At 28.9% G+C, this 58,211-nt stretch overlaps 5 protein-coding genes across 6 annotated transcripts in view; 1 reads left to right on the forward strand and 4 right to left on the reverse strand.

Annotated features, from left to right (window-relative positions):
• The window catches only part of LOC112706123 (uncharacterized), a 1,202-nt gene extending 902 nt beyond the window's left edge, over positions 1 to 300 (reverse strand). Inside the window, exon 1 of the mRNA XM_025757258.3 lies at positions 1 to 300. This exon is cut by the window's left edge and continues 902 nt beyond it. Coding sequence (XP_025613043.1) covers positions 1 to 164 — 164 coding nt within the window. The 5' untranslated portion in view covers positions 165 to 300.
• A 6,177-nt stretch (positions 301 to 6,477) lies between these two features.
• LOC112706124 (vacuolar protein sorting-associated protein 9A) lies at positions 6,478 to 10,913 on the reverse strand. The gene is made up of 5 exons (XM_025757259.3): positions 10,594 to 10,913; positions 10,245 to 10,392; positions 9,094 to 9,264; positions 8,505 to 8,684; positions 6,478 to 7,591 (listed from the first exon to the last, which is right to left on the reverse strand). The coding sequence occupies exons 1-5, from the start codon at positions 10,683 to 10,685 to the stop codon at positions 6,746 to 6,748; spliced, it is 1,437 nt and encodes a 478-aa protein (XP_025613044.1). The 5' UTR covers positions 10,686 to 10,913; the 3' UTR covers positions 6,478 to 6,745.
• Positions 10,914 to 11,423: 510 nt separating this feature from the next.
• LOC112706125 (beta-1,3-galactosyltransferase 7) lies at positions 11,424 to 15,119 on the reverse strand. 2 transcript variants are annotated; one of them, XM_025757263.3, is made up of 11 exons: positions 14,854 to 15,119; positions 14,571 to 14,667; positions 14,413 to 14,468; positions 14,036 to 14,253; positions 13,785 to 13,848; positions 13,066 to 13,138; positions 12,860 to 12,980; positions 12,659 to 12,746; positions 12,410 to 12,535; positions 12,118 to 12,227; positions 11,424 to 12,011 (listed from the first exon to the last, which is right to left on the reverse strand). In XM_025757263.3, the coding sequence occupies exons 1-11, from the start codon at positions 14,943 to 14,945 to the stop codon at positions 11,863 to 11,865; spliced, it is 1,194 nt and encodes a 397-aa protein (XP_025613048.1). In that variant the 5' UTR covers positions 14,946 to 15,119; the 3' UTR covers positions 11,424 to 11,862. The 2 variants fall into 2 exon arrangements, with proteins under 2 accessions (XP_025613048.1, XP_025613047.1); XM_025757262.3 differs by having other exon boundaries at positions 14,036 to 14,262.
• A 5,510-nt stretch (positions 15,120 to 20,629) lies between these two features.
• LOC112705007 (auxin response factor 17-like) lies at positions 20,630 to 22,655 on the forward strand. The gene is made up of 2 exons (XM_025755868.1): positions 20,630 to 21,730; positions 22,086 to 22,655. Exons 1-2 carry the CDS (start codon positions 20,630 to 20,632, stop codon positions 22,653 to 22,655), a joined length of 1,671 nt encoding a protein of 556 aa, XP_025611653.1.
• Positions 22,656 to 26,847: 4,192 nt separating this feature from the next.
• Positions 26,848 to 29,755, reverse strand: LOC112705008 (wall-associated receptor kinase 3-like). The gene is made up of 3 exons (XM_072200148.1): positions 28,855 to 29,755; positions 28,483 to 28,608; positions 26,848 to 28,016 (listed from the first exon to the last, which is right to left on the reverse strand). Exons 1-3 carry the CDS (start codon positions 29,753 to 29,755, stop codon positions 26,848 to 26,850), a joined length of 2,196 nt encoding a protein of 731 aa, XP_072056249.1.
• Positions 29,756 to 58,211: the final 28,456 nt, after the last annotated feature.

A 58,211-nucleotide genomic window follows, 5' to 3' on the forward strand; every position in this document is an offset into this window, starting at 1 on the left:
GATGATGATGATGATGGAGGGTTGTTCTTCCATCTTGGGAGAGACACGTCTTTGATGGAAGGTCTTGAACATAGCATTGGAAGGAATGTGTTCCTTTCTTGATCATGGGAGTTCATGTTCATCTTCTTGTGGTGGTGGTAACGGTGGTTTTCACCACCACCCATGGTGGGTAGATAAGAAAAGAGAAGAAAGAGTGAAGATATCAAAGTGAGAGAGTAGAGAAGCTTTGTCAAACTTTGTAATCTTCCTTTCTCTTTTTATCAATATTAATACACACAACCTTTGCTCAAATTCCTTTTATATAATAGAAAAAAAAGTGAAAACTCATGTAAATTGATATATCACGAGAGCTTTTAGATGAAAATTTAGTTAAATTAGTTAAATTATCTAACGGCTCTCAAGTATCAACTTCATGTGAAGTCAACTGCACCTAAGTTTTTACAAAAAATATATTAGGTGAACAAATTATTTTAGTAACTAAATTAATTTTTTTTTCTTTTTCTTTTTTCAACTAAAACTTTTGTTATCAATTCTTAAATATAGAAAAATTTAATTATCAAAACGACTTAATCATGTAGATCTCAAAAATTATAGAAAATTAACATTTTTAGCTATCAATTTTTTCTTTGTAATTTTCATGGAAAAGAAACATAAAAAGGCAGATATAAAGAAGAAAATATAAATGTAAGAAATAAAAATAAAATTTATAAAAATGTTTACTAAAAGTAAATTTTTATAATTGAACTCATATAATATATACCAGTATTGTTGTTATTTTGTTATACTTAAACTTACAACTTATTTCTTAGCTAATCATATTTTATTTTCCTGAGATTTTATGAAAGAAGTAAGGGTGTTTCACATTTTTTTGTTCATTTTTTAAAATTTAAATTTAAAACATTTAATTAAAATAGTGACATATATTACCATCTTTAGTTATATACATTGGTGTGTAGTGTGGACTTTTACTTGGTCTCCCTTTTAAGAGTAAAGAAAGGAGAAATTATTATAAAGAAGACAAAATAAATAGAATAGAAGAGATGATTGCAAGGAAGGAGTCTCATTGAAGATTGGGAACAGGCATCAAATGTTCAGGACCAGGACACCCCAAGGACCACATTACACTAAATATACTAAGCTTTTATTATTTTTAGTATTTTTATTGAATTTAATGTACTGTTAATATAAAATATTTTTATACGTGTATTTAATTATATAACATTATATCGATAAAAATAAGGATAAAATACATAACTAAACTAAAAGCATTTCAAAATTATATGAATTCTCCAAAATAAAAATAGTTAAGTTAAAGTCTCGTGCACATATTTATATAAATCAAATAATTGACCTAATTCGCTTTATAAAAGAATTGAGTAAATATTAGTAAATCAAATCGACCTAATTCGATTTATTACTGAACAACTTATATATAGTAAATCGAATAAGCTTAATTCGATTTAGTATTGGTACAAATTATTGACATTTACTACTTTAAATTATTAACTTTAAAAACATAAATATTAATAAAAAAATAGTCCTATTTGGATTGAAATAAAATATCAAAAAAATAAAAACGAATAAGAATAAATATCTAATTTTTATATTTTAATTCAAATTGCAGAAAATTTACATTTTTATAAATTTATGAATTGAAAACAGACAATAAACACTTGTTAAAAAATCATTAAAAATCATCATTTGACTTATTAACATATCTAAAGAAATATTATCAAAAATTTTTGATGTTAAAAAGGTTAATATAAAGTATAACCCTTTTAAAGTGACATAAGACTTAAAACTTAAATTTTCTCAGAATAAAAAATAACAAATAGTTATATATTATAATACAACTAACTACATATATTTATACAATATATATTTTAAATAATAACTTATTTAAAATTTTAATTATTGAAATATATATTAAAATGACCAATTATATTTATAAGAAAATGAATTCACTGATTTTATTTAAACTGTATTAATTAATTCTATAAACTCTAATAACTTTTTTATAATAAGTGAAATAAAAAATGAGGAGTTGTATTTATCTAAACATTATTCATTGATAATGGTAGTAAAGTACACACACTACTATAGTGGTAAAATCATAGGCTGACCAACCCTTTGTCCCCCTCCTTATCAATGTCTCCACTTCAAGGTAGTAATTACTTATTATTACTTAATGGTGTTTTGTTATTGACGTAAAAAAATTCAAACTAATATGATAATGCATATATTATTATTTTGCTGACTAAGTAATCTCAAATACGTTTTTCTATCATTATCAAGAATTTATCATAGAAATTTCCTTGCAATAGACCGAGGATAATAACAGCTTGTGTTTATCCTAAAACTCAATATTACAATAATTATCAAGTTGGAAAATTTCAACAAAAATTGGAGATAATTCGTACTGCAACAAAATTTTTGAATTTTTTCCCCCAAGCAATTATTGAATTTTGTTTGCATGATGAGTCAAAGACAATAATATTATTAGTGCTAAAACTTATTATGAGGAGAACCACGTTCACCAATAAGCTAATAATCCAGGGAAGACATTATTATAATTATTATTATAATGTACATTACATCGAGTGAATTGCCCTAAACTATAACGAAAGATATGGATTGACCAATGTGTTTGTCTTTATATATATGTCCCTTTATTTGTTTATCATTATTACTAACCTATATTTTATTTACTCTATTTGAAAAAGAAGAAAAAAATAAAACAGGTTAATTAATTTATTTATTTTTACTAATTTTATATTTATTAAATAAAAAATAGATCTATATGTATCGACAATAAGAGAATATAAAAAACTTTACCATCTTTGATGTGTGAAAAAAAAAAAAAAACAAGAGTTAACAATTAACATGGTTTGATGCAAGCAACCAAAATCTTGTCACAATTGATTTTGACTTGAAATAGCGGAGTCAAAGTGTAGTAATCCAGTGAGCGTGTTTTGTGGAGTGGGTCCACAATGTCCCCACTCTCTTCTTTCTTCGCCACGCAATATAACTCATACTCACTTTAAAATTGAATTGTTCACTTATTTTTTTTATGTTGATATTTTTTAGTTCCGTAGACTCGCGAACTTAAATTTTATTTAAAGTCTCTCATTCATCAATAAATTATTATATACATAAAATAAGATTTAAATCTTCAATACTTATTTAAATGCATAAATGAATTGACTATTTAACTAACCATTTAATTGATTATCTCGTTTGTTGCTTAAATAAAAATAAAAATTTAACATTTTGTATTATATATATAGTAATTTATTAGATAATAATAAATCTTTTAAATAGAATTTCAACTGCAACGAATTAATTTTTTATTGGTTAAATTAAAAAATACAATAAAAAAAGTAATATGATTTTTTTTTAAATACTAGCTCTTCTTAAATTTCAAGTATGATAGTACTCTAGTGAATTTTATATGTAAAATATTATCATTTGCTTAAGTATGTTCATTATCGACATAAATTTGGACAGCTATACATAGTTTTACACTAATTAATAATCAAGTCATGTGGGCTTAATTTTCAAATCTATTATTTTTTCAAGTCCTAAGTTAGATGAGTCTTATTTATACACACAAATACCATATGATAATGTTCAGACGTAATCACTATTTTTTTAAGGCTGCCTTTAATGACTCTTGATTTTAAACTAAAAGAATATAAAATATACACGTTACAAGGAGGAAAAAGAGAAAAAAAAGGGAAAAAGGAGAATACAAAACGTAAAACTAATCACATGGAAAGAAAATTATATTGATTGAAAACCTATTGGTTGATGCATTTTATTTGCGGCCGACACGCCATCAATATCTGCATGTGTAAGGCACGTGATCACAACCTTTTGGTATCTCATGGGATCTTTATTCTTTAGTTTGTATTAAAAATGAAAAAAAAAAAGAAAACAACTTAATCCAAACAAAATTATTTAGGAACTTATTACATTCTTTCCCTCCAACTTTAGCTTTAATATCTTAGATGAGTTAATCTTCAAGTGTATGTTAGTATGTACTTAACATAACACACCAAACTAATATTTCACTAAAGTTTTGTGTGTGTGAATTCTATAATAACCATAATTATGATAAATATAGTGGTTATGAAATTATTTTGACAATACTTAAAAGATATAGCTAAAATTAAGATGATATTTTTTACTATTTACTTTTTATCAATAGTATTTTACAATTTGCTTATATATAAAGAATCACAAATTTGCTGAGCAAAAGAATCTGCGTTGTGTTATAATGGTTGTATAACTTAGAAGAGAAGCAAGAAAATTTGTTGTTGAAGGAGTAGAGACAGAGAGATTCAAAATTTAGGATCCCGTTTGAAAAATTTTAAAAGTATTTTTTTGAGTTTTTAATTTACAAAAAGTAATAGTATTAATATTTAATATAATTTTTAAAATTAAATTACAGTTTTTTAAAAAAATTATTTAGGAGTTTATAAAAAAGTTAAAAAAATTATTTTTTTTGAAATAAATTTTTTTTATCATATTTTTTTAAAATAAGTATTTTTAAAATAAAAAAATTTAAATACAAAATAATTTATTTATAAATTATTTTTAATATAAATATTTATTGTTTAAGTTATTTTTTCAAAAAAAAATTTAATTAAACTATTTATCTAAACTAGACCACAGTAGATTGCATTCAAAATAAAAAAAGGTCAATTTAAAAAAAAATAAAAAAATAAAAAATACTATAAGGAACACTGCCCAAGAGAAACAACATGAAAATTAGAAAATATAATTAATTACTATTAATGATAAAATGCTACAGCAAAGTAAAACAGGCATGTATTAGGCTAGTGAAAAGTGAACCTACTTGTGAACATACTAAACATAGCTATTGACAAAGACTGTCTTCAAAGAATAGGACATGCATTGTTGTCTTAAATTATTTCAGGTGCAACTTTATAGTATAAATTAATTATTTAAGGCTTTAGCTAATGAAAATCTTAAGGTTACTTATTTAGTGTGATTTTAGTAAATCTATAATACGGTGATTACATTAGTTATGATATTTTAAAAAGTGCTTTTAAAATTAAAATAAAGTATTTTTATTATTTAATAATTTTTTTTAAAAAGTGTTATTAAAAAAATATTAAAATATAAAAAAATAATTAATTTTAACATTTTCATAGTCATTAAAGTCACTATAAATATAGATATATTAAAATTCTTTTAAAAGTAGTAAATTTTTATAAAAGTAGTTAAACAAAATCATTATTTGAAAGAGTTCAGTTAATTGCTCATTTTCCAAAAATGTCTCTATGACAGAGTTTAAGCATGGAGAAGAACCTTGCTTTAGATAGGTCAGACAAGTCTGAAGTTTAGTTGACCAGAACATGATCTTGAGATTATGAAAACTCAACCAAAGAAAAATATATTTATTGGAAAATCTTAAACGATTATGAATAAACTATTAGTTAATCTTTCAGGTGTGATTTGCAAAGAGGATAATGAGTGATGAGGTTCCATAACTTGTATATGATAAAATACTTTGCATTATTAAGGGAATAATTTTTTTATATAAGGATATAAGAGAAAGAGACAAGGCATTGGTGCTATCCAGCTTTGTAAAAAAGAAGCATAACCTGTTGTGTTGATATTGTAGGCAAGATTTAATGCCTCTGAATCAAATTCTCGATCAAGTCTCTTAAAACATGGAAAAGAAACAATTCATGTAAAGTTAGAAATGTATATGCATTATTTTCCTTCACTCTTGAATTATTTCATTTTCTCCCTTTTTTGATGCATGATATTTGATGAGTAAATAATTATTTATAATCATGAAATATTCGAGTGTCGATAAAATTGACTACTGAAAAATTAAACTAATGTTATACTCGTAAAAAATAATAATAAAGGTAATTTAAAAATTTATGTGATTTTTTAAGAGTCAACAAAAATTTAATAATTAAATATTTTTATTTTGTAGTTAATTTTATTAACACTCAAATATTTTATATTTAGAAATAATTATTTACTTATATTTGATATTGGTTGGAGAGTGAATAATATCTAGTCGGTGCTATAAAAGCTGGCACTGTTTTGGGGAGGGTTGTCTAATCTGGGTTACCAGCTCCCAGGGCCCAATTTCCATGTTTCATAGATCTTCACACTGTTCATTATGTGCAAATACAATGTTTCCAACATGGCTGAGACCCAACTTGGCCCCCTCTGTTACATAACTTTTCTTGATCCAGCATATTAATATAATATTGCAATCTTGTAGACCATTATGGATAAGTAATGATTAATGAATATTGTTATTTAAATATAACTTCATCATAATCTCTTATTATCAAACACATATCTGGCCACTGTGAGAACAACAGCCACTATCAATAACAATTCAGGTGAGACATAAAGAGCTATTATATTATGATGAAGAGGAGAATATTATTCACTGCATACAGGGATAGCAGAACACACAACTGGATTTTTAATTTTCATCTTTACTTTCTTTTTTATCAATGGCAAATTTCTAGTCATAGTTGAGAATAGAAATTTCATGAAAGTTCTAAAACTCTATAAAGAACATGTTACAGAGGGCATAGTGATCATGGTATTCCCCATACATAAGCAAAGCAGGGGCCAAGCACCACAAAACCAAAGGTATAAAGTAAATTTACATGAAAAGATAGTCGAAAAAAATGTAGGGTATATGATAAGGGGGGCAAAAAATGATCTTTTCTAGTTCCAACTAATCAGAGGATTCTACACTGGTCCCACCTTCTGGTGCAACTGTTTCATCCTGTGGCACAACAGATTCAACTGTTTTCTCCTCATCTGGTGAAACTTTTTCTGAACTATCCTCATTTTTACTTGAATCATTAGAATCTTCTGATTTCTCGTGGGCATCTACATGTCCACCATCTGATGCTGACTCTACTGTGGTTTCATCATGGACTTGAACATTGTTTGGTGGATTAGATGATGAAGGATGAGATTTAGTGGAGACTCCTAACCCCTTGGAGAGAGAAACATACTTGAAAACAAGTTGTTTATAATTGTTCAGTAGGTCTTCAACATCACCTACTGTTAGGTCACCTACACTGGCAAACAAATATGGGTACTCCCTGAAAACTTCATTCAACTTATCCTCCTTTAAAAGCATATTTGCCCCTTTGTTCTCCAACTCTGAGAGGGATGGAACCTTTGTGATTAATGACTCATCTGCAAGGGTCATATTCTTATTTTCGTATTTTGGAAGAGATGGAGCAGTTTGTAATAAGGCATCGTTATTATCATTTGAAGCTCTTTTTTGGTGCTTGGTGGCTTCTGATATTGGCTGGTTTCCATGATTTTGATAAGTTGAACCGGAATCTTGCGTACTAGCTGAAAGCCCTGACAGAAGGGTGCGGGCGAATTCCATGTTTCTCTCAAACTCACTTTCATCCATTGAAAGAGCTTTTGCATCGATGTTTGAGATGAAGGACTCAACAGAGAGCATATTTGTAAAGTAATATGCTGCTTCCCCAGTCAATCGTGATTGGCGTCTAAATCTTTGTATATACAGTAGATTTGAGTGCAGTTGTGGAGGGTTCGCCTGCAAAGTATCATTAGTAGAAGAAACTTTGTTTTAACTGTAAAAGCAGATTCTAAGAGAAAATAAGGTCTTTATGCATAATTGGCATGTTCGGCCAATCTAAGTTTGAGCAACACATATAAAAGAAAATCCATCATTCAAGTTAACACGTCGGCAAAAAGAAACGATAACACTGTATAATTCTGTAGTTTATGTCTCTCACTGTCATATATTTCCAGTTCCACTAGTTTTCAGTTTTGAGGAACAGATAAATAATTTTGATAGCAAAGATTTCCAAAAATAAAGTCAATATATTTGCACCATAAGCACTACAAAGGACTAAATTGTTTACAGCAAATAACATAAATTAATGAAACAAACACCCCAACCAAAGAATGTGTATTTATGGCCAATTGGTCACGCCATGATTAATGGACAGGTTCAAGCAACAAGGCATTTCAACATGCAAAGGTATTACACAACTTCCCAATTACAAACTTTATTTCTATTAAGGAAAGTTCAAGAAGCAAAAGACTGTATGTTAAAGCTTTTTTAAATAGAGGAATATATGTTAGAAGACAACGAGGGTGAAGTGCAAGAGAGGATATCCTCCAAAAGCAACCACAAAGCAAAGAAAGCAAAAACAAAACCTCCGATAGGAAACCACAAAACAAACAGATTGACATGAGAAAACGAAAAAAGAACCCCCACGATTGACCCAAACACCTCCTATGACCGCCCCATTTCTCTCTTCAACAAGACAACTTGGACAAAAGGGGCAAACTAGTATATGTATGTACAAGTGAATATCCATAATTCATACCCATGATCTTTTAGAGGGTACAGGAACTAAGAAAATTGTACTTCAAGAACAAAATTATTTTATTCGTGAAAATTATGTGCATATCAATTTGTGATGAAATATTGGGATTACCTTTATGGTAACATAAATTAGCACGGGAAGAAAATCATCAGCTCCTGGAGGACTATCTTTGGATGCTAGAGAAGCATTAAGCAGCAAGTTACCGATAACCTTGCAGCAATTTAGTATACAGACAAGTTTGTCTCTGGGTGCCTTGTACATGTTGATTTTCTGCAATTCTTTTTGTGCAAGCTGCCGCCATAAAAACCAAACAGAAAATATAAGATTTTAAGGAAGCAGGATTACATACAGAAAACGATTGCCAAAGCTGTAGTAAAAACTCAAGATTGGAAGAATTCTTCCAGCACTTTTGCCTGGCATTTGACAAATTGAAAATTTACAAACTAATATGGCAACTAGAGAGCCTTATATAAAGTTGATTCTTAGGAAAAGATTGGCCAATCAAGAATTTTATCCATCATGAAAGACAAAGTGACAAACATTAAGGTGCATATGTCATCATACATCATAGAATATGTTGTTATGAAGGGTTCAATCTTCAAATTTAATAACTCTGAGCAGCTTTTACAGTTTTGCTAAACCTACATATGTTTTTCCTTTTGTGGGGAAAATAAAAATGAACGTGTAGTTATGTACTCACCAACCACGATGTTTCATTCTCAAAGGCTGGCTTGATATCCAAATTTTCTGGCTTGATAAACTGTTGAACTAAAGCCATCTTTTCAGAAAGTTGATCATCAAGCTTTACATCCTCTGGAAGAGAAGCAAATACACGGGCAAACAACTTTGTCATGACATACTTCTCAAGCCCCTATATATGAACAAAACCCAATGATCAATAGATCACCTAACAATGTAAGTGTTATATGTTAAATTAGTAACAAAAAAATTTACAGCAGAAAAAGGTGGGATCAGTAAGAAAGCACATAGAATCAGAAATTTTCAGAAAGACTCATTGAATTCAGGGGAAAAAAAGTACGACCGAGTTCTTATTTAATTCATGCATTAAACTATAAAGAAATGAGCTTTGATAATAATACTTGCATAAATTGCAGGGATGTGTGCACTTGGCAGGCAGAGTGACTAGATAAATTCTAGCTTCTAGTAAATAACATTCGTTAAATCGAATATACAAAATGTTACATTTTTAAATTGACAACCAGGGTGTTCAAGTTTTATTTACCTTTTTGTAGCTCAAGGATAACAACCTTCTATACATTTGCTAGCAAGTTTCATTCAAACAAATTCATATCTCAGCATACACCATAACATTGTGCAATGATATATAAATCAATGGGTGGTCCTACGAGCAAAATTGCTGCCTCGATTGCTACAAAACATTCTTTTGCAATGAGGCAACTAGATGTGCGAATACACACCACAATACTAAATCCGTCTTCTATTCTAAATTTATCTCTACAACTTTCTTGACACTAGCTTTATAAAATTAATCATTATTCAAAGATAAAATCCAAGAAAAAGCCTCCAGAAGAAAAATGAAAAGGGAAAAGTGGGTCATAACGATCGAATTAATAACCGAATTCAACCACCCCAAGTTACAGGCTAAGAGACTAAAGCTACACTATTTTTAGCTGCACCAAATGCAAGGACCATAGAAATCAAAGAAAAAAAATATATTAGAAGGATCAATGTCACAATTCAGTGATCCACAATCTAGTACCTAATTAATTGACTATAAATATCTGAAATTTTGGATCAAAAACATAAATACAGCACTGAATAAGCAAAACCAAAAGTGCAAAGATATCTAAAGAGAGAAAAGAAACTAACTTCACCAGCACTTTCGAGCTCTTCATCAGAGCAACCAGCCCAAAGCGGATGAGCCCTAAAAGCAGCTTCCATGTTGGCAAAGAACTCTTGCACTGCGCCACCGTCCCTCTCAGGATCAGGTGCATTGTTCGAAAACGACACTATGAAACTGCAATCAATGGAACTCTCTCTCTCTTAACTCTTAAAATCATAGTAAGTAATTAATTTAGACCTACTGCTAAGCTAAGCTAAGCTACTTTCTGATTAAAGCACCAATTAGGTTTAATAATAACAATAAATTAACTAGATAGAAAGGAATCATACAGAGAGAGAGAGAGAGAGAGAGAGAGAGAGAGAGAGAGAGAGAGACCTCTTGATGGCTTTGACGAAATCGGCGGCGGAGGGTTGGCGCATCCGCTCGAGGAAGTCGTGTAAGCCAAGGAAAACGTCGGCGTGTTCCATTCTCCGCCGCGCCGCAGTGACTTATTCTTCGAAGAGTTGACAACACCAAGACGGAGAAACTGCTCCTTCTTGATGCGATCAAAAACCACAATTTTTTACTTTCTCATCTTTCTCAAATCTTCACCTTCCTTCCTTCCATGTAAACCCTTTCTCTTTTTTATTTTATTTTTTTATTTTACTTTAAACAGATTTTGTCACGTTCTTTCTTCTTTCGTTTTTTATTGTTACATTGTGTGTAATACCTAGTAATGATAACTTGATGTATCTTTTTTTTACCATGAATGTTAACAAATTTGAAGGTTAGATTTGAAGAATAGTAAAATTATTAGAAAAATCTGACCTTCAGATCTTATGAAGCTGAAATTTTAAAATTTAATGGAACACAACAAAAGGTGCAATATAAATCTGAGAGTTAGATTTGCGTATATATAAAAAAAAGATTATAAATATTAGAGTTAGATTTGTGTGTGTTAAAATTTGACTATGCAATTTGTTGATATCCGATTCTACATTCAGTGAAACATACCAATTTAAATAAGATGAAATTTCGATGCAATTATTTTTACGTGAAATTAATAAATAAAAACCTTTATATGGTATATTTCCAAAGATCAACTTGACATAAACACAAATATAAATAGATTTCCATCTTTAAAACATGTAATAAAATTTGATGTGAGAAAAAATTAACTTTCCAATGCTTCTGATAAATGCATCAATTGTTAAGAAGAAATAGGATTAGTGGAACTTGTGATTTCAGCATATCGAAATTCTAACATACAGTATAAGTTACAATACAATGCTATCATTCACTACTACAAAGAACAAAAAATCAAGTAACCTCACTTCAACTACAAACACAGAAACGTTACGTACAAATAACATAACACCTTGTATTGATTCATATCCTTCCATACTAAAAAATAAGACCGGAAGGTATTGTGAACTCTGAAGAAATCTGTATCCTGAAATCCACATTCAAGCCATTGCTAACTCCAGTTAACAGCTTCCAAAATCGATGAACCTGCTTCGGTTGCCGGCTCTAATTACCCGATGCATTCTTGATTCTTCCATTCCATCTCAGAGCTCAAATCCAAAAATTGTTATTTGTTTCAGCTGCTATTAAACAATCAGAGTCCCTTACTCCCTTTTCTAAGTTCTCTCTTTCAGAATATATCTATAGTAGAGCACTCCATACAGCTCCATCGCCTTCGCCGCATTTTGAGTGGACAAATTTAATCTTCTCCACTGACTTGCAGATTCCGCTGCAGCTCCAGTCAAATGACGCCACGCATATGTTACCGGCCTGCGCCTTCCACTCACAATCTACAGGAACATTGATTGTAAATCAACTAGAAGTGAGAACCATAACCAAAAGAGATTGCAAAGGAGACTAACATAGAAATAGTTACATATTTATCAGATACAGTACCTGGGGGTGTCCCACAACACATACTGCGTTCGTCTATATGCTCGACTTCAAGACCGATAAACCACGAACCAAGTGAAACATCTTCGTTAGCATATTTATGCAAAATTGGCCTGAAGTCACAATAAGGATCCAGATGAAATTTGTCTATTTGTAAAAGTATATACAGCAGATTCTTGATGGTTACAACTACAATAAACTGATCCATGAGCTGTGTTCATATTTCGAAACATTTTTGTCATGAAAAAGGTTTCTTATGCAAATGATGCACAGCTGTTGCAAACAATAAACATACTGGTTGATGGAAATGTAAGTGGCCAGATCCTTAGAAATCGCATATATCTGCCCGGTTGCGTGTCGGAAGTATTTGTTTCCCTCCTCTCCAAACTTCCAAAACTCAGGTTCATGGTACTTGACATCCCTATATATACAGAAATGCACTTAACAGGTAAATACAATTGACATAAAGAAAGACAGAGAATAGAAGTAGCCGCATTCCCATTATATGTACGTATATATAGATGTAGAAGTTTGGTGGAATTACTTTCGAGAAAGAACAGGCCCTGATTTCATACAACCAATGTAGATTCTGGGTTTTGAACGATGACGAGCAAGTGTTGTTGCCAAAACACCTATAAATAGCGTACGTTAGGGAGGGGAATAAGTACTTGTGCAAACGAAATGGGACGAGAATTGGTAGAGGAAACTTAAGAAAGATGACAGAGAATCTGGAGATAGCATATACCTAAATTGACATGGACATCATCATCCACCTTAACATAGAAATCGGCATCCCACATTGCAACTGCAGTAGAAAAAAATATCTTTGTCTTTGCAGACAGTTCATGATACCCTTCAACGTGTTCCTACAAGGTAACATATGCCAAAGATTAAATTCCTGCCGGATTAACCAGAGTTTTCATAGATAAAATGTGCTATCGTCTGCCTTACCAGACGCAGAAAATCTTTGTGCTGGTTTTCTTCTGCATCAATAGCTCGATCTAGAATGCTGTTGGAAGTTGCACTGAGATAGCAATGATAACATCATCCACGTTAGATCCATTATTAATTATTAGCAACCTATATAATATTATCAGCTTTCAAATAGGCAAACAAACAATAACAAAGTCTTATCCCACTAGGTAAGATCGGCTACATCGATCAAACAACGTCATTGCGCCTTATCTTATTTCATGTTTAAGCTCTCAAATAGGCAAAGAAACTAAAAAAGACACCATGCCCTATAGGTACTGGAAGAAAGCCAATTTTAAGAACAAAATCGGCATAAATGTCCATGCTTACTTAGAGGCTTACTGTAGATAACTAAATATGACAAAAATACAACCACCATACAACATACTAAAAGAAGCAATTCACCAAACACTCCAAGTTCAGCAAGGTATGCTAATGGAAGAAGAAATTTACAATAAAATAGTTCAACATTCCACGAAAGGCACAACATTGGCATATAGAAGAAATAGAATGGGCAAAAGTAAATACTGAAGATAAGTTTGAGTATACTATTATCCTAGTAAGTATTTAGGATTAAAAGAAATTACACAAAAACACAATAACATACATTAAAACTTCAAAGGAAAGGATAACTTTAACAACTTATGTTGTCAAGATAATTTACAGTCACACTAAACTAGAATCGCCCAGCCAATTACCTGTGACCAATCATGAATCTGATAACAATTCCCTTCTCGCGCTCCAACTGAAGAAGTTGTTCTCCTGTTCAAACAGATATTAGATACATATAAAAGTTGGCCATGCCATTCTAGTTCAATGTCCTCTCAATATTAGGATCCATATAATCATCTGTCATAAAACTTCTCCTCTAATATTCACCCCATTTTTTAAAGGTGGATACCAAAATTGACTCTTAGCAGAAACAGTTTCTAGAGGAAATAGAATATACCCTGAGGCATCCAAGTCTCTCGAACCGAATCACGCCTCTTCCTGCTACTGAAAGCTGTGTTTATTCCAATCACTACAAAGGCCTTCTTCCTAGGAAGGCCTTCCCCGGAGATCCCCATGGTAGTGGCCGTGCTATTCGAGTCTGAGATCCCGGCTTCATGAGAACTCCTAGCAGCTGCTAGTTCCATTTGTAGCATGGAAACCTGCTTATCTAAAGCCCTGGCATGCCTCAATATAAATAGAGAGGAAAAAAAACAATCATTAATTTATCATTCAACCCCAAAATTCAATAAAAATAAAAATACAAAAGCTCCAATTGCAACCAAATCTAAGCCAAAAAAGGAAAGAGACTCAGGTTAATTAGTTAGAAGCACTCACTGAATTGCCTCATGTGTCTTGTACAATTCACTCATCGCATCCTTAGTTGGCTGCTTCTGATATTCCAAAAATGAAAATAAACACAAAAAAGGAAAGTTTAAAAAATGTATTAAAGTTGAACACTTTGTGGCAAATGCTGTTACAAACTCGGAAGATACCTGTTTGGTGGCGCAGTCACCTGAGATCACTTGCAGTTCTTGATCACGTTGATGCTTCGAAATCAGCATGCCGTTTGATTCAGGTTGTTCCCACACCCTGCATCAAACCAGCAAAATAATTTAAAAAAAAAAAAGTCCATGACCCAGATCACAAAGTTTAGAACTTTAAATGAAGCTAAAAGCGTAATAATAGTAACGAAAGTTTCCAAATTTGGAGCAAGCCAAATTCATAGGTCACATCATGGATTAAAAAGATGAGTGAAGGTAGAAGAAGAAGATGGACCTGGTTGTGATGAGCATGCCAAGAAGGAAGGAAAAGATAGAGAAAATGGGAACCCATTTTGCAGAGATTTTGGTGGAAGCACGAGTCTTCATTATGGTCGTCTTCTGTTCTTCTGGGTCTGAATGGAAGAAGATGAGCTGAAAAGAAAATAAGAGAGAGAGAGAGAGAGGAATGCAATATGAAAAGAGACAAGGAATTGGTCCAATGACCCGTCAAATTGTACATATGCTTTGCTTAATAAAATTATATCTTTTAAGAATTTAATTTGGATGGATTAATTTATGATTTCAATTTACTTATATATTTTTGTTGGATTTAACTAATATATTTTCTTAAAACATACCAAGCTGGTTTGAAATGCTAAAAATTAAAATTTCTCAAAAATTATTATTTTTTGTTTTAAAATAATTAAAAATAAATGATTTAATTTTTTTAATTTTGATTTTCATTTTTTTCGTTTGTAAATTCATATTAAAACGAATTTAATTTTTAAATCAATTCTCACATTTTTAAATTTAATAGGTCAAATATAAAAAGTTTATTTTTACAATTAATAAAATAAATTTGTTAAAAATAAAATTATATACAAATATTAATTTATATAAAATTTATTTTTAACTAAATAATTGAATTTTATTCTATTAATATATTAAAATTATTCTAAATCATAAAATTAAATTTTAAATAAAAATAAATTCTCTTTTAAAAAAATAAAATTCTTTTTTATATTAAATAATTTTTCAACAAATTCATATTAAGATTATTGTTAGCAGACAATTAGACATTTTCAAATTGTTTACTTTAATAAATATATATTAAAAATATTAAAAATTTAAATTTATATTTTTATAAAAATAATTTTAATTGATAATCTTCATATGTTTCATTACGACAAATATTAGGTAAATCTATTTTTATATTATTGAAAATATTCAAATTAAATATTATTTGAGGAGTTGAATTATTATGATTATTGTCATTTAATTTAAGTAGAGTTTCATTAAAGAGCTGAAAGGATGTGAAACGAATGCCTGCATTGATAAATTAGCTTGATATGATTGCAGTTGGAATGTATTATTTTATATTTTTATGCTAAATAATAGTTAAAAAATAGATATAATTATACAATAATAATAATTTACATAATCATTATATCAAAATTAAATTATATAAATTCATATTAAGACGAAACAAAAACATCTTTTATATTGGTCATTTTGAATAAACAACTTAATTCAATTTAAAAAAATTAAAATATAAAGACTTATATTACAAATTTTATAAATAAATTATTTTATATTTAATTTTTTAGTTATAAAATTACTTATTTTTAAAACTAATAATAAAAAATCTCTTATAAAAAGAAGTCATTTTTAAAATTTTTCCATATATAAACATTTTAATTGACTTTTTAGTTAGTTACAAGTTAATTTTAAAAATTATACTAAATATTAATGTTATAACTTTTTATAAATTATAAATTATTTGTGAATCGTCAATAAATTATAACTCAAATAGTATAATCTTTTTATATTCACTTTAAGAGGTCGTGGGTTTAAATTTCTTTATTTTTTATAAAAAAAATTACTTATAAATCTATTCAATTTGACAACTCTTTCTAGGATTTTTTTTCTTTTATTTATAGAAATTGAATTTGAATATTGTTTTTGTAATTTAATTTTGTGTTGAACATAATGATAGGGATTGGTAAGCAAGTTACAACGTGATTAGTCATGTGTTTGATTATTCATGACGCGCATTGTTTTGTTTTTGTCAAAGGATTTGGCCATACAACTAAGTGCCGTCAGAAATGGCGTCTTCTCCTCCTTTCTAAACAGTTAATACTCTTTTTTCAGTTATTTGGATTGGAGATAGATTAGATTTTTTTTCGGGGGTATGTTCATGGCGTGATTTTCGCATGGAATTTATATTTGAATGTTCTTTGACATTGGAATCTTCCTAGAAGTAGACGCTCAACATTACTTAGGGTATAATTACCATGTGGAATATCTATATTACTTAGGGTACACAAATTTTATTATTTGATAATTTTGTTTTTCAGTATGATTCATGGGAGGTTAGATTAAAATTATAAGTATTATTTGATATTGTTATAAACTATATTTAAAATTATCAAAGTATGTTACAATTCGTGGGTTGATTCATTCACAAAAACTATAAATTGAGTTAGACAAATTTCAACTCATATAATAATAATAATAATAATAATAATAATAATAATAATAATAATAATAATAATAATAATAATAATAATAATTTATTTTGACTCAATTTATGTAATCCGTTATTTAAATAGATTCGATTCCTATAGCTTAGGAATTTGAGTGGGTTGATTTAAACTCAAATTTTAAGGTAGTGTTTGTCTTAGATCTATGTAGATCAGAGACATAGATATAATAACACAATTTATTGTTTGGTTACTGAAATATAAATTTTTTAAGACACGTTTACACACAATAGATACAATAAACATGTATTTAGTATTTTTAGAAATAGTTTAAGACTCGAAAGAATCAATATAAATGCTATTTTTTGTGTTTCTTAGGCGATATTTTTGTAATCAAATAAATTTAATATTAAATTATCCTTTTGTGTTTATGTCTCAAAATTTTAAGACATTAACCAAACTGACCTTAAGCTAACCCCAAATTAAATAAGAGTTTTGATTTTTTTTATTAAAGATAGTAGTTTAGAAAAATACAAACGAAAAGAAAGAAGAATGAAGAGTTGACATGTATTAATATTAAATAGTTTATTAGTTCTACCGAAAAAAAATTATTAGTTAGATTGATTTTAATATTAACTCAAAAAGAACATTAATGATTGAGGCATAGATAAACAATTTAAATAAGTTTTTTTTTAAAAAGTTTAAATTATAAGAATTTTTATTAATAGTAACTTATAAATAAGTTATTTTGTATTTGAATTTTTAGTTATAGAAGTACTTATTTTAAAGTTATAACGTTTAGATAAATAATTCAAAAAATATATTTTTTTACACAAAAAAATAAAAATTAAAATAACGATGATAACAAATACTTTTTAATATTGAATGTTGATTTTACATAATTTAATCACTAAAATTACAATTGTATAGGTAATTGATTTTTTATTTGTTCTCTTATTAGTTTCATTTTTTAGATAATTGGTTCTTCTACCTTACTTTCACCCATAACGATTTTCTTGTATGTGGTGAATAGTAATAAAATTTTAATTTACAATAATCTTGATGGCAATGCCAAAAAAATTATTGTATAATTAGTGTTTGCTGTTTTATTGGGTATGATATAGTAGGTAAAAATAAAAAATAAATATAAGATGTGTGTCAATATATATTTTGTTGTTGTTTTTTATTTTTATTTTTTATTCCTATTAGCCTTCTTCTTTATTGGGGTCAAAAACTTGTTATAACTTACTATAAAAATAATAGTAAGTTATATGAAAATAACATCACATGTAAAAAAATAAAATTAAAACTGAAATTTTATACCACATACAATATTAAATACAAATTTAACAATAAAAATAAAATAATAAAAATAATAAAAAAACTAAAAAGAATATATGCAGTAGGTGATTCAAATAGAATAATATTTTAAATGATGATAAAGGTTAATATTTTCAACAGATGAATCATTATGTAAAAATAATGGTGAAAGGCACGTACTTCTATCAGATGGAACCTTGTTTGAAGAGAGTGGTAGAAGGACAGTATTTTTTTTAGCATAAACAAGAAACATTTTCACACGCCAAAAATGAAAGCAGGTTTTTTTAAGTTAATTTTTTTTAGAGAAGTGATAGAATGACTTATCGAAAAGGAGAAGTCATATATTTCTATTTTTTTAAAAAATTGTGAATTAACTTTTCGAAAAGTTAAATTTTTTTAAATGATACCAAATACACATATTGTAACTTTTTATAATTTAAAAAAAAAGTAGCTTCTGCTATTTTTTAAAAGGAGTTCTGAGTCTAAATATATCATCGTAATTAATTGACATTAATGAATTAAATTAAACAAATAAAAAAAATATAATTAAGAATGTACCACTTCAGCTTCATAATTAAATAAAAAAATATTTTTTAATTATAAATTTTGCTAACATGTATTATAAGAATAAATGTTAACATTATTATTAAAAAATAAAAAAAACATAATTTAAGTTTTTAATATATTTACTTAAATAAAATGTTTAAAAACTTCTATTATAATAATTTTGACGTATATTTTTAGTATACATATTAATTAAACTCTTTAATTATATATAATAGATAATAAATACTAGATAAAATAGATGATATACAATAAATAACAGATAATATTAATTAATTAATTTTGGTCATACTAGGGATCTGTTTGCAATGCTTGAATTACAAGTTGTCAAGTTCCTTCAATCTTACTACTAAAATACTGATCTGTTCAGAATAATTCATTTTCTTATTAATCGTTAATTTTCTTTCAAATTAACGTATTTTTATTAAGATAATTATTTATTATAGTAAAGATGAGAAAAGAATTATCAGTTATTTTTTTTCCTTTGTACCTTTAAAGCTACTTCACATTGGGCTACCAGAAAAACCATTGTCTCTATTGGGCCGCCTTGGGTTTCTCCTGTAAGCCTTTTTATTAAGCAATACAATATTTTAAATTCAGAACCAAATTGGTCAAAAAACAAGATTTATACATAGAAGAAGATAACATGTTAAAATTTAAATTGTCATCCTGTCCTACCATTAGCTGTAATTGGTTACAAAAAAAAATTTGAATTTTGACTTAGTTAATTTTTCATGTCTTGGATTAATTTGAACTTGCACTTTTAATCCCATCATATATTCGTACAAAAATATTATAAAAAAATAAAAACAAAAAAGTTAGACCATAAATTAAAACAGATAATTTTCTTTGCCCATATTTTCGGAACAGATTTATAAATAAATAAAAGAAGATAATATGTTAAAATTTAAAATATCATCTTGTCTTATCTCTTTTTTTGGATGAAACCTTGTCTTATCTTTAGTTGTAATCTGTTATTAAAATATAAGATTTGATTTAGTAGAGAGATTTCCGTAACCATGTTAAGGATGGTTGTTATAGTATTAGTGTTACTATCCTTTGTTTGTTTAACAACCATGCTACCCTAAACAACCATTATTTATCTAATTAAATTTATTTTAATTTTCAATTCCTACGTATATATTGAAAGTAAAAATACTAATTGTAGAATGAGTAATTGTTATGGGAAGTCAAGAAGGTAGTAACATAGTAGTATTAAGGTTGAAATGAATGCAATTAATTAAAATCAATATATCATCAACTTGCTTTAAAAATTGAACTGCATAAAAACTTGTCTTTCCAAACGAACTAAGCCATGTCATCAGGGATACAAATAAAAGCGTTTTTATTACTAACTTAAAACGTAAAAACACACATACAATTATTATATATACAAATGAAAATGATAGAAGTATAGAACTAATTAATGATCAGTTAACAGTGATGACCATAGATATTCCCATTCAAAGATAAGATAGAACAGAAAACTTAAATTTCAAAATTCAATTTTATTTGATTTTGTGAGGGTTTTCTAACTAATCTTACACTAATCACTTGTTTGATTCAATTGACTAAGGGTAGCTATATAAAAGACTGCATGGTTTGATTTAAAATCCCCACACTTGTTTTCTTTTCAGTTACAAAAAAAATATCCACACATACTAATCACTCTCTCATTGCCGTAGTGCTCCGTCCTCATCAGCCATGCCTCGCCGTAGTGCTCCGTCCTCATCATTGCCGCCGAGGCCAACACCAATTCCCGCCAAATTCTGGCGCGCATGTGCTGGAATCTCTGCGAAGGCACCAGTAGTGAACTCTAGGGTTTACTACTTTCCACAGGGACACATCGATCAAGCTGCTTCGCAACCGCGAAACCTTTCACCTCTGGTTTACTCCAGGCCGGTCATCCCTTGCCGTGTCGCCGCCGTCAACTACTTCGCGGACCCTAACACCGACGAGGTCTTCCTCAAGATTCTTCTTGTTCCTGTCACCGATGGATCCGCTCAAGATTTTCTTCCACCTGCCGTCGCCGCCGAAGGCAACAGTGGCAACGGCATTGGCGACGATGAAGAGGTTGCGTCGTACGCCAAGATTCTCACGCGGTCCGATGCGAATAATGGCGGAGGGTTTTCGGTGCCGAGATCCTGTGCGGACTTGGTCTTCCCGCCGTTGAACTTTGAAGAGGACCCGCCGGTGCAGAACCTTAGAATAACCGATCTACACGGCGCCGTATGGGAGTTTCGCCACATCTACCGCGGGACTCCGAGACGGCACCTCTTCACATCTGGCTGGAGCAAGTTCGTTAACAGTAAGAAGATTATCTCCGGCGATACTGTGGTTTTCATGAAGGACTCCGATGGGAGGATGTTCGTCGGGCTCCGCCGCAATATGTCGCTGGACGACGATATCGCAGATGGTGGGTTGGATTGGTTTGCAGCTATGGACGAGGGCGAAGGAGAAAAAGAAGAGGAAGAAAAAGAAGAGGTGATGACGGAGGGATTTGCAAGAAACGGGAAGGGGAGAGTGACTTCGACATCGGTGGCAGAGGCGATGGAGCTGGCAGCTCAAAACAAGCCGTTCGAAGTTGTTTACTATCCAAGCGTGAGTTGGGGGGAGTTTGTGGTGAAGGCAGAGGACGTGGACGTGATGATTAATGGTATTCCTTGGAGAGTTGGGATAAGAGTGAAAATGGGCAGAGAGAACTATGATTCGTCACGGATGGATTGGTTTCAGGGGACTGTTTCTGGTGTTACTGTTCCCGGTAAAGATCAACCATGGAGTGGTTCTCCTTGGCGCATGCTTCAGGTATAAAATTTGCCCGCTTTGTGAATTTTGATTTGTGTGTCTATGTATAGTGATATGGACTTTGACTAAGAAATGTCAAGAAAGGAAAAAGAAAAAGAATGGAGTGAAAGAAATAAATAAAGAAATAATCTCTTGGTTTCTTGTGGTGTGTTCTTGTTTTCCCTTATCTAATAATAATAAAAAATAGTGAAAACTCAAGTATCAACTTAACTTAAAATCCATTTCAGATGAGTTTTTACCAAAATTAAAAAGATGTATTTTTACTGATTGATTTGGTTAAATTTTGGTCACAATAAATTTTTTATAATATTTTTTATTGCAGCTAATGTTTGGCTTTTTTTTTTTTTCTCTGTAGATTACATGGGATGAATCCGAAATCTTGAAGAATGTAAATCCTGTCAGTCCATGGCAGGTGGAACTTCTTTCTGAGACACTTTTACTTCCTCAACTATTTCCCCCAACAAAGAGGTTCAGAACTAATGAAATGGGAGAATCCTCCTCTTCCATTACAAGATTTTCTATTCCTGATTCCACAATGGGAGTGCTGAATCAAACATTGTTGAGTAATTATGATACTTTTTTTTCTGCTAGCATGCAGGGAGCCAGGCATCCTCTATTTTCTGCAGCTACTTATCCCCTCTTTCCGATTGATCCTTCTCTGTCTATTGATAGTTCCTTTGAGAATAATATTGTACCAAAGTTAAATGTTATGTTGCCAAAACTTAACATTGACACTCATAAGCCTAAAAACTTATCACCACATAGCAAGTCTAGTTTGACTCCCATTGATGAGACCCCTAACAGCAACTCAACCAAATCTGGAGCTACTTCATTTCAGTTATTTGGTTGTACTATTCAAACAGATCAAGCTTCTGATAAAATTGATGACCATAACAATCTTGAAGGAGAAGACAACATACAATAAAATAATGTCTCCTCTATGAAGAGTAACATCTAGCTGTACAGGTATGTCTATAAGCCTATATCTGAATAATAAACTGAAATTTATCTTAAGAATGAATTAAATATATATAAAAAAACAGCTATTAGTATGTAGTCGTGTAGTTGATAATTTCTGCACCGAAGAAATGGATTATCTAGGGTCATGGGGATGCTTGTTAGATTAGTTTCCATTCATAATGAATTAATTGTTTCACTTTTATCCTTCTGTGTTGTTGGGATTTTTTTTTTCCTTTGCTATAAGGTCATTCCATGGTTCTCCAGTTCTATGATTGGCATTCATATGTTTTCCGACTTGACTTTTTGCTTAAACTTTTTAATCTTTTTATGCAGGTAACTTACACATGATAGATGCTGTTGCATTATGACCTTGAAGTGAAGAAGCAGTAGTGTATACAAAAACATTTTTTTTTTGGTATTACAAATAAACAATTTTTTTTAAAGTGAAAAAATGTTGTAACTTTAGTAACATTACTACGGGGCATTTTTTATTAATTTTAATTAATTAAAATAATAAATGTAATATTTTTAATTATCTTGTATCATAACACGTTATAATTTAAGTAAATGTTAAGTTATTATATGTGAAACGGATTGATTTGACATTCTGCTCATCATGCATGAGCTAACAGATTTGGTTCACAAGATTCAGAAGTTTTTATCTCGTCCTTGGCTTGTTCACATTGAGTGGGTGTCTCGAGAAGCAAATAGAGCTGCAGATTGGATAACTAGATATGGTGCCAAGAGTAACTCTAATCTCCAAGATCAAATCATTCGCTCGTATATAAGATAGTGTTTACTTTGTTTCTTTCCATGTTTAGACAAAAAAAAATGTTAAGTTATTAAATTTTAAATAAAATATGTGTTATACTTTTAAACATAAAACAAGTATCGTGGATATTACATAATTTTCATTTGAAATACATTTTAAACATCAAGCATTAGAATTGTTATTACAGCAATAGTTCTATTTGAAGCACTAAATTAATTAATATAACTATAATAATTTTCAAAAAAAAAATATGGGTGAAAAAGTTTTCATCCTCAGTCTAAAATTTTCTCCGCGATTTTCATCACCATTTCCAAAATACAAAGGTTAGGACAATGATTAGAAATTTTTGTGGAGTATTAAAAAAGTAAAAAATATTTACAATATATATCTTTGTATATTTTTTTATATCACCGAAGAAATTACTTGAAGAGAACGCTGTAAAAAAAAATATAGTAAAAACAACTTTGTCTTGAATAAAATTTCAGTAGTTAAAAAAAGACACTTATTATTTTAACCCTTAAAATTTATGATCAAAATTAAATTTATCTTTAACTATTTTAAATTTAAAATCGTTTTCAATATTTTATTTTGTATTAAAATCATCATTTTTAATAAAATTTTAAATTTTATTACTAAATTACTCCTAATCAAAAAATTATAAAATAAAAAAAAGAAGAAAAAATGCGGAAGGGAGGGAAAAGGGGGTGCGAGAAGATGAGGGGAAAGAAGAAGAGGGGGAAGAGGGGAAGCACCGGCCATTACCACTGCTAGTGAGAGAGCTCGTCGTCGCGCTCCGCCACTGTCATTGTTGCTACTGACCTCGTCGCCGCTGCATCTCGCCAATTCTGCATCTGCTTCGCCTTCTACTTCTGCTTCGGCTTCCGATTCGGCTTCTACTTTTGCTTTTGCTTCTTTCGATTTTGTTTTTGCTTCTTTCGATTCTGCTTTTGCTTCGGTTTTTGCTTCCAATTCGACCTCTGCTTCTTTTGATTCCGCGTCTACTTTTACTTCTACTTCTAATTCTGATTTTGATTTGTTATTTTTTTTTATTTCATTGTTGTTGTGTGTTAATTTTGTTGTTGAATTTGATATTGTTGTTTCTGAATTTGAATAATATATTATTGTTGGTATTAAATATTGTGTTTTTGAATTGATATTTAGTGGGAGTAAGGGAGGTGGTGGTGGTGAAGAGTATTTTTGTCCGTAAAAAATCAAAAAGACGATTTTAATATAAAATAAAATGTTGGGACGATTTTAAATCCAAAATAACGTTGGAGGTAAATTTGATTTTGACCCTAAATCTTACGAACTAAAAACAATACTTTATCCCTTAAAAAAATTATATACATATTTTAATGACTATGTAAATATGTATTAAAACTATAAGTCACTATTAAAAGATAAAAGATTATAGATGGATTTTTTAATAGAATTTTATTTTCAAATTCTAACTTTTTTATAATAATTTTATCGTAATATTAAAATTAAAAATTTTTTGATAGATTCTAACTTTTTTTCAATAATTTTATCGATAAAATTAAAATAAAATTTAAAATTATCACCGATAAAAAAATTGTTTGTAATTCGTTAATAAATTTTTTGAAAAATTGAATTAAATAAAACTAAATCTCTAGAGTAGTTTTTCAGATTCACGATCTTTATTATTTTAGTTCTTCAAATTCAAAATTTACTATATCAGCAAATGAAGTACTGAACTAGCTTTGATTTACTACCTTAAATATAATGTCGTTTCGTTTTGACACTTAAACAAAACAAAACAAAAAAATGAAAAAAAGTTTATATTATGTACAAATCATTTTATTTTTTCTTATTCTCCAAAATGATATTGTTTTTGTTTTATTTAAGTACTAAAACGAACAAATATTATTTAACTTTGTGTCTATCATGACAAATTAGAGTCAGCTCGACGTTCCATTCGTTGACTCAAACACCAACAAAATTTCAGGACCAATACAAAGCTTTGAACTAAATCCCTAGACTATTATAGTAAATTTTGAATTTAAAAGATTAAAATAATAAAAAACGTGAATCTAGAAACCACTTAAATAAAGATTTATTTTTTTTATATCTATTATATATCTCTAATTTTACAACTAAAATATGCTACATGTCACTTTTTCATTGCAATTGGAATCAAATTTTTTTCTCCAAAATTAAAGAATTTTTCCTCCCCCTTACTAATTTTACAACCAAAATGTGACACATGTCACTCTCTCATTGTAATTGAAATTAAATTTTTTCCTCCAAAATTAAAGAATTCTTTTCTCCTCCTTACTAATTTTACAACCAAAATGTGTCATATGTCACTCCCTCATTGCAATTGAAATCAAATATTTCTCTTCAAAATTAAAGAGTTCTCCTCTCCTCCCTCTTCCTTTCTTTATTTCTTTCATTTTTTTAACCACTTTATCTATTTTATATATCATTATCAATATCAATGACTAATTACTAATTTGACAATCAAAATGTGCAACCTAACATTCTTTTATTACATTAAAATTAAAATTGAAATTGAAATATACCTATATTATGTATCATATATTACTATCTAATTTAATAATCAAATGTGTCACATGACACTCTCTTATTAAAATTGAGAGAAAATATTTTTTTCAAAATTAATAAACTCCCTTCCTAAATTCTCTTATCTACCTCTCTCCAATTTTCTACTTCTCTCTACTATTTTTACTCTATATATAATTTATATTTTATATAAATAATTTGATAAATCAAAATATGTCATCCGATATTTTTTTACAATTTAAATAAATTTTTTTTCTAAAATTAACAAACTCTCACTCTCACTATCATTCTCATTCTTCATCTTTATCTTTCTTTCTCTTTTCTCTCATTCTCTATTGTTGCAAAATCAATTTATATTTTGCGGCGGTTATTCCAATAATTAGCATAAACTGTCGCTAATCGTTTGCCCGCGATCTATCTTTCGACGGTAAATTTAACCGTCGCAAAATGTTTAGTGGCGGTTCAAAACCACCACAATATTACTCCAGAACCGCCGCTAACTACCAAAAGTATTGTAGCGAATTAAGAATTAACTAAAATATATTTTCATATATAGTGTTTAACTAATATATATTCTAAAAAATATGCTAAAGGTATCATTAGTAAAGTTATTAAATTTTTTAAAATTTATAATAAATACATTAAAATTAAATTTTATATATTTTTTAAATAATAATTTTAACCTGGTAAGACACATATTAATTAAATCTATATTTATATTAGACTTAGAGAATTAAGAAAGATTTGTTAACATAAGTGTATAGCTAACATATGTATATCACTTCTTTACAAAATAGAATTAGTGGGAGTAGAATGAATTAATTATTGCCTAAAAATGATACTAAATTCGGTCCAAAAGCATAAAGTATTCTTCTTCAAGATTATTGCTAATAGAAGGTGATGCTTTGAGAAGGATTTCAGTTTCTTCAGATGGAAATTCCTCCTTCTCCCGGCACCATATATGTTTTTCCTCAGCTCTAAGCCCTTCAAGTTCCATTGCCACTACTTTCATTGTAGGCCTTTCTTCTCCTTTCGAGCTTAAACATTGTTTTGCAATCTTGGCAAATTCATATACATGCTCAACCTTTGCTTCATTTATTATGCTCTTGTCTACAATATCAAGCAAACGATTCTCTTCCATTGAAGTTACAAAGAACATTGCAAGGTTTTTCTCAGCATCCGGCATGTCGAAAGAGAGAGCTTTTCTTCCTGTAAATAATTCCGCAAGAACAACTCCGAAACTATAAACATCACTCTTATCCGTTAATTGGCTTGTGAGGAAGGTTTCTGGATCAAGATACCCACATGTTCCTTGCACCAAAGTAGCTAACTCAATTTTATCTTGAGGAACAATCCTTGAAGCTCCGAAATCAGAAACCTTTGCAGTGAGATCATGATCAAGTAGAATATTGCTAGTTTTCACATCTCTATGAATTATGGGGATACAAGTATCCAAATGCAAGTAAGCTAAAGCCCCAGCAGTTTCAGCAGCTATTCTCAATCTTGTTTTCCATGTAAGTCTTAGAAATGTTCCATGACCATGAAGATGCTCAAAAACAGTACCATTGGGAATGAATTCGTAAACAAGCAAGGGAATTTCTGTTTCTAAACAACAACCCAAGAGCTTAACAACATTCCTATGGTTGATTTGTGAGAGTACAACTAACTCATTGATGAAGTCCTTATTAATTTGGCTTGGGCTACTAATTTTGGACTTCTTTATTGCTACGGTTTTATTGTCTGATAATACTCCTTTGTAAACTGTTCCTTGGCCCCCTTGGCCTAGGATTTTGCATGCATCAAAGTTGTTGGTTGCTTTTCTTAGTTCCTCAATAGTGAAGACTTTGGCTATTTGGCTTGAGTTTCTATGTTTGGATATATGTTCTTGCAACAAGAAACCGCCATTTTGTTGAAAATACTGTTCTTTAAGTTTGATGAGCTTTCTTTTGTTCACTTTCCAATGCACATAAAAGCTTGCCACAACTAACGCTAAGATGCCTATGCTGATGCCTGGTCAATGCAAACGCACCAAAATGAGTGCAAGTATCATTGATTTTCGGAAGAATCAGTCACGAAAATCTATATATATATATATATATATATATATATATATATGATTACTAATTTGAAGATTGATACGTTATGTGCAGATAACATTTTTGTTTTATGAGGATATGTGTGTGTTTGGGATAAGCTATTATCTTAGACATTGACGATTAATAATAACTAAATAAAGTTAAGATAATGATGATGATTCATCTAATTAATTACCTTTGGACTATATTGAATAATATTTTTTTTTCAAGTCTATTAGTTGATGCTAACTACTATCAAATATTTTTATGTTACTGTCTAGCAACTTAGGAAAAAAAGTTCAAAATATATATATCAAAATGATGTTTAAATGTACACTTACCCAAACATAATGAATAAATCAAAGTGTTGTTTGTCCTATAACTGGACTTGGGACTATTACATCGAGTTCCATTGTTTTTCCCGTCTCCTTCAAATCCTTCCGGACACAAACAGTTGTAGCTGCCAGGTGTGTTCTCGCATTTTGCTTCATGGAAGCAATCATTGGGTCCAGCGCATTCATCAATATCTAAGGAATTGAAAACTTGTCACCATCTTCACTTATGGGAGAAGAAACAACATGCGGTATATATATTTGAATCAGAAAAATAATAATAATGAAAATGTATAAAAAAAAAACTAATTTTTAGATTAGTTAATATTAACTAATTTTTTACAGTATAAAATTATTTTTTATAGTATAAAAATATTAAATTAAAAACCTATGAGAAATTAACCATAAAAAATTAGTTTTGGTTAGGGTGAATAATAGTACCTTGTTGACAACCATGAAGGAGATAAGGGTTACCCTGAAAACCAGAGGGGCATTTGCAAACATAACCAGGACGCTTATCAGAATCGTGACACGTGCTGTTCTCTGCCTTACACGCAAAGCTGGAAGGATTCTTCATAGCTTCAATACACGTTTGGTCCCCTATACTCCAATCCAGAACCACCGGAAACTCAGTACTCTCCAGCTTCTTCAGGTGTGTCGTCTGAAATTCATAGCCACCTTCTTCCACCAAGAACGCATAACTGCATGGGTTGAAATCCCTCACTTGGCTGTTGTTAAAGTCATTGTTCTCAAAATAATAACCGATCAACGTTAATAACCGCCCTTCTGCGGCGCGGGGAATACTAATACGGCAACAACCGCTGCCGGTGCAGAAGCCATTACTCGCATGTTCAAGTTTCTCGCAGTAGGAAAAGCATGTTGCGGGATAACGTCTCGGATCTTCCAGTGTAAACGCCACCACTACTCCAAGTGTGTTACAACCAATTGCGGTGAAGGTGTTTCGGGTCCACGAGATGCTAAAGTTTCCGGAGAAAAGAAACTGATCGGTTTGAATGTTGCTGATTTTGCCCTGGTCGTCGATGCTATAGCAATCGCTAGCTACCGGCGACGAAACGCGGAGATCGGAATCGACGAGGGATATGCTTAGGAGAACTAGGGCGGTGTCGTTTGATAAGGGCAATAAGTATGGGACATTGTTGGTGCAATTTATGAGAAAATTGGTGTCAAGGGAGCAATCCGTTGTGGTGCCAAACGGGAAGGGAATGCTGACGTGGCCGCATTTGGTTAGGCAGTGTTTGGCGGGTTGAGTTGCTGCATCATTAGCATGAGCTGCTATAAAGAAAATGAGGAAGAGGAGGTTCTTTGATAAATGCTCAGCCATGGCTTTGTTGAATGTTCAGCATATGCTGCAAAAAAGAAGTATAGGTACTAGTTAGTAGCAATGCTTGCATCAATGCGTCGGTCTGGACATTTCCGCAGTAAAAGTGTATAAAAAAACAAAAATTAACTCATAATACGAAATAATATATTCAATATTTAAAATGATTTAAAATTAATTATTATTATTATGTGTTAAAAAGTCGCTTTTTAATTTTTATACGGAAGTATAGTATGTATTGGACTTCCTTATGAAAAAGGAGGTGCTTCACCTGAGTGTGGTGTCAGGTAAACCATAAATCAGACTGTGTCTTGTATGATGCTACTCGGACGGTCTGTGTTATAGGTGAGAAAACGAACTCTCCGACTTGTGTTTTTTTTACCACTTGTCGCGCTCAGCTGGCTCCCCCAACAGTGCCCTACCCAACATTAAATCCCCACACTTACTATCCGTTTTCACTTTATTCTTTTCACCAAACAACAACGATTACCAGTTCGTCTTCTTTCTTTTTCCACCCTCCAAGCTTGCATGGTGATAGCATGCTGAAGATGCCAAAGAAAAAAAAATTTAGAGATATTGGTCGTTCTGAATTTCATGTTATACATTATCTCAGCCATCCAAAATATGTAAATTTTTTTAAATTTTTTTATATTTCGTAATTATAATTATTATTGTTAGGTGGTTAATTATTATTGTTGTGGTTAGAAATTGAATTTAAGAATTATTATCATTTTTACCAGATGTAGGTTTTTTTTAATTTTTTTAATATTTTATAATTAAAATTATTATTGTTAGGAAGTTTATTATTGTTGTTGTTATTGTTAGAAGCTGAATAGAGATGTGTATTATACTTGTACTCTATCATCTAAAATAATATACTTTCAAAAGTACTTTATCATCTATTTCTCTCATTCTACTAAATAATAACAGAAACCACAGTAACAAATTTTTGGATTACATACCATGAAGGAGAAAAATACAAATTCAGAACCAAAGGAAAAAGACGAGACACGAAATCTAAGACTGTTGAACGAATTGCACACTTTTATATTTTCAATAACCCTAAATCGGACCCATTATTTACTATTGGCAGATTCAAATTAATATTAAGAAAAGGAGACTCGGACTCTACGATTTCATTTTCAGCTTGATAATATATATATATATATATATATATATATAACGCACGGTCCGGTTTGTATTGTTAAAATGTAAATTACAGCCGTCAATAAGTCGTGCCCTCCAATTTGTTTATTTATTTTTGCTTAACAAAGAATTTGGACCCTTCGAATTTTTTCACCTAAAAATTGACATAAAATTATCTCACCTTCTCGTTTATCACTCTCTATTTCCATATCCGGAGAAAACACACTAACATTTTTGCTTCGGTTTTTGCTTCCAATTCGACCTCTGCTTCTTTTGATTCCGCGTCTACTTTTACTTCTACTTCTAATTCTGATTTTGATTTGTTATTTTTTTTTATTTCATTGTTGTTGTGTGTTAATTTTGTTGTTGAATTTGATATTGTTGTTTCTGAATTTGAATAATATATTATTGTTGGTATTAAATATTGTGTTTTTGAATTGATATTTAGTGGGAGTAAGGGAGGTGGTGGTGGTAGTAAAGATGGTGGTGGTGAAGAGTATTTTTGTCCGTAAAAAATCAAAAAGACGATTTTAATATAAAATAAAATGTTGGGACGATTTTAAATCCAAAATAACGTTGGAGGTAAATTTGATTTTGACCCTAAATCTTACGAACTAAAAACAATACTTTATCCCTTAAAAAAATTATATACATATTTTAATGACTATGTAAATATGTATTAAAACTATAAGTCACTATTAAAAGATAAAAGATTATAGATGGATTTTTTAATAGAATTTTATTTTCAAATTCTAACTTTTTTATAATAATTTTATCGTAATATTAAAATTAAAAATTTTTTGATAGATTCTAACTTTTTTTCAATAATTTTATCGATAAAATTAAAATAAAATTTAAAATTATCACCGATAAAAAAATTGTTTGTAATTCGTTAATAAATTTTTTGAAAAATTGAATTAAATAAAACTAAATCTCTAGAGTAGTTTTTCAGATTCACGATCTTTATTATTTTAGTTCTTCAAATTCAAAATTTACTATATCAGCAAATGAAGTACTGAACTAGCTTTGATTTACTACCTTAAATATAATGTCGTTTCGTTTTGACACTTAAACAAAACAAAACAAAAAAATGAAAAAAAGTTTATATTATGTACAAATCATTTTATTTTTTCTTATTCTCCAAAATGATATTGTTTTTGTTTTATTTAAGTACTAAAACGAACAAATATTATTTAACTTTGTGTCTATCATGACAAATTAGAGTCAGCTCGACGTTCCATTCGTTGACTCAAACACCAACAAAATTTCAGGACCAATACAAAGCTTTGAACTAAATCCCTAGACTATTATAGTAAATTTTGAATTTAAAAGATTAAAATAATAAAAAACGTGAATCTAGAAACCACTTAAACATTGTTTGCATAAATACAAATCCCATTAGCACAAAACATACAAATCTTCTCCGATCCTTCCTTTAAGCTTGGTCTTCTCCTCTGTAAGACTCTCTCTCTTCGTCACTTTTGCTTTGTCGCCGCTCGCTAGCTAGAGCTCCCACATCTGCTGCTCGCACTTGAAGGAACTATAATTACCAGTTTATGAACTGCAATATGCTAAGTACATAGATTGAAATTACTCTTTGATTAATTAGAATGAAATTTTCAGAAGAAAAATGTGTACTAAATAAAATAATATCACTTAAAGAAATAAATTTGTTACACTGAAAATTTAGTACCTAGCTGTAATGTTTGATACACACTGGTATGGTTTATAATATATATTTAATTCACGTTCTGAAAATTTGAATGTATATCATGTTTGAAAATTTAATTGTAGCTACCATAGTTTTATTTAGTTATTTTAAAATGTCAGATCCATATAAGGGTTCTAAGAATGTTTTGTTTCTATTGGAAAAATTTCTGAACATCTCAAAGTTAAAAAGACAGTTTGAAAATGATGCCAATTTCTTTACAGCATTTTGAAAGCATAGAGCCAGGATTCAGATAGACTAGTTAGCATATCATTTATGTTTTCTATGATAACATAACATCATGATAGAGGATCTTTGATATTTTATAAATACAGACTATTTTAAGCTGAGAATTATATACCTTACCAGTCAAATTCTTTTCCATCGCAAGTCAATTATAAAAGTAAGCAAGGTTTGCATATTTAGTTATGAAGCAAGCAGATAGAAAAGTACAACTAAGAGTTTCTGAATCAAATATCAATAATTTTTTCTCACCTTGAATGGAAGAGCTCTCCATCCGCCGCAAGCATTGGAGCAATTTTCTCATCTAGTCTTTGCGTAACGATTAATAGCTTTTGCATGCTTTCAGTAAGGTCCTCACCATTCATATTAGTTGCTGCAAGAGTCTTCAAGTGGCTAAAAAAATTTGATATGGAAGCAAAATTAGTGATATACTTTAATATGGTATTTTTTGGTGTTTTTTAAAATTGTGGTACTGCATTGATTTGTGTTAAAAAGGTGAAAAAATTTAGAGTACATCCTCCGATTTGTGTTAAAAAAATTGAAAAAACTTAGAGTACACAAATCGAACCATGCGAGTTGTTTGATTTTAAAATTTTGCGTAAGAAATCGCATGGTTCCATGGTTGGGCAAACATGAATTTCGAAAGCCAGAAAATGGATCCTTCGAATTGTTTGTTATTTTCAATTTTTTTACTAATGGAGAACTCGTATGATCCGAGTTCTGTTCCACTGACACCATGTGACTGTGAAGCATCTATGTTTCCCATATCCGAGTCTAACACCACTTTTGTTTCTATATTCAAATTAAAAAGTGTCTTCAAGTACATAGCAAAACTAACTATCATTATTAAAATAGCTAAAATGGCTCAATTTAAAAATAATATGGTATGCTTAACCATGGGAAAAGGTGAAAAAGCTTTGTAGACATGTAAAGGAAAAAACATTCCAAAATCATAGATAATTATTAAGGGGTCACTTAGATAAAGACGCTTAAAACGTCTTTTTTTAGAGATATTTTTTAATAATTAAAATTTAACACATATAATCGATTAAATCGTGTTATTTTTGTCAAAATTAGGCTAGACAAACTGATTTGAGCAAAAAAATGGTGAATCAAATCTTGAACTGGTGTAAATTAATAATATTTTTTATAGAAAATAACTACAATACCCTTATTATAAAAAATTATTAAAATACTCTTATTATTTATATATATATATATATTAATTTTGAAAATTCTAAATCCTATGAAAATAGAAAAATAAAGGACTAGAATTTAGGATTCTTAAAATATATATATATAGGGTTAACCACCAAAAATGCCCTCGAATTATTCAAACGCGGACAAAAATGCACCCGAATTTTACTATCGACAAAAATACCTTTAAATAATTTAAAAACATAACAACAATACCCAACAGTAAATATATATTTTCAAAAAATGTCTTAGAGATTGAATTTTGATGTGATTTTTTACAAGAATAATTAAAAAAATGAGATATTATTATTCTTAAAATTTGATAATTTTTTTCTAAGTATATATTTTTTTGTGATTTTTTAAAAGTATTATTAGTTGTTAAAAAATCACAAAAAAATATATACTCAACGAAAAATTAGCAAATTGTAAGGTTACTAATATCTCATTTTTTTAATCATATTTGTAAAAAATTGTATCAAAATTAAATCTCTAATATATTTTTTGAGAAATACATTGTTAGATCATCTTACAAAAAAACTAACATTAAATATATATTTCTCAAAAAATACATTAGAGATTGAATTTTGATGCAATTTTTTGCAAGCATAATTAGAAAAATAAGATATTATTATTCTTAAAATTTGGTGTTTTTTGTTAAGTATATATTATTTTGTGATTTTTTAAAAGTATTATTGGTTATTAACAAAAATAATTATAAAATATTATATACTTAACAAAAAATTACCAATTTTTATGTATCATAATATATTATTTTTATAATCATGCTTGCAAAAAATTGCATCAAAATTCAATTTCTAAAATATTTTTTGAAAATATATATTTACTATTGGGTATTGTTGTTATGTTTTTAAATTATTTGAAGGCATTTTTGTCGATAATAAAATTCGAATGTATTTTTGTCAGCGTTTGAATAATTTAGGGGCGTTTTTGGTGGTTAACCCTAATACAAAAAAAAAAATTGTATACTGCTGCACTTCAAGGTCATCATGTAACAGCATCTATCATGTGTTGGTAATCGGGAGTGAATTTTTTTATTGGAAAAAAATTGGATGGTGTCCAGTATTTAATTTTACCTTTGATTGTTTTCTCTTTTCTATTTATATTTGGTCTCACTTATAAAATTGAAAGTAAAAGATCACACTTTATTTTTTCTAAGTATTAAAAAAATAGAGATGATTTATTTAGGCTGATAACCTGCATAAAAAGACAAAAAAGTTTAAGCAAAAAACAAGTCGTAAAACATATGAATGTCAATCATAGAAGTGGAGAACCTAGAATGACCTTATGAATGGAAACTAATCTAATTAAGCATTACAACTTACAAGCATCCCCATGAGCTAGATAATCTATTTCTTCAGTACAAAAATTATCAATTACACTCTGATGAAATTTGTTCTGCAAAATTTTTAGTAAAAAGTAAATTAAAAAAGAAAGAAATGTGTCTATTATATTAGTAAAAATTAGTGAAAATCATTTTTTTACAGACACATAAAGTACAGCTATATATAGCCAAAAAAAAGAAGAAAAAAATATATTAGTTACTTCTTTATATTCTATTATACAGCTATAATCCATTAGTGTCACACAATACTCAATAAAACAGAAAGTACCTGAAAGAATTAGTAATATTCACACATTAATAGATTTCCTCAAGCTGGGAGTGTACAAATTATACATTCTAAATTTACTACATATTTCTTCAAAAGGACCTGGTGGAAGTGCCTTTGTAAGGACATCAGCAAGTTGTTCTCTTGATGGAATTGGCATGAGTTTTAAAGAATCGTCTTGAACTTTTTCTCTAATTTTGTGACCATCAATCTCAATGTGTTTTGTCCTTTCATGAAACACTGGGTTAGCCGCAATAAATCTAGCAGATTGGTTATCACAAAATAATGTCATAAGGTCTGTTAACTTGATTTTGAAGTCATTTAAGATGTATATGCAAGAGCCATTGCTCGATATTTCGCCTCCAAAAATGATCGAGCAACTATTTGCTGTTTTTTACTTTTCCAGGATACCAAAGATCTTCCAAGAAAGAAGCAATATCCAGACACTGATCTTTCCGGACAGGTACCCCAATCAGAATATGAGAAACTACGGAGGGACAAGTCACAAACATACTCAAAAAGTAATCCCTTTCCAGGAGCTCCTTTAAGTACTTCAACACATGTAAGGCTGCTTTGAAGTGCTCATCTGTGGAACAATCTAGAAATTGACTTAACTTGCTAACAGCAAAGCTTATGTCAGGCCTAGTATTAGTGAGGTATATCAACCTTCCAATGAGTCTTCTATATGGCTTAGCATCATTCAATAATGTTTCTGATGATTTCGAGAGATGAATTGAATAATTCATAGGTGTGCTAACTAGTTTTGAATCTAATAATCCATATTTTTTTAGGAGATCAAGAGTATACTTCTTTTGATACAAAGATATTCCCCTTTTACTCCTTGCAACTTTCATGCCCAAGAAAAATTTTAGTTCGCCTAAATCTTTAATTTTCAACAAAGTGTTGAATTTCATCTTCACACATTGGATCTCTTCTATGTCATCCTCCGCTAGAACCAAATCATCGACATAGACAATAATAGAAGTGAAATCTGTTGGAGAAGATTTGGTGAAAAGGGAATGATCTGTCTTTGATTGTGAGTAACTTGAAGTAATCAAGATAGAGTATAACTTAGAGTTTCACTGACTACTTGCTTGCTTAAGGCCATATAAGGATAGTTCCAACTTGCAAATCATGCCTGGTTGTGCATTTAAACCAGGGGGCAACTTCATATAGACTTCTTCAGGTAGATCACCATGAAGAAAGGCAGCTAAAGGTATCAACATAGTCATACCCTTGTGTTTGAGTGAAGCCCTTGACCACAAGCCTTGCTTTGTGTCTCTCTATAGTCCCATTAGAGTTATACTTGGTTTTAAAAACCCATTTACATCCGGTTGCATGCTTCCCTTTCGGTAGAATAGTGAGTTTTCAGGTCTTGCTTTCCTCCAATACTTCAAGCTTAGCTTTAATTGCTTTCTGCCAACAATAACTCAGAATAGCCTGCTCATAGTTCTTTGGCTCCGAATTTGTGAAAATTGTAATGGAAAGTGCTTTGTGTGATTGTGACAGAGAATTGTAACTCAATTAATTGAAAAGAGAATACTTTTTGTGATTGATGATTGGATCATGCTATCAGAGACCGTGGTTTACAGACATTCATAATCATCAAGGTATCTTGGCTTATGTCTTTCTCTAAGAGATCTTTTTAGTGAAGGAGGTGAATTAGTATTAGTGGGTTGGGAATTAGATGAATTTTCATCATATAATGGTGTAGTACATGATGCTGGTGCTGTTGGTAAACTCAAAAAAAATGGGTAAGGTTGGCTGTGATTGGACATCAATTGTGTTAGAAGGAGTGTTTGTCACTCTATGTTGAATGGGATGTAAATCTAAGGTATGAGAAGATTGTGCTACTATCAAAGACATTTATAGGATCATGATTATGTAATGTAAGTTTAGTGTCTTGATTAGAATTGGAAATATATTCAAATAATTGATAAGAAACTTGATTATTCTTATATGGAAAGAAATTTTCATAAAAAATTATATTTTTAGATATGAAAAATTATTTGTTATCTTTGTTCATCAAAAGATATCTTTTTGTTCCTGGTTTAAAGCTAAGAAAAATACATTTTCTTTCTCTTTTATCCAATTTCTTTCTATTTGCAACTAAAGTTAAAGCAAATGCAAGACATCTAAAGATTTTAAAGTGTTGAATATTTGGCATTTTACTAAAAAGAATCTGATAAGGACTTTTATTATTAATAGATGAACTAGGCACTCTATTGAGAATATGTGCAGCATGAGATGCAGCATGTCTCCAAAAAATTTTAAGAAGATGAGCCTTAAAAATGAGTGCTCTAGCAATATTTAAAATATCTTGATGTTTTTGTTCTACAATTCTATTTTGTTGAGGTGTTTCAACACATGAAGTTTGATGAATTATTTCCTGTTTTTCATAAAAAGAATTTATGATGAATTTAACTCCATTATCAGTTCTGATATTTTTTATTTTTGTTTGAAATTGAGTTTCAATTAGTTGCACAAATTGTTGGATAAAAAAGAAATTTTACTTTTATTTTTCATAAAAAATAGCCAAGTGAACCTGTTTTTATCTACTACTATTATTAAAAAATATTTATGACCAGTAAAAGATGGAGTAGAAATAGGTCCCCAAATATCTATGTGCACTAAATCAAATAAATTGACAGATTTTGTTTGACTCAAATAAAAAGGCAATCTTCTTTGTTTTGCATAATGACATGGTTCACAAGGTTCATCTTTTAATGGACATACAATAAAATGATAACTCTTTTTCATTTCTTGTAACCTATCAATTGAGACATGTCCTAACCTATAATGCCAAGTTTTATGATTTATAGTGTCTGTGATAGCAGCAACACTAACTGAATCGCTGGTGTTGACTAGTACTCTATTCTTTGCTTCTAAGTTGACATAAGTTGCATCTGTATTGAAGATATACAAGTTACCTTTTTGTCTAGCATGACCAATCATCTTCAAAGAAAGATTGTCCTATATCTCACAGTGTGTATTGTTAAATAAAAATTGACAAGATAAAAAATTAGTTGCTTCAGACACAGATATGAAATTAAAATTGAAAGAGGCACATATAACACATTTGTAAGGTAAAAATCACGGGTTAAAATTATAGTTTCACTAATTATTGCTGTGGTCTCAGTTCCATTTTAACATTTGATTAACACAGAATCTATTGTGTGATGAGAGTGAAAAGTATCAAGAGAAAAAGTAACATGTGCAATGGCATCAGTGTCAATTATCTAGTCATGTGTATACAAAGAAATGTGAGAAATTGATAAAATATGGTGTATACCTGCTGAAGAAGCTATCACTGTGTTTATGACTTGTGTTTGAAGAGAACTATGAGCAGGATCACCTTTATGTTGTTGGAATAGAGAAATCAATGCTTGTTTTTTATCTTCGGAAAACAAGTTATCTAGACTTTTACTATTCTCCTCTTGAGTTGAACGCACATCAAGTACATTGCCATCTCCACATGTTTTCTCAGCAACAATCATATTGTTCACATTTGCTACTCCAAATTTCTTTTGCAAATGAGGAGAAAATCCATGCTTATGGTAGCAGGTCTCTATGGTGTGACCAACCTTCCCGCAATGAGAACGATTTCTCATCATTCCTCTTCCACTACTAACTCTGCCTCGGCCTCGTCCACGTCCGCCTCTACCACCTCGATTTGTGATACCAAAATTTGCATTCAAGGTCATACTAAATCTTCTGTTGTTTTCATTGTCAGATCCTCTAATATTGACAGCATTAATAACTGACATCCTTTCTTCACTTTGATCTGAGTTGGTTAATTGTCTTTCTTGTTGCAAAAGCAAAGAATAGATGAAATTCACAGTGGGCAATGGCATCATCAACATAATATGTGATTTCACTGTTGTATACTGCTCAATTTAACCCTCTCAAAATTCTAAAAGCATGTTTTTTATCTCTATATTCTCTGATGATCTTCAGTCCACATGAGCATGATGCTCCACAGGCACAGGATGAAATTGGATTGAACTCATCAAGATCTCCCTGTTTCATCGCAAACATCTTTTCTTGAAGATCAGCTATCCAAAACAAATCACCTTCATAGAATCTGTGCTTGAGATCGTTCCAGAGTTCTGAGGCCACGTTACACCAAAGAACACTCTGAAGAATCTCTGTGCTCGGGAAGAATGCAACCATGATAGTACAAAGATGTTGCATCTGTCCCAGGCTTCATAGGTTGAATCAGTTTTCTTAAGTTTTAAAATGCTTTCATCAATGAATCCCAACTTGTTCTTCGATTTGATGGATAGCCAAACCGATCTCACCCATGAGTGATAATTTCGAGTTGTAAGAGGCGTTTGAGTTAGTGATAAACCTGGACTTTCATTTGGATGGAGGTAGAAAGAACTTGTCTGACCTTGAATCGGGTTCAATGTTGATCTTCCTACCTGCGTTTGAACGCTGACAAGTTGATTCATCAATCTTGTGATATTTTGTAAATCACTCAGTGAAAAGGAATGTGAGAAATTGATAAAATATGGTGTATACTTGCTGAAAGAGCTATCACTGTGTTTATGACTTGTGTTTAAAGAGAACTATGAGCAGGATCACCTTTAGTTGTTGGAATAGAGAAATCAATGCTTGTTTTTTATCTTCGGAAAACAAGTTATCTAGACTTTTACTATTCTCCTCTTGAGTTGAACGCACATCACGTACATTGCCATCTCCACATGTTTTCTCAGCAACAATCATATTGTTCACATTTGCTACTCCAAATTTCTTTTGCAAATGAGGAGAAAATCCATGCTTAAGGTAGCATGTCTCTATGGTGTGTCCAGCCTTTCCGCAATGAGAACAACTTCTCATCATTCCTCTTCCACTACTAACTCTGTCTCGGCCTCATCCACATCTGCCTCTACCACCTCGATTTGTGATATCAGAATTTGCATTCAAGGTCATACCAAATTCTCTGTTGTTTTCATTGCCAGATCCTCCAATATTGAAAGCATTAATAACTAACATCCTTTCTTCACTTTGATCTGAGTTGGTTAATTGTCTTTCTTGTTGCAAAAACAAAAAATAGATGAAATTCACAGTGGGCAATGACATCATCAATATAATATGTGATTTCATTGTTGTATACTGCTCAATTTAACCCTCTCAAAATTCTAAAAGCATGTTTTTTATCTCTATATTCTCTGATGATTTTCAGTCCACATAAGCATGATGCTCCACAGGCACAGGATGGAATTGGATTGAACTCATCAAGATCTCCCTGTTTCATCGCAAACATCTCTTCTTGAAGATCAGCTATCCGAAACAAATCACCTTCATAGAATTTATGCTTGAGATCGTTCCAGAGTTCCGAGGCTACATTACATCAAAGAACACTCTGAAGAATCTCTGTAGGATCGGGAAAGAATGCAACCACGATGGTACAAAGGTGTTGCATCTGTCCCAGGCTTCATAGGTTGAGTCAGTTTTCTTAAGTTTCAAAATGCTTTTATCAATGAATCTCAACTTGTTCTTCGATTTGATGGATAGCCAAACCGATCTCACCCATGAGTGATAATTTCGAACTGTAAGAGGCGTTTGAGTTAGTGATAAACCTGGGCTTTCATTTGGATGGAGGTAGAAAGGACTTGTTTGACCTTAAATTGGGTTCAATGTTGATCTTCCTACCTGCGTTTGAAGGCTGGCAAGTTGATTCATCAATCTTGTGATATTTTGTAAATCACTCAGTGAAAATGTTTGCAGTTGTGAATTTTTTGGATTATCCACTCCAGCTTCTCGATCTGCCATGGATGTTACAGAAAGAAGGGGGTAAAGTTCACACTTCTTGCTTAATAATATTTGCAGCTCTTGCACGCTCACCGCACCATGATGAAATTCGTTCTGAGCTGCAAATTTCTTAGTGAAAAGCAAGTTAAAGAAGAGAGAAATGTGTTTATTACATTAGTGAAAATCACTCTTTTACAGACACAAAAAGTACAACTATATATAACCAAAAAGAAAGAAGAAAGAAAAAAAAATATACTAGCTACTTCTTTATATTCTATTATACAGCTATATATAATCCATTAGTGTCACACAATACTCAATAAAACAGAAAATACCTGAGAGTACTAGTAATATTCACACATTAATACACTAATAGCTATATATATATATATATATATATATATATATATATATATATATATATATATATATATATATATATATATATATATTATATTTAATTCATTCTTAAGATAAATTTCAGTTCATTAATTAGATATAGGCATACTGTAAGTTAACTACTACTCTTCATGGAAGAGACATTCCTTTAATAGTGTAAATCAAATTCTGTGCAATTAGTTTGTCAATGTCTTTCTATTATATGTTGTCTAGCTTGATCCATTAGAATAGTACAACCAAATAGCTTTAATGAAGCAGCCCAGATTTAGTTGAGTTGTTGTTAGGAATCCCATTAAAAGCACTGTCAACGGGAGTCAAACTAACATTGCTACGTGGTGATAAGCTTTTAGGTTTCTGAGTGTCAACGTTAGGCTTTGGCAACATAACATTTAACTTTGATCCTATATTATTCTCAAAAGAATTACCAATAGACAGAAAAGGATTAATCCAAAAGATGGGGTAAGTAGGTACAGAAAATAGAGGATATCTGGCCTGCATGCTACAAAGAAAAGGAGTGTCATAACTATTCAACAATGGTGGATTCAACAGTCTCATTGCTGAATCAAGAATAGGAAGTCTTGACAAGAAAAAGGAGGATTCTCCCACTTCATTAGGGAAAACCTCATAATCATGTATAATTATGAACGTCTTTGTTGGGAAAATAGTTGAGAAAGTAAAGATACGTCAGAAAGAGACTTCCACCTACCATAAACTAACAAGTTCAAGATGACAGAATCATCCCATGTAATCTATGATATTATTCCAAAAAAAAATAAGTTTATGATAACGTTAGTTTTAGTAACTAAAAGTGACATAAATTTGATTAACAAGTCAAATACTAATACATATCAAGAAAATTAAATATTACTCTCTTATAATTTCTTATGATTATTTTTATCAAAATAATTTTATATAATTATTTTTATAGTTATATAAAATAATTTTAAAAAATAACACCAAAATATTTTTAATTATATTTATAATTATTATTTTATTATTTTATTATTTTTTAAAGGTGTAAGTTCAAATGATTTTAATACATGAAAAATTAACTGAGTTCAACTTATATGATCTTTTTTTATATTTTTTATTTTATTTTTTTATTTCATTTTTTATAATTATTCATATACACCAGTTTTTTTATTGCGAAAACATATTGATAGCTTGCCCTCTATTCGTGTCCTAGTTAGTCAGATATATAGATTTGCCACTATCAATCGTCTCTTACTTTAAGCTTTACTCAAGTTAGTTTTTACTATTTCAAAAGTTTATTTAGTGAATTTAAAGGACTACTTTAAAGATTTTAGTCTTATTTTATTTAAATTTGAGAAGAATTTATTAAGTAAGTATAGACCAATTTTTTTTATCGATGATAATTTTAAATTTAATTTTAGTTTTATCGATAAAATTATTTAAAAAAGTTAGAATTTGTCAGAAAATATTTAATTTTAAATTTAATTTTACGATAAAATTATTAAAAAAAGTTAAAATAATTTTAATTTTATCGATAAAATTATTAAAAAAAAGTTAAAATCTGTAAGTAAAATTTTAAATTTAATTTTAATTTTAATTTTACGATAAATTATTTAAAAAAGTTAGAATTTGCAAATAAAATTCTGTTAAAAAAAATTTCTTTATAATCTATTATTTTTTAATAGTGACATATAGTTTTAATACATATGTACATAGTCACCAAAATATGTACATAATTTTTTAACACTGAAATTTCAATCAAGACAAAGTTGTTTTTGCTAGAATTTTTATTTTACACTGATCTTTTCAAGTAATTTCTTCGGTGACATAAAAAAAATATACAAAGATATATATAGTAAATATTTTTTATATTTTCTTAAAACTCCACAAAAGTTTCTAATCATTGTCCTAACATTTTTTTGGGAAATGGAGATGAAAATCGCGGAGAAAATTTTGGATTGAGGATGAAGACTTTTTTTTTGCCCGTAATTTTTTTCCGGAAATTATTATAGGTATATTAATTAATTTAGTGCTTCAAATAGAAGTATTGCTGTGATAACAATTCTAATGCTTGATATTTAAAATGTATTTCAAATGAAAATTATGCAATATCCACAATACTTGTTTTATGTTTAAAAGTATTACACATATTTTATTTAAAATTTAATAACTTAACATTTACTAAATTATAATGTGTTATGATATAAGATAATTAAAAATATTAAATTTATTTTATTTTAATTAACTAAAATTAATAAAAAAAACTGCCCCATAGTAATGTTACTTACAACATTTTTTCACTTTAAAACTTTTGTTTGTAATACCAAAAAAAAAAAATGTTTGTACACTGCTGCTTCACTTCAAGGTCATCATGCAACAGCATCTATCATGTGTCAGTTACCTGTATACAAATATTAAAAAGTTTAAACAAAAAGTCTAGTCGTAAAACATATGAATGCCAATCATAGAAGTGGAGAACCATGGAATGACTTTATTAATTACAAAAAAAAGAAAAAAAAATCCCAACAACACAGAAGGATAAAAGTGAAACAATTAATTCATTATGAATGGAAACTAATCTAACAAGCATTACAAGCATCCTCATGAGCTAGATAATCCATTTCTTCGGTACAGAAATTATCAACTACAAACTAATAGCAGTTTTTTTTTTAATTTTTATATATATTTAATTCATTCTTAAGATAAATTTCAGTTTATTATTCAAATATAGGACATACCTGTACAGCTAGATGTTACTCTTCATGAAGGAGACATTATTTTATTGTTTGTTATCTTCTCCTCCAACATTGCTATCGTCATCAATTATTTTATCAGAAGCTTGATCTGTTTGAATAGTACAACCAAATAATTGAAATGAGGTTGCTCCAGTTTTGGTTGAGTTGCTTTTAGGGATTCCATCAACGGGAGTCGAACTAGACTTGTTATGTTGTGATAAGTTTTTAGGTTTATGAGTGTCAATGTTAAGCTCGGGCAACATAGTATTTAACTTCGATCCAATATTATTCTCAAAGGAATTATCAATAGATAGAGAAGGGTTTCGCGGTTGCGACGCAGCTTGGTCGATGTGTTCACTACTGGTGCCTTCGCAGAGATTCCAGCACATGCGCGCCAGAATTTGGCGGGAATTGGTGTTGGCCGCGGTGGCAATGATGAGGATGGAGCACTTCGGCGAGGCATGGCTGATCCGAAGAAAAACTTAGTTGCTAAAAAGGTATGTGTGTTTGTGATGAGAGAGTGATCATTGTACGTGGTTTTGAATCAAACCATGCAGTCTCTTATATAGCTACGACCTTTGTGTGTGGTTAGTTAGAAGCACACACTCAAAAACCAAAATGAAATTCAATTGAAGCCAATGGTCTAAGCGTACAATATGTACAATGGAGGTTTAGGAAGTATTAGAGATATGATCATTAGTGTTACATTGTCCTGTCAGGTTACGCTTGTGGGACGAGTGGGTTCATGACATGGTATTAGAGTTCTAGATCCGAAAGGTTAAGAGTTCGATTTTTGGTGAACTCCAAAATTAACTTAGGTTTTTAGGATGAGTGATTTTATGATAAGAGATGTTTATTATCTCTGGTATTCGAATGGTTATTCTGAATAGTGTGGGTGATTAATTGATTTAATACATGAAAAATTAACTGAGTCAAAATTCAAATTTCTTTTAGTAACCAACTACAACTAATGGTAAGACAGGATGACAATTTAAATTTTAACATGTTATCTTTTTCTAGGTGTAAATCTTGTTCTTTGACCAATTTGATTTTGAATTTAAACTATAGTAATAATTAAGTAACTTTTAAATATTATTATTTATTCATTTTTTTAAAAAAATAAAAAATAAAAAATAAATAACTTTGTTGATTTTTTGAATAATTAATACGTAAAAGTAAGTATTTAAATTAATTAAATAATAATAAATCTTTAAAAGAATTACATTGCTTAATAAAAAGGCTTACAGGAGAAACCCAAGGCGGCCCAATAGAGACAATAGTTTTTCTATTAGCCCAATGTGAAGTAGCTTTAAAGGTACAAAGGAAAAAAGCAAAATACTGATAATTATATTCCATCTTTACTATAATAAGTAATTATCTTAATAAAAATACGTTAATTTTGAAAGAAAATTACCGATTAATATGAAAATGAATTATTCTGAACAGATCAGTATTTTAGTAGTAAGATTGAAGGAACTTGACAACTTGTAATTCAAGCATTGCAAACAGATCACTAATCAATTAATATTGTAACAGATCAAATCAAAGAAAAAAAACAAGAGGCAATAAGAGTTAACTTGCTACAAATGACCCGCTATACAAGTTGACTATACTACTGTTACCTCATCAAAAAAGCACATATAGTATGACCAAATTAATTAATTAATATAATCTGTTATTTATTGTATATCATTTATTATATCTAGTATTTATTATCTATTATATATAATTAAAGAGTTTAATTAATATGTATACTAAAAATATACGTCAAAATTATTATAATAGGAAACTTAGGTATACAAGTTGTTTAAAAACTAAATTTATCATATTATAACTTTTTTAATACAACAGATGAAATTGTATTTTTTTTATATCTATAAAAATTGCTATCGAGTCTAGTGATTTTCAATTGAATGTAATCTACTATAGGTGTAGCTATTTACGTAAAATATTGTACTGTAAAAAATCGTTACACTCTAGCAAGAAATTGTGCTAACCAAAAACGACAAATGGCTATAGCGATTTCTAGAAAAATACTACCTTGTATAAATTGTGGCACACAATAGCTATTTATACATAAGACTACATGAGAAGATTGAAGGTTTAAAACCATTAATATAATCAATTCAACTAAAAAAGCTATAGCTATTTTTTGAAGATTGAACGTAATATTATTATATGTATATAACTTGGTATGTCCAAGCATGCAACTTTTCAATTCATTGAGAACTACATTAAAAAATGATGATGATACTATTTTATAGTATTTAATTTGTTCAAATAAATTACTTGTAGAATAATATCTAACAAGGCCAACATATTTTTATTCTAATAATTTTCTATGTCACTTTTTTTCTATCAAATGTATTCATAGTTTGGTGTATGCTAACAAACAGATAATTTTTTAGATTTAATAAAATATAGTTAATTTATATTTAAAGTGTAATTATTGTACTGCATTAAGAAAAGAGAATAATGAAGTTGTATTTTAAATTTCATTATTTTATTTAAATTATGATTAAGGATTCGTTTTACAGTAGTGTAAAAAAATTAATATAAAATAAAATTATTTAACTTAACCACAATTTGTAGGACAGTTATATATTTAACCTGTCTGAATAAACTCTAAATTAAAGAATTAAGATATTTTATTTTTTCAAACATTACATTTTCTTACAACTCAATATAAAAAAATAAAAAATAAAAGAATATTGATTTGATTGCTATGTTAAATAAAACCATTCAAAAGTTTATACAATTTTTTATCAAAATAAAAGTTTATTATTATTCTATTTTTATTATTAAATTTGTATTTAACATTATGTAGTATGAAACCTTAGTTTTAATTTTTATTTTTTTATATTTGATTTTATTTTTATATAAGTTGCTATTTTTTTTTATAGTACAACAAATTCTAGACCCCAATAAAAGAGAAAGGAGTTTTAATAGGAGTAGCAAAAATAAAAAAACAACAAAATATACATGACACATATTTTATATCGGTGGTCTATCTTCACCTACCATAATATATACAATAAAATACCAACCACTAACTATATAATAATTTTTTTGCATTCTATTAAAATTATTGTAAATTATAATTTTATTGAAAGATATTTGTTATCATCATTTTTTTTTGTGTCTAAACATGGAAAGAAATAAAGCAAACACTATCCTATATCCGAGCGGATGATTTGCTGAAGATCAACACAAGACTCAGACCAAATAACATGATTAGAGTTACTCTTGGCACCATATTTAGCCATCCAATCCGCAGCTCTATTTGCTTCTCGGGACACACATTCAACGTGAACAAGCCAAGGACGAGATAAAAGCCCCTGAATCTTGTGAACCAAATCTGTAACTTCAGATGAATACCCACTTGTAAACTCATGCATGATGAGCAGAATGTCAAGGCAATCCGTTTCGCATATAATATCCTTTAAACCGCAATCCCAAGCTAAAACCAGCCCCCTCCAAGCAGCAAATAATTCACATCTGATGATAGACCAAGGGCGAATGCTTCCACAGCAGTCCGAGATCCAATCTCCCTTAGAATCTCTAATAATGCATCCAAATCCAGCTAAATTTGAATCCATATATAAGCTTGTATCACAATTAACTTTAAAACTATTTCCTACCAGTGGTTTCCAACACACGCAATTTCGGAGAGACCTAAAGACATTGTTTCGATTCCTGTAAACCTGTAAGTCCTTGGCGGTAATTCTGGCCAAGGCAACAACCTTGTGGTCTGTCCAAGGGTTGTCAGTATTGAATATGTCATTGCACCTATCTCCATACCCACCAAAGCACTACACCAAAGGACACCTCATTGTTAGCCAAGGCCTTCCAAAATCACTCTTCAAGAGCAGTACCAGTCGTCGAGTCCAGGATACTAGGATCCAACATATGCCAATTTGCCTTTGATCGTTCACAGTCTCTAAGGCAATGCTTCATAGTCTCCTGCGTCTTGTTACATCTCTTACACATATCTGAAGAAGCTAAATGCCGCTTGAATCGAAAGGTCTCAGTTGGTAGAGCATCATGTAAGCTAAGCCACATAGTAAATTTGAACTTCTCTGAAATGTTTGTATTCCACAACCAACCACTTCCAATTACTATTGGCATTCCAATTTTATGTTTTCTTTAATAACCATCTATAACCCTCCCTTGCACTATACTTTTTTGTTGTTGCAGGCCACCACTCCCACTATGGCTCCAACTCAGTCAAACTAGGATATCTCATACCATAAATAAACTGCTTAATCTCATGCGGAATAGGCGTGGTAAGACTATCAACCTCCCAAGACACCCCTTTTCACAAGTCAGCCACCATGAAATCTGATTCAAAAATATGTACATAAGGAACAAGGTTGCAAAGTTTACCAAAAGGAGTCCACTCATCATACCAAACTGATTTGTGGACATCTCCAATATTCCAATGAAGTTCTTCCTTGAGATGCTCATAGGCACGCACTAACAATGTTCTTCCAGGTAGCCGATGAAGAATTTCTACTGTTTTCGTTCATACCAGATTGACTCCTGAGATATTTATGCTTCAGTACATGCACCCATAACTTCTCACTATTATTTAGATAATCCCATACCAACTTTCCCAGAAGCGCTATGTTAGCACAGGAAGTATCCCTAATACCCAATTCTCCTGCCCTTTTAGGAGTTATGGCGACCTCCCACCTAACCAGAGGCAGCCCTTTGCCGATCGCTTGGCCTTTCCACAAGAACTGTCTCATCAAGAAATCAATTTTATTACATGCATACTTCGAGAGAAGAGAAATTTGCATTTCATAAACTGGGATAGAAGCCATAACCGATTTAACAAGACAAAGCCTCCCTGCCTTATTCAGCAGGTATCCTTTCCAACTGGAGAGCTTCCTCGAATTTTTTCAATAACCTCCTGAGCTGTCTTCCTGAAAGCTCTGACATGACCGATGTTAATTCCTAGGTATTTACCCAAATCATTGTAAAACCGGATGTTAAAGACCCTTGAGCAGGGACGGATCCAGAAAGTTTAGTATGGAGGGACCGAATTTTAAATAAAATTTTTTCCATTTCATAAAAATAATTGACATATAGTTATTAGAGTTAGTTTTTCAAAAAATTTATCAATATATATATATATATATATATATATATATATATATAAAATAATAAATAATATAAAATTAGAGCTCATATAAATAGAAATAATAAGAATTTTATAAATAATACAATAACATATACAAAGGATAAAGTTGGTAAAAAGTAAATAAAAGGTTAGTATCTATGGCTAAAAGCCCGTTAAGAAAACGCAGAAGCTAAAAATAGTTGCTTCTTGTAAACGCTGGTTTTGGCAGCAGAATCACTTCTGCGTTCATGAAAAAAAAAATTGCCAAACCAAAAGTTGAAACTTTCAAGAAATTTAAACGTGCTTCTTCCCTTCCAACGGGTTTCCCAAACACACCCTAACAACTTGTCAAGTTCTTCAAATTCTATCTTCCCCAATCGTTGCTCTTCTTGTGGCACATGAACAAGTTTCGTTTCTTATAATTAATCCTCATATATCATAAAAACTTGTGATATTAAAAGGTCAAATTAATAATTAGGAGCCACTCAGATAAAGAGGTCTAAAATATGTTTTTAAAGATATTTTTTAGTAATTAAAATTTAATACATATAATCGATTAAATCGTATTATTTTTGTCAAAATTAGGTTAGACAAATTGATTTGACCGAAAAAAAATAATAAATCAAATTTTGAATTGATCTAAATTAATATTATTTTTTTATAAAAAATAACTACAATATTTTATTATTTTTGTCAGCGTTTGAATAATTCAGAGACGTTTTTAGTGATTAATCCTTGGTATTACAAACAAAATTTTTAAAGTGAAAAAAAAAAGTTGTAACTGTAGTAATATTAATATGTGGGCAGTTTTTTCTGTTGTGACTTATTCTCTTTCCCATCTCCATTTTCTCAAGGAGAAAATATTTTTTCCATCCTCGACTTTGACGGGATATATAATATAACCGTATAGATCTTCATTAAAATTATTCTATTCAATAAAAATTATATTAATTTTAGTTAATTAAAATGAAATAAAAATTTAATATTTTTAATTATCTTATATCATAACACGTTATAAATTAAGTATAAATGTTAAATTATTAAATTTTAAATAAAATATGTGATATATTTTTAAACATAAAACAAGTATTGTGAATATTACATAATTTTCATTTGAAATACATTCAAGCATTAGAATTGTTATTACTGCAATAGTTCTATTTGAAGCACTAAATTAATTAATATACCTATAATAATTTTCGGGAAAAAGATTACGGGTGAAAAAATTTCAACCTCAATCTAAAATTTTCTCTGCGATTTTCATCTCCATTTCCAAAAAAGAATGTTAGGACAATGATTATTAGAAACTTTTGTGGAGTATTAAAAATATAAAAAATATTTACAATATACATATATATTTGTATATTTTTCTTTTATATCACAAAAGAGATTACTTGAAGAGAACGGTGTAAAATGAAAATTATAGCAAAAACAATTTTGTCTCGATTGAAATTTCAGTCGTTAGAAAATTATGTACATATGTATTGAAATTATAAGTATTTTCTATTAAAAGCAATGTTATTTAAAGTTTTAAACATTTGATATTCTGAAGGACATGGTTCACTTAACAGATTTTTTTTAAATATTATTCTCGATATAAATTGATCACTAGTTAAGGAGAATGAGTATCTCCTACTCAAATTAATCACTGTTATAATTTATTAGTTCTTAAAAGAATAAAATATTAAATGATGCATACACTTTAATTGTATTCTTTTAGTAAATATTTCAAAATAAAATGATAGAATATGACACATAGACAAAATATAAAAATGATGGGTATGTCTAAAACGAGCTCAACAGTTATGTGCTTATTGAATGAGCACATTTATATAGGTCATTAGATTTTATTAGATGAAAATCAAAGGCTAATATAAAAGAAGAGCATTCCAGTACATAAATAAATACTTTAAATGACAATACTTTAAGATCCAATTTGGATAACCAACTTAATTAAGCTCCTTTTGATAAAATAACTTAAACAATAAATGTCTCTATTAAAAGTAACTTATAAATAAGTTATTTTGTGTTTGGATTTTTAACTCTAAAATTACTTATTTTATAGAAATGTGATGAAAAATAGAAGTATTATGAGAGAAGTCATTTTTTTTTAATTTCTCTATAAGTTCCTAAATAGTTTTTAGAAAGTTATAATTTGATTTTAAAAATTGCACTAGACATTTACTACTTTTCATAAGTTAAAAGTTAAAAAAATTACTTCTAAAATTTTCCAAACAGATCCTAATACACAATACTTTAAACGGGAACAGAATCTTTGATTCTTAAATAATTAAATATAAAATATATAAATATAAAATATATGAGTATTTTTTATTTAATAAAATTAATTATTATGCAAAACTTTTTTATAATATTAAAAAATTATATTAAAATAATATTTTAAACTGTAACATAAAAATATAAAATTATTAAAATTTTATTTTATATTACTTGATAAATAATTAGATTATTATATTCAAAATTTATTAACTAATTATTTTTATTAAAGATATTATTATATAATATAATTTTTTATAAAAATATTTTAAAAAAATAATTTATTTAAAATATTATTTATAATATATAAAAATATTAATTTTTTTATTTTTTAATTTAGAAAAAACAGAATAAATAATATAATTTTAAATATATACCTAAATAAAAAAGTTAATATTTTCATATATTATATATAAGATTTTAAATAAATTTTACTTTTACAAATATTTGATAAAAAATTATATTATATAATAATAAATTTAACAAAGTAATTAGTTAATAAATTTTAAATATAATAAACTAATTATTTATCAAGTAATATAAAATAAATTTTATTTATTTTATATTTTTATATTGTAGTTTAAAATATTATTTTAATATTATAAAAAAAATTTGTATAATAATTAATCTTAATGAATAAAAAAATTTATATTTTTTATTTTTTTATTTTATATTTTTTAGAACAAAAAATTTCTATCTTTATATAATAAAATATGTGATAATTTTCTTATATATATATTAGGGGTGGTAAACGGGTCGAATTCGTCAGGCCGACCCCGTCGAACCCGCTAAAAAAGGTGGGTTGGACTAGAATTTGGGAATTGTCAAATTAAAAAAATTCGCCAAATTATAAATATATGTTTCAATTATGTGACTTTATTTATTTTATTTTACAATTTCGTATATATGTTCAAATGATGTGATTTATTTTTTAAAATAAAAATGGTTCTATTGACAAATATTATTTTAAACAATTTTATTGAAGTTAAAAATTTAAAAAAAAGATAATAAAAAAATTATATTATAATTTGACTATTTTTTATTTGTATTTAATTATTTAATTATTATTTTTTTGTTAATTTTAATTAATTTTATTTTAAAAAAACAAAATCAAACGGCTAGCATTTTCTACCCACTCTAGTTGGCGGGGGCGGGTAAATCTATTATAGTATAACTATTTAAAATATCATTTTAATATTAAAAAAAAAGTTTGCATAAAAGTTTTACGGATTTGGTGAATTTTTTTTTTAATTTGACAGGTTTCAAATCCTAGTCCAACCCACCTTTTTTAGCGAGTTCGGCAGGTTGGCCCGACGGACTCGACCCGTTTTTCCACCCCTAATATATTTATTAAGAAGATTATCACATATTTTACTATATAAAGGTAGAAACTTTTTTTTTTTAAAAGTATAAATTAAGTAAATACAAAAAAATAAGTTTTTTATTCATTATGATTAATTATTATGCAAAATCTTTTTTATGATATTAGTTAGGTACGAAAGGTTAACTAGTAACACGTTGTATATAAGAAATTGTATTAATAAAAAAAAGTCATACCGGTGATTTTTGAAGGTGTTTGCTACATACGATGATAAATTTATACGTATCGATACGTTTAAAATATAAACAAATAATAACTAGTCATGTGAAATTTATTTTCTATATCAGTATTTAATTTTTTTAAAAAATATATATTATATCATTATTTTTACTAAAATATCCTTTTAATTATATAAAAATAAAAAATAATTTTTTATTTAATTTTATAAAAAAATTTAAATATTTTTTTAATTTATATTTATAAATTTAAATAATTTAAAAATAAAACAACAGTTGGTTATTTATGTACAGTTAATCATGTTTATACTTCTCCATAAATCCTAATTTCTTATTTTCATTCATAGAAAAACAAAAAAACACATTTAAAGAACAAAAAATATTCAGAAGAACTGTTCTAGTATTCTTCATCTTTCCTGGGTTTTTTACATGTCTCTCAAAGAACGTCTCTCTCTCAATTGTTAGACTGAAATTCACTCTTCTTTCTCACACTATCCCACTACAGTCTCTGTCAGTCTCACTCGAATCTCGTCTCAATTACACTCGCCGGTGTCTCCACGTGTCGCGGCCTTCTCTCGGATCCTTGTCGCCGGCAACAGAAGCAACTCGTCGGGTCGTCGTCGCTCGTCATCTTCTACTTTCGGGACCTCGCCGTCGCTGTAGACCGTAGGCAGTTGGTGAGTCCCAAAAATTTATCTTTTGGGAAAGAGGAAGAAGAAGAAGAAGCCCTTTCCCAGGAGAGCTTCCACGGTACCTGCCAAATTTTTTGATGCTTTCACAGAATTCAATTGCAACACCGTATCTAATGCGTTTGTTTGTTGTGTTTCAGGTATTTGTAGAAATTCTTTGCCCAAGAGGTGCATACTCGTGGAAAGGTTTGTGGTTTGGAGGAAGAAGAGAAACTATGCTTTACTCGTGGAAAGAAGAAGGTTTGTGGTTTGGGGGAAGAAGAGAAACTATGCTTTCACTCTCTTTTTCAATTCTTTGTTTCTTTTAATTTTTTTTTTTGAACTACCTTAGTTTCTCTTAGTTTCAAAACTAAATCCTTCCAAATTTCAACCCTGGTCTGAATTTAAACCCAAATCCTCTGTCCATATTCAAAAGCAATAACATGAAATTCGTGATCCAAGTAAATATTAGAATCATCGATCAACAATAGGCTTATTCAAATCAACTACAAAGTTCGGTGTCATCATCTTGTTATTGAATATGGACAGAGAATTTGGATTAAAATTCAGACCAGGATTAAAATTTGGAAGGATTTGATTTTGAAACTAAGAGAAATTAAGACACTTCAAAAAAAAAAAATTAAGAAAAACAGAGAATTAAAAAAGAGAGTAAAAATATACTTTCTCTTCTTCCTCCAAACCACAAACCTTCTTCTTTCAGAAAATTATAGCAAATACATATATATTTGTATATTTTTCTTTTATATCACAAAAGAGATTACTTGAAGAGAACGGTGTAAAATGAAAATTATAGCAAAAACAATTTTGTCTCGATTGAAATTTCAGTCGTTAGAAAATTATGTACATATGTATTGAAATTATAAGTATTTTCTATTAAAAGCAATGTTATTTAAAGTTTTAAACATTTGATATTCTGAAGGACATGGTTCACTTAACAGATTTTTTTTTTAAATATTATTCTCGATATAAATTGATCACTAGTTAAGGAGAATGAGTATCTCCTACTCAAATTAATCACTGTTATAATTTATTAGTTCTTAAAAGAATAAAATATTAAATGATGCATACACTTTAATTGTATTCTTTTAGTAAATATTTCAAAATAAAATGATAGAATATGACACATAGACAAAATATAAAAATGATGGGTATGTCTAAAACAAGCTCAACAGTTATGTGCTTATTAAATGAGCACATTTATATAGGTCATTAGATTTTATTAGATGAAAATCAAAGGCTAATATAAAAGAAGAGCATTGATGGACTCTAGTAAACATAGAATATCCCAGTACATAAATAAATACTTTAAATGACAATACTTTAAGATCCAATTTGGATAACCAACTTAATTAAGCTCCTTTTGATAAAATAACTTAAACAATAAATGTCTCTATTAAAAGTAACTTATAAATAAGTTATTTTATGTTTGGATTTTTAACTCTAAAATTACTTATTTTATAGAAATGTGATGAAAAATAGAAGTATTATGAGAGAAGTCATTTTTTTAACTTCTCTATAAGTTCCTAAATAGTTTTTAGAAAGTTACAATTTGATTTTAAAAATTGCACTAGACAATTACTACTTTTCATAAGTCAAAAGTTAAAAAAATTACTTCTAAAATTTTCCAAACAGATCCTAATACACAATACTTTAAATGGGAACAGAATCTTTGATTCTTAAATAATTAAATATAAAATATATAAATATAAAATATATGAGTATTTTTTATTTAATAAAATTAATTATTATACAAAACTTTTTTATAATATTAAAAAATTATATTGAAATAATATTTTAAACTCTAACATAAAAATATAAAATTATTAAAATTTTATTTTATATTACTTGATAAATAATTAGATTATTATATTCAAAATTTATTAACTAATTATTTTTATTAAAGATATTATAATATAATATAATTTTTTATAAAAATATTTTAAAAAATAATTTATTTAAAATATTATTTATAATATATAAAAATATTAATTTTTTATTTTTTAATTTAGAAAAAACAGAATAAATAATATAATTTTAAATATATACCTAAATAAAAAGTTAATATTTTCATGTATTATATATAATGTTTTAAATAAATTTTATTTTTACAAATATTTTAATAAAAAATTATATTATATAATAATAAATTTAACAAAGTAATTAGTTAATAAATTTTAAATATAATAAACTAATTATTTATCAAGTAATATAAAATAAATTTTATTTATTTTATATTTTTATGTTGTAGTTTAAAATATTATTTTAATATTAGAAAAAATTTTTGTATAATAATTAATCTTAATGAATAAAAAAATTTATATTTTTTATTTTTTTATTTTATATTTTTTAGAACAAAAAATTTCTATCTTTATATAATAAAATATGTGATAATTTTCTTATATATATATTAGGGGTGGTAAACGGGTCGAATTCGTCGGGCCGACCCCGTCGAACCCGCTAAAAAAGGTGGGTCGGGCTAGAATTTGGGAATTGTCAAATTAAAAAAATTCGCCAAATTATAAATATATGTTTCAATTATGTGACTTTATTTATTTTATTTTACAATTTCGTATATATGTTCAAATGATGTGATTTATTTTTTAAAATAAAAATGGTTCTATTGACAAATATTATTTTAAACAATTTTATTGAAGTTAAAAATTTAAAAAAGGATAATAAAAAAATTATATTTTAATTTGACTATTTTTTATTTGTATTTAATTGTTTAATTATTATTTTTTTGTTAATTTTAATTAATTTTATTTAAAAAAAAACAAAATCAAACTGCTAGCATTTTCTACCCACTCTAGTTGGCGGGGCAGGTAAATCTGTTATAGTATAACTATTTAAAATATCATTTTAATATTAAAAAAAAAGTTTGCATAAAAGTTTTACGGGTTTGGTGAATTTTTTTTTTAATTTGACAGGTTTCAAATCCTAGTCCAACCCACCTTTTTTAGCGAGTTCGGCAGGTTGGCCCGACGGACTCGACCCGTTTTGCCACCCCTAATATATTTATTAAGAAGATTATCACATATTTTACTATATAAAGGTAGAAACTTTTTTTTCTAAAAAGTATAAATTAAATAAATACAAAAAATATAAGTTTTTTATTCATTATGATTAATTATTATGCAAAATCTTTTTTATGATATTAGTTAGGTACGAAAGGTTAACTAGTAACACGTTGTATATAAGAAATTGTATTAATAAAAAAAGTCATACTGGTGATTTTTGAAGGTGTTTGCTACATACGATGATAAATTTATACGTATCGATACGTTTAAAATATAAACAAATAATAACTAGTCATGTGAAATTTATTTTCTACATCAGTATTTAATTTTTTTAAAAAAATATATATTATATCATTATTTTTACTAAAATATCCTTTTAATTATATAAAAATAAAAAATATTTTTTATATAATTTTATAAAACAATTTAAATATTTTTTTAATTTATATTTATAAATTTAAATAATTTAAAAATAAAACAACAGTTGATTATTTATGTACAGTTAATCATGTTTATACTTCTCCATAAACCCTAATTTCTTATTTTCATTCATAGAAAAACAAAAAAAACACATCTAAAGAACAAAAAATATTCAGAAGAACTGTTCTAGTATTCTTCATCTTTTCTGGGTTTTTTTACATGTCTCTCAAAGAACGTCTTTCTCTCAATTATTAGACTGAAATTCTCTCTTCTTTCTCACACTACCCCACTACAGTCTCTGTCAGTCTCACTCGAATCTCGTCTCAATTACACTCGCCGGTGTCTCCACGTGTCGCGGCCTTCCCTGGGATCCTCGTCGCCGGCAACAGAAGCAACTCGTCGGGTCGTCGTCGCTCGTCATCTTCTACTTTCGGGACCTCGCCGTCGCTGTAGACCGTAGGCAGTTGGTGAGTCCCAAAAATTTATCTTTTGGGAAAGAGGAAGAAGAAGAAGAAGCCCTTTCCCAGGAGAGCTTCCACGGTACCTGCCAAATTTTTTGATGCTTTCACAGAATTCAATTGCAATACC

This window comes from Arachis hypogaea, chromosome 8, assembly GCF_003086295.3.
Source record: "Arachis hypogaea cultivar Tifrunner chromosome 8, arahy.Tifrunner.gnm2.J5K5, whole genome shotgun sequence".
In the NCBI taxonomy this organism is placed as follows: Eukaryota; Viridiplantae; Streptophyta; class Magnoliopsida; order Fabales; family Fabaceae; genus Arachis; species Arachis hypogaea.

Excerpts from the sequence above, each read along its gene's own strand:
- LOC112705008 (XM_072200148.1), bottom strand. The coding sequence starts at position 29,755 with ATGGCTGAGCATTTATCAAAGAACCTCCTCTTCCTCATTTTCTTTATA. Across the intron at positions 28,609-28,854 it reads CCTTCATGGTTGTCAACAAG|ATATTGATGAATGCGCTGGA; the intron begins GTACTATTATTC and ends TCAATTCCTTAG. Across the intron at positions 28,017-28,482 it reads GAAAAACAATGGAACTCGAT|GCATCAGCATAGGCATCTTA; the intron begins GTAATAGTCCCA and ends TGCATTGACCAG.
- LOC112706124 (XM_025757259.3), bottom strand. The coding sequence starts at position 10,685 with ATGGAACACGCCGACGTTTTCCTTGGCTTACACGACTTCCTCGAGCGG. Across the intron at positions 10,393-10,593 it reads TTCGTCAAAGCCATCAAGAG|TTTCATAGTGTCGTTTTCGA; the intron begins GTCTCTCTCTCT and ends CATTGATTGCAG. Across the intron at positions 9,265-10,244 it reads AGCTCGAAAGTGCTGGTGAA|GGGCTTGAGAAGTATGTCAT; the intron begins GTTAGTTTCTTT and ends GTTCATATATAG.
- LOC112706125 (XM_025757262.3), bottom strand. The coding sequence starts at position 14,945 with ATGAAGACTCGTGCTTCCACCAAAATCTCTGCAAAATGGGTTCCCATT. Across the intron at positions 14,668-14,853 it reads GGCATGCTCATCACAACCAG|GGTGTGGGAACAACCTGAAT; the intron begins GTCCATCTTCTT and ends GGTTTGATGCAG. Across the intron at positions 12,228-12,409 it reads ACTTACATTTCCATCAACCA|GCCAATTTTGCATAAATATG; the intron begins GTATGTTTATTG and ends TTGTGACTTCAG.
- LOC112705007 (XM_025755868.1), top strand. The coding sequence starts at position 20,630 with ATGCCTCGCCGTAGTGCTCCGTCCTCATCATTGCCGCCGAGGCCAACA. Across the intron at positions 21,731-22,085 it reads CTCCTTGGCGCATGCTTCAG|ATTACATGGGATGAATCCGA; the intron begins GTATAAAATTTG and ends TTTTCTCTGTAG.